Raw genomic sequence first — 67,225 nt, 5'->3', positions numbered from 1 at the left:
CTATGTTTGTTTAACCTTTCTGAAAAATAGCTTAATTGCCAGAAGTGGCGTTATACCATCCTGCAGCAATGAGTGAAATTATTATGCTTTTGTACCAAAGCAAAATTTCGTCATATATCTACAGTATATGTCTTTGTAAGGCTTAAAATAGCTTGACATAGAAACTCTAAAGTTTATTGGATAAAAAGGAAGTGAGGACTAGATCATCTGAGCAGGCTAGCTTGAATGTTGGGGAGGAGGAGAGACTGGTACAGAGGTGGCCACTGGTACAGAGACTAGTGGTGGTACATTCTTCTGGACATGGCTTTCCTCCCACTTAGACCCAGATTGAACCTGAAACAAAGAGCAGAGGATAAAGAATGAGGAAGTAGGGATTAGGATGATGGGTTGAAGGGGAGGGAGATATATGAGGTGAGAAGGGTTTGAGGGTAGGGTAGGATGGAGTCAAAAGAACATAGCAGAGTGGGAAGGTTGGGTGAACTAGGTTTAAGTAGACAGCAGGGCAATTAATTAATCATTAATTTCACAAGCAAGGCACACCTCACAGGGCTGATCAGTGGCACAGCAAGAAGGTTCCAGGTTCAATTCCCGGCCCGGGGTATTTCTGCATGGAGTTTCCATGTTCTCCCTGAGCATTTGTGGGTTCACTCCGGGTACTCTGGCTTCCTCCCACAGTCCAAAACATGACTGTTAGGTTAATTGGCTTCTTTAAATTATCCTTAGGTGAGCGTGAATGGTTATTTGTCTCTGTGTTGCCCTGCGATGGACTGGAGAGGCACCAGCATGACAGAAGATGGACGGATGGATGGAACATTTCACAAAATATTGTTTGTGCTACACTGCAAAAAATCTTAATCTAAGTTGGTAATTTTTTCTTAAAATAAGTGGATTTTTTCTTTGATTGAGCAGGTAGGTAAGACACTCTCCCAATGGAATAAAACCATTTACAATTAGAATAAGAAAAAACAACTGCAGTCTCCTAATTTAATTACATAATATCTAATTATCTTATTTCAAGGGTAAAAATGCTCTTTTTATTGGCAGATCATCTTATTTTTACTCATTTTCAGAATGTTTTTGCACTGTATGACTTAGACTCTTTGGCTCATAGAATGTTTGGTCCTATTAGCAGCAAGAAAAGGGCTTCTGATTAGTGAAGGCATGTTCAAAAGTTTTCAAAAATGTTTGGTTTTTTTGAACAAGTACTATAAAATATCTAGCCAAGTTAGTTTAGTTACAGAGAGATGGGTAAAAAACCAAGACTGAGGTAGGCAACATGGAGAGTTCACTCCAAGTGTTAGATATTCAGTGCCACACATTCTACAGGGTCTCTTTTTCTAAAAGGTCTTCTTGGTTAAACCCTACAGTATGCATGGAGGTTGACCACCATGTCTCCATTTCAATGCATTTGATGGCTGGAGCTTTGTTAGGTATCACTGTCCTGCAGATCAACTGACTGAAGTAGTGTTAATGTTAATGAAGTGGCACTGACACATTTCCATGTAAGATAAGTGCAAAGGGCTAGTCGCCTCACAGGAGTTTAAACAATTACCTCAGTTGTTTGGATGTTTTTCGATATTCTATTTAACAGGGATATAAAAGCTGTGAAGCTTATTAACAGTTCTTCAGGTTTATGCTTCTATGGGACATCCTACTTGCTAAACAGCAAGAGAGAGAGAGATTCTTTTGGCTCAAACAATCCCTCTTTTCATGCTCTCTAATAATAATAACTGAACTTTATTAATCTCACACCAGAGAAATTTACCTCTGCATTTCAATTCCAATTCCAAACGCAATGCCCTAAACCATGAGGCTGCCACTCCCTCTAAAATGTGTCATTAAAATATGTTGGAAAAATAAAAGCCAATGGGTTCAGAGATCAAGCTGTGTGCATTTGAGATGTTAAAAAAACTTCCTATGGCATGGAGATTAATTGTTATTATAGATTAATCTAATTTTGTTTCTGAATATGTAATTTATGGAAAATCCTTTTCACTACTCCTTGTCCTTACAGAGCTCAGAGTGATATAAATTCATCGCTTTCTGTTCTTAGATGGGTTTTTACTTACAGATAAACTAGCTTACAGTGTGATAGCACAAGCTACTAACCTTTAGCATGTTATATTTTCATTATGGTTGTGAAACGTGATTATTTTACAAGATAGTTTTTACAGCTTGAATTTCATTGCCATTTAAAAACAGTCCCCTCCCGAAGAGGATTCTGGAAATCAAAGCTAGTTTTTAAAAGAAATAGATATAATTTGTGATTTCTTTCATGAACCTTAAGCAAAAAAAAAATACATTGAAGAGTTGCTTACGGTAAGAAAACATTGTTTAAGTCATGTAACCCAGCCCTACTTCTATCCTGACATCCCTCAAACACTTATATAACTTTTGATTGGCCCCAAAATGCAGGAGTCTTTGACTCCATTGCTTGCAGGCTAAGGCTTGGCATATACTGTACGATTTTATGCTGTTTTTGGGTCGATTCTCCAGTCGTGTGAGAATTTTTTGATCGGGATGAGTTACAGCCTGATCGCGCAAGTACATCGGGTAACGAAGATCGATTAGCCTCTCAAACATGTTTGAAATTTAGTCTGCCTTTGTGAGATTGCATCAAAGCGTTGAGCCGGACAGTGTGAAAACATACATTGTGAGCTGTAAACTTTTAAACCCTGTGATTTCGTTGTACAGTTTGAACTGTAGCTGCAGTGTATGCCCAGCTTATTTTGTTTCTGCTCATTAGCAATGCTACAACGAACGTGTAAGTGTGATGAAAAATTAATTTAGCATCAGTAGGATATGTGTGATCAGATAATCATTTTAAAGGTGTCAAAAAAGACCCTTTACTTATTGTTTATTTGGATCCCCATTAGCTCCCACAAAGTGGGTGTTAGTCTTCCGGGGTCCAGAAATCACAGCATATAGATCACATGAAAATACTATAAAATAAACACAAAATTACATTAAATAAATCACATAGGGGGACGTGAAAGAGATACTGCATAACTCACATAAAAGTAAATCCACACTCAAGTCATGTTCACAATGACGCTTCTAAGTGATCTTTGATTTTTCTTTTAAAAGAGTGCATTCTTTATGTGTCTAGTATGTAAAGGAAGACTAGTCCCCTCAATTATTCCTCTGTGAAAAACAGTCCTTATCATGCAATTAGTATTGGGTTTTGGGCAACCAGAGAACCTGAGGTCTCTTGACAAGTCACATGGTTGTGACAGAACCCACTAAATGATTGTTTCTCAATAAAAATTGAGGCTCCTGTTTGTTCAGATTTTTTGTGCATAAATGTTAAAAGGTTCATATGTAATTTTGCCTCAACTCTTAAGCAACACACCTTACTATCCATTTCCTTTACATTGGTTTTAAAAGGGCAATGGAGTACAATTCTAGCTGCTCTGTTCTGTTCTTGAGATCTGGATAGGAAGAACCTTGATCTCCAAGATGCCATGGCAGATCTATGACACTTAGTTCTGCAGGTGTTCATATCTCCTTACTTTCCAGCTCACTATGCATGGTGGCAAAATAAAAAATACTGAGACTTCTGTTTCAATTGGATCTGTCTTATTTCTCTATGTTTAAGCTGTTTAGTCATAGCTTAGTTTAGGTCAGTAGCTTGATCATTGACCCATGGGTTATAAATATCTACACACATCTGTCTACAACAGCATACTACAGATTAAGAGCAATAATTGCACATTTACCGCACTATTTAGGGTCAAAATCAGAGTTTAAAAAGTGAATAAGATATCAGACCTCCACGCCCTGCAGACTGACTGCTAGTCACTGCTGGAAAGGGCGGCTTTGTAAATGTAAATCAGTAATGATATCAACTCCACCAGTAATGATTTATAGGCTTTCAAATTAAATCTCACCAGCATAGGAGTGCTGATAAGTTTGACATAAAAAAAAACAATCCTATAAACAAAACTAAAGCAGTTATATCACAGTTTAGATATACATGAACTTCTAACAAAGAACAAAAGCTACAAAAAAAAAACATTTTTAAGCTGTCATGAGCTGTATTTATAATGTTAGGAAGTTATGGCACCACCAACGGTAATCTGATTAAATCAGTTTTTATCTCTAAGTTTATTGTTCTAGCTCTTTGTGGGGGGAAATCATCTATATTGGTTTACTGATCAAGGAGAAGAAAAATCAGAAGGAAGAAAGTCACATAAAGTTTCTGTAGCTGTGAATCTGCAGCTCTTCACTACACAGCCCTACACTGGAAACCTGGCTAAATTACCTGGAACGCTTATGTTTAAACTGATTATCTCAAAAAATTGAGTCTACGTAATAAACTTTTTGTAGAAGTTTATATTTTTTGTCGAACTTTAAAGTTTGTGATTTATTCCTACTTCTAATAAATAAAACTTTATTTAAAGATTATACATTTCCATTTACTGTGGTACAGTAAATGGAAGGAAATATCAGCTGGGCTGCTGCCATCAACACCATTGATTATAGATGATAGACTTGGGCCTCTTTTTTCCCCCAGAGTTTAGTCCTGTTTCTCTTCCAGATATAGCTATAGGCTTAGTTTTGATTAGCATGTACTCTCTTTCATCCCTTTTTACATAAAAACTGTCTCAGAAGTCAGCAGCTTAATGTTTCTTTCTTATATAGAGAAACCTGCTAGTTTAACATTACCCTTCTTACAAGTTAAAGAGAACTGCTTTTATGATCCTCTTATATGTCTACTTCTCTCTCCTTGAACCCCAGTCAGCATCGGCGGAAGACCACTTACACTGAGCCTGGTTCTGCTGGAGCTTTCTTTCTGTTGAAAGGAAGTATTCCTTTCCCTGCATGCATGTCTATGTTGACTCAGCTCAAGGCAATACCTCCTTTGGCCCAGCATCAGCCGGATGACCAGGGGAACCTTCAGCCTAGTCTAATAGAAGTTTTTTTTGTATAAATGTGAGTCAAAATGATTTGTTTTCACTCCATTCAGCTCTTCCTGTCATCACCTAGGAAAGCAACCCCACAGCATAATGTCCCCACCACTATGTTTCAGGCTAGTTCTGTATGTTTAGAATGTTGTGCCAGTGATGTCTTTTTTTAACATATGTAGCATGTTGGAAAAAAGTTGTAATATCTAACAGGAGCAACTTATTAGCAGTTTTCCCTGCTTGGATTTTGGAAATCTACATCTGCAGATCCTTACAGCTCTTTATGAGTGATGATTTTCTTATGGCCGCTCTTAGATAAAAAAAAATTTGGTATTTATAAAGAACATTGTATATCCGCTGCTACAGTCTTGACATGTGAATATTTAAAGTAGTGTGATGAAACTGATCTTCTCTCTTCAAAGCCATGGCTTTGCAGAGACATGTGAAACTAGTGCAGACATTATCAAATTAACCAACCATTAATTGGATACAAATTTCCACTTTGGGATACAAACATCTATTTAAAAAATTTACTGATTGAGGTAAAAGTAATGCCATAGCATCTGATTGTACGAGTGGATGTGTAGGTTTCACAGAAACAGAAAGTGACCCTGTTCTTGAGGAGGTTTCATCCACTAGTGGACAGAGGGGGGCTAAGACCCTCCAGCAGTGGAGGGTTTTACAACTTGTATTATGGCTTTAAGTTCATCAAGCACTGTAAAAACTTTATGAAGACAAGGATAAGAAACAGAAATATTTGAATTGTGAAATTATTCAACCAAACATTGAAGGAGAAGCTGCAGAAGAGGATCTAAATGCCTCCACAAACCCAAGGCACATACCTTTTCAACTAATAACCTCTGTCTGGTTTTGTTAGTTGGACAGCTTACATAATCTGGTTCAACTGGTTACATAGGAACAATTCTGTAGATTTTCTTCTAGAATTTGTTCTACTTTGGGCAATCAGACAGTCATCTGAAACTCCTTTTATAATCATACAAAAAGAAAGATGCATGCAATACAATCAACACACTTGTGATTTAATCAGTATAGAGGACAACAGTGGATGTGATATTCATCCAACAAAATATTCTAATATAACTGAAAAAGAAGACCTAGATCATCCTTAATTCAAATAAAAAGTTTGATACAGGATTAATATAACCTAAAATGGGAAACCTACTAACTTTGCTCAACCCTGATCAGAGCGCTGTAACAAATATGAAAGCAAAAACTGGATTGATGTGCTATCGACCTTCATGCATACTTATCAAGCTATGTGTTCTTTGTTTGGGTTACTTTGTATTGAGGTGTGTGCACCTCTATTTTGTTTTCAAACTGTAAGGTCACAGTGTAGTAAAAAGCATCTTTATTAGCTCAAGGATGTGTGTATACAATAACATGTACCTTATATATTTATGTGCTTGTTCACTGTATAAGAATTAATTGCTTTTATTCTTTTGATTTTTTTATTAAAATTAAAATCTCCATTTTTTTTCTTTTATTATTATTATTAAAGAGCTATCTAAAACCGGGGTGAGCAGTCTGGGGTTAGCTGGAGCGAGAAGATACAAAAGTAACAAGCATTGTGATGCGTCACATCCACATCCGGTGAGTGAACGACAGGAAAAAGGCGTTCAGACTTCTGATTGGTTAGCGGAATGTTACGAGGTCTCTGATTGGATAGAAATTTGCCGCTTCTAGACTTCTATTTTGAACATAAATACAAGCAGCTTCCCAGTGCGTCGCAGAGATCCAGGGGGCTGTCAGAGAGATACTACTGTGTCCTGCAGCTCTCTGCTCCGTAATTATGTGGCTCAGTTACTGCTTTTTATAACACCAAATGGTCGTTTTTATCCACACGGATTCACCGAGTCACCTACTACCGGTGTTTCGGAGACGATTTTTTCGGAAATGTGTTCTTAAATTGACTGCTAGTTAGCTGGTTGCTTGGCTTCCGGGGTAGCGTGCGGTTTATGGTGTTTTGATAATTGGGATCCCCTGGCTCAAAGCTCAGACTAAATTTACTCAAAGTGTTCCCTTCTCAGCGATTCATCCAGGTTGCACGGTAGGAAAGATGGAATCGCGCTTCGCTCCTGCTAGTCCGCTAAGCGTCGCCTTTAAAAGCAGGCCCGACGGGATCCCCGGGTTTTCCTCGCTAACGCTACCCGACATGAACGGTAAAAACTCGCACTGCAGGAATCTGTTCTCCCCCGGACCAGAAACAGTGTTGTCCCCGGTCACCAATTTGGCTCTGGACATGAACAAATTAGTGGGACTTGGAAGGTATTTCTATCTATAATCTTTGCTTTGTTTTTTTCCTTGTTTACAAAAAAAAAAAAAAAAAACACACAGAGGAAATATAAATCTGTCTTTGTTTTTTACTTTCTCAGCCAATGTGATACCCCAAAAAGGAGAAAATATCAGCTGGAGAAGGTTCCCTCTTTTGCCTCAGACGTCTCATCTGATGCTGGTGAGTTTTCACTGCAGCCCTTTTTTATTGATGCTATTAGAGTCTGAGCCTCCATCTTATAGAGTTATTTATTGCTTCTAATTCAATTCAGATATTTATAACATCAGCTCTGCTGATGATGCCTTTCCAAACCTGCTATTAACTGAATCTTCCCTTTTCATTCCCAGGCCTTGGCTTAGATTTCCCCAGTCCTGTGGATGGGGAAGTGGAAGATGCGTAAGTTTTAATTTCTTTAATTTTCTCTCCCCCCTTTCTGTCTCTAATCAGCGTTTATCACGGCCCCACTCCCAACCCTGCCCAGTTCTTGTCCTCCCTCTAAACCCCCACCTCTCCAACCATGTGCTTTGGGTTCAGCTGAGCCTGATATTTCCTCTATAGGATTATTGTTCTCCTATATGGCTCGCTGCTACTAATCTGATGAGGCTGATTGAGGCATGACTTTCTTTATATTTAAAGATGGGAGCTGATAAATTTCCCCTCCATCAGTCCAACTACTGAAAAAAGAAAATCCCTTTTGATTTCAAACATGACAGCAATAAAGAACTTTAAAAATTATTTGGCTTTAGATAAACACAACAAGAGCAGATTCAATTTAAATGAGACCAGTTGTTAAGGATTTAATTGAAATATATAAAATTGAAACTTTTAAACCAACTTTCAGCTCTCATTTAAATATTATCATCAATTAAACTTTTTTTTTTTTTTTTTTTTTTTGGACAAAAAAATAATTTGCCTCTTGCCTAACCTTTGGGTGGAACATTCTTGTAACACAGAAATACATGTTTAGATTGTATTTTAAAGTGCTTCCTGAAAGCCTGGAGGATGCAACTCTCTCTGAAAGTTGCCTGCTGTTATCTCCACCAGTTGCCTGGTCTTGGGTGGCCTCCCGGTCGGGTTGGGGGCATCTGCTGCTCTCTGATTGGAAGTTCTTTTGCAGCAGCGCTGGGTGCTAATGGGCCCATTGACCTCCTTTCACAGCTGTTTGGTTGCTAGGAAATTTCCAGGTCAGGGTGATGTTTGAGGTGGGGGGCTTTGGTCTTAGGTTAGATGATGCCCATCCCCTTTGGGTTGTGGCACACTCTTCCTCAGCATTGATGTTTTTAAATGGGGGGTTTCAGGTTTTGCGTCTGCGCTATAGAAATGAGGACACCCCTATAGAACTGCTTTCCCGTCTTCCAGACTCCTGTGAATGGGGCACGCTCCCCCTATCCACAGACAAAGAGCTCCTCCAGCTCGGGGCTCAGCGGCACACAGCTGCTAGATTAGCTGATCTCTGCATCACTTCTCCTGCCTCCCTTCCCCCTCGGAGCTGCACGCCTGTTTAGCATACAGGTGGGCATTACCGCGGCGTCAAGGACCACCTCTTAGCTCATATTCACCCTACTTCCTCTAAACCTTCCCATCTCTGTCTTCTTCAGAGGCTTAACAGATGTTTTTTTTGTTCAGACTCGCCACCAACATGATTATTTCTTTTTTATTACAGGTTTGAAAAAGCCATTCAGCAGTCACAGCGAATTGTCAACGAGTAAGTTTCTTTGAATCTGAAATTAAAGTTGTTGCGTTTTTTTTTGTTTGTTTTTTGACAGTAGTGTTTTGAAAAGCTTGGGTCAGGTTTAAAAATAAATTACTGGCTTTGCATTAACACTGAGAAAAGAGCGACATTTCCTATTATTGGGATTGTTTTTTCAAATTTTAATTTCCCTTTTTTTCCCATTTTAGGAAGATGCCAATTAGAAGAATCAACTCATTGCCTGTGAGTATTGCCCTGTTTTTGAAGACCTTGTTTAAACTGTTGCCGTCTGCATTACTGTTCAGTTCAGTGACTGATGCAAGATGGCGGCTTATTGTCTGAGTAATCTGGCTGTTGCATCTGATTAAAATAGTATCGAATACAAAATGTAGACGCTTTTAGAAATGAAAAGTAGATGTTGGTATGGAGTGAATTGTGTTCCATTACCTATTGTTTGGGGAAAAGGCTCCCCGGAAATGAAACGTTTTGAGAGTAACGTTGCTGATCCGGATGCTCACTCCTAATGTTCACATTGACCAATAGTAATGTTGCCAACATCCATTCAGAAGAATAAAAACATTTCTTCACTCCTCACTCCAGAGGAAGTTGCACCTCGAACTCAAATTTCCATTTACAAAAGTTATTTTTTGCTTTCATCAATAAAGGAACAAAATTCAGCCCATAAAGGTTTTCATTCTAACTGGTTCTGTGTTTGAATCCCTGCATCAGCCTCAGCTCCTGGGTTTAAGTCCGGCTTTAAAAGGACAGGAGACAGACTCCAACCGCTATGGAATATTCGGCCAGCAACCTCCACAAGTGAACCCCTCTGTCTCACAACTCGACAACAAGGAGAATCTTCCAGAGGTTAGTGGATTAATGTTTACCGCCAAATGCATCAACTTGTTTAACATAAGATTAGCTGTTACTATGGCAAAAGCATTGCCTTTTTCAAGCTTTTAAAATTCATTTATAATCCCTGCAGTTATTGTTTAAATTCTCTTCACCAGATGTGTTTTAATGTTGATAAACACAAGTATTTGTAGAAACATGGTGAATAGAATGCCTTGTTCCATGTTTTTTAAACAATGTTTTTCTCTAATACTGTCTTGTTTAATGTTGTCTCATTTTTTTTAGGATTTCTTTGAATTCAAGAAACCATCCAAGCCTGCGTCCCGCTGCCGCATGCGCTCCCTCCATGGTGGTCATTCGAAGGAAGCCTTTGCTGCCCGCCCCAGCTCTGCTCCGGCACTCATGGTGAAAATGCCTTCACAATCTCTTTGTTGCGTTTAGAAACGGACAGAGATAAATTCTTTTTTTTGTGTGTTTGCAGTTTGCTTCACCTTCTCGAACCCAGCCGCTAGAATTTGACTCCAGCCCTGTGTTTCTGAGGCGCTCCTCCCTCACCTCCTCTCTAAACGATGATGAAGATGATGGCTTTTTGGATGTTCTTGATGATCACATGGAGGTAAAGTGCAAATTTAAGGTTTAAGAGCTGCTAGCTGGGAATAAAATGAACTAAGGACATTTTAAATACAAAAAACATTTGATGTTATAATGATGTTCCTTTATTCTTTCAGGATGATTCTGGGATGCCCACAGGAATGGCGAGCTTGCTCACTGCTCCTCTGATGGCTGAAAGTACACCAGAGGACTCTGTAAGTTTTTCATTAGAAAATAAATTATCCCATTGAGAGACTTTAAGATCAGGACTAGTTTAAGTAACATTTTTATCCATCTTTAGCCCATCATCCGTTGTCGGCCACGAAACCTGTTTCGCTCGCCTTCCATGCCCAGTCCGATGTCCCGGCCCTCAGTGAAGCGTCCCGACTGCCCTGCTGATGAAAACACTCCTGTGAGGGTAAAGAGACGGCGGAGCGTTGGAGGGACACCCGTCAACAGCCTGGAGCAAAACTCTGAATCTCCAAGAATGGTGATTATCTCTCTTTATAACCTGAGTTCTGTCTGGATGAAATGGTCTTAACTTTATTCATTTTAATCCCTTAAACCTTTAAATTACCACATGGGTATTTTAACCAGTGTATATAAACATCAAAACCTATAAATCAATGTGTTATGAGCTGTTATTTCTAGTTTTATTTCTGAAAGCTCCATTAAAGATCAGTCAAATCTGACTGCAGGGCTAGGCTGAGCTCAGCAGCAAGGCATCCAGGCAGTTTATATGCTCTGTGCCGTTTTATAAACGACGAATAAAGTTTATTATAATTTAATTCTGGCAGATGGATGAAGTGCTTTCTATGCTATACAGAATTGTGTAGGAAACGACGCGGCTATCTGTTAATCCGTGAAGTAAAAGAAGAAAGTGTCGTTTCTGCTCTCCCTGCAGAATGAATTGAATATGAATTAAAAGGAGAACAAATGCCCTCGGTGAAACCGACCTTAGCACGACACCTGTACAGTCGGTCAAAGACCAGGCTAGCATTCTGAGTCTAGGGTTTTAATCTGTTTGGTAGTGCGCTGTCATTGGAGGAAGGACATGGGTGGCATAATCTCAGACATGTTGAGCATAAAGCAGGATTTACATTCCCACAGGCCTCCCTGCGATGAAGGCCTCTGTAGCTGTAATGCACCACAATATTTCTTCACTTTAGTTGAACTCTGCTGCATCAATGTTGCTGTCAAAGGCCAGATGTGAATTTCCACATGAGTGACACACAAGGCTGGAATAAACATGTTTTTATTTTGTTGGCCCAGCTTTACCAATTAAACTGAAAATTATCTATAGCTAAATTCGACAGGAATACTCTTTAATAATGGCTGATATTCTCTAGGAATCATCAGATTTTAGAGCTGCTGCTTTCTGATTGAACAGCACCTTCCAGGAAGCAAACTCTGCATCCGCTTCACAGACTTCTGTTTGCTGGTGTGATTGGCAGGTTTTAACACCCATCCTTAACTCCCCAAATACACTCTTAATCGCTTTCTACTCTCCTTCCAGAGTTGTTTGCTGCTCCAGAGATCCAAGTCTTTCTGTCACACTGAGATTGAAAAGCTGCTGGACAAGGCGTCCACCTCTAACGAGCTAATAGGAGACTTCACCAAGGTGAGAGAGGCTCAAACGCCCTTGGCTCTGGTTGTAGCGTAAATAAAGCGGGCATCCTTTCTAATCCAATTACCCTTTCTGTCTTTTTAGCCTTTTATTCTACCAACTGTGGAGGGAAAACATCAAGACCTCAAGTACATCACCTCAGAGATGGTGGGTACAGTCATTCTGCTAAAAATGTCTGACCGCATGTCATGGATCCAGTTCTTAACGCATCCGTTGGCTTTTAGATGGTGAAGGCTCTGTCCGGCCAATTTGACCACCTGGTGGATCAGATCATCATCATAGACTGCCGCTACCCCTACGAGTTTGAAGGTGGACACATCAAAGTAAGCTAACATCACCCACCCTGTTTACAGAGTGACAACAGTCGGTTTAACCGGGATGTTCTAGGCAAGCAGAAACGCTCAAAGATCACTTGTTATTCGTAGTTGTGGTTGTTTTATATCAGGGGGCTCTGAATCTGCACCAAGAAGACCAAGTTGAAGATTTCCTCCTCAAGACCCCCATCGTCCCATCCAGCCCAGAGAAGAGAGTCGTCATCGTCTTCCACTGCGAGTTCTCGTCGGAGCGCGGCCCTCGGATGTGCCGCTTCGTTAGGGAACGAGACCGCGCCCTGAACGAGTATCCCAAACTCCACTACCCTGAACTTTACATCCTCAAGGGGGGATACAAGGACTTCTTCCCTTTTTTCCAGGTTGGTTTTGCTTTCTGATTTCACTCATGCAGATGAAGTGATGTTCTACAGAACATTTACTGATTTTCCTTAATTTTGGGAGAATGAACAGTTCATATCATGGCTACGGCATAGATGCTCTTATTTCAGCTGTTAAGCTGGTTATAAAAAGTATCTTTCCTTCAGCTCTTAAAAGCCACACATTTGGACATAATCTACTAAATGTTTTTTTATTAACAAACAAATGATCAGACGGCACAAACATCTCCAGTTAATAAAAGATCAGCTAGTCAGTTTGTGACTTAAACTCAGAAATTAATTCAATTCAATTCAGTTTATTTATATAGCGCCAAATTCACAACACATGTCATCTCAAGGCACTTTACAGTTCAACCAGATCAAATTGATACAAAGTTTTCTATCTAAGGAAAACCAGTTGATTGCATTGACTCATTGACTCAAATACAATCCCCCACACTAAGCATGCTTGTAGCGACAGTGGAGAGGAAAAACTCCCTTTTAACAGGAAGAAACCTCCAGCAGAACCAGGCTCAGTGTGAGCGGCCATCTGCCGAGGCCGACTGGGGTTCAAGGAGACAGAAGCAGAGATACAAAAAGCAGCTGTAAAAGGCGGCCCCGTCCAGGAAACACACAGCCAGGCAGACGAGCTCCAAGGCAGCTCCCATGCCAGAGGACGAAGAAAGCACATCCACTCAGTCACGGTCAGAGAAACAGGACCACACTGGAAAACAGGCCGATCTCCAACATCTATAAACAAGGGTGTTGATAGAAGCAGCACAGCTGATGTTTCTTTCCAGGATGACGTCACAGCCAAACAGGAACAGACGAGGCAAAGCTACTCTGAGGAAAAGCAGAGAGAGCAGAAGGTTAGAGATTGAACTAACAGATTCTGCAGAATAGGAGAACAGAGAGAGAATGAAGCAGAATGATGAAATGGGGGTCCCTATGTCCTCCAAAAGTCTAAGCCTATAGCAGCATAACTATAGAGATAGCTCAGGATAACCTGAGCCACTCTAACTATAAGCTTTATCAAAAAGGAAAGTTTTAAGCCTAGCCTTAAAAGTAGACAGGGTGTCTGCCTCACGGACTAAAACTGGTAGTTGGTTCCACAGGAGAGGAGCCTGATAACTAAAAGATCTGCCTCCCATTCTACTTTTAGAAATTCTAGGAACCACTAGTAAACCTGCAGATTGAGAGCGAAGTGCTCTGTTAGGAACATAAGGAACAATCAGATCTCTGATATAAGATGGAGCTTGGCCATTTAAGGCTTTATATGTGAGAAGGAGGATTTTAAATTCTATTCTTGATTTAACAGGAAGCCAATGAAGAGAAGCCAGGACAGGCGAGATATGATCTCTCTTTTTAATTTTCATTAGAACTCTGGCTGCAGCATTTTGGATCAGCTGAAGGCTTTTAACTACAGTTTGTGGACTTCCTGATAGTAAAGAATTACAATAGTCCAGCCTTGAAGTAACAAATGCATGGACTAGTTTCTCAGCATCACCCCTGGACAGGATATTTCTAATTTTTGCAATGTTCCTCAGATGAAAGAAGGAAATTCTAGAAACCTCTTTGATGTGGGATTTAAATGACAGGTCCTGATCAAAAACAACACCAAGATTTTTTACTTTATTATCTGAAATCAGTTTAATCCCATCCAAATGAAGTGACTGGCTAATCAGTTTCTTTTTCAGAGACTCTGGTCCAAAGACTATAACTTCTGTTTTGTCTGCATTCAGAAGCAGAAAGTTAAGAGTCATCCAGGTTTTTATGTCTTCAAGACATGCCTGTAATCTATGTAATGGGTTAGCTTCATCTGGATTTATAGACAGATATAGCTGGGTATCATCAGCATAACAGTGGAAATTAATCCCATGCTGTCTAATAATTCTACCAATTGGGAGCATGTATAAAGTAAAGAGAATTGGTCCTAGCACTGATCCCTGTGGTACTCCACAGGTAACCTTTGAGCGTGTTGAAGATCTATCATTAACATGAACAAACTGAATTCGATCAGATAGATAAGATTTAAACCAGTCTAGTGCTGTTCCTTTAATTCCAACAAAATATTCAAGTCTTTCTAAAAGAATATTATGGTCAACTGTATCAAATGCAGCACTAAGATCCAACAGGACGAGCACAGATACAAGTCCATTATCTGAGGCCATGAGAATATCATTAGTGACTTTCACCAGAGCTGTTTCAGTGCTATGATGAGCTCTAAAGCCAGACTGAAACTCTTCAAAAAGTTCATTATGGTGGAAGTGATCGCAAACTTGTTTGGCAACTACTTTCTCAAGAATTTTGGATAAGAAAGGAAGATTGGATATAGGTCTATAATTGACCAAGTCATCTGGGTCAAGAGACGGTTTCTTAAGCAGAGGTTTAATTACAGCAACCTTAAAAGCTTTAGGTACATATCCCTGTAACAGAGATAGATTAATCACATCTAAAATGGAGGAGGAGATCAAAGGGAATACCTCCTTAAATAACCTGGTTGGAACTGGATCTAACATACAAGTTGAAGGCTTAGATGAAGACAATAATTTTGCTAATTCAGAGAGTTCAACTGGATCAAAGCAGTCTAAACCCAGTTCAGATTCCATGACTACCTCAGGTACAATCGCGGATAGAGGAGTGCTTATGATCTTATTTTTAATAAGATCAATCTTATTTATAAAGAATCCCATAAAGTCATTGCTGCTAAGAGCAGGTGGAATGGACGGTTCAACAGAGCTATGGCTCTGGGTGAGTTTGGCAACTGTATTAAAAAGAAATCTAGGATTATTCTTATTCTCCTCTATTAATGAGGAGAAGTATGCTGCTCTTGCTTTACAAAGGGTCCTCTTATACAGCAGTAAACCATTTTTCCAGACTAGGAAGGACTCTCGCAGGCCTGTGGAGCGATATTTTCTCTCCAGTTTCCTAGCATTTTGCTTCAAAGTACGCAGCTCTGCATTAAACCAAGGAGCAAGCTTTCTATTTTTAACGGTTTTCATTTTCAAAGGAGCTGCGTTGTCTAAGGCAATACGCAGAGAACTAGCAACCCCATCAACAAAATCATCAACCTGTGAAGGGGAATAAGCTAAACTTTTGCACTCTGCAGCACTGCTCAGTGACACAGAGGAGAGAGAAAGTGAAGCAGATTCTTTAAAATTTATAACTGCACTATCTGATAAAGATCTACTAAAATTGAACCTTCTTTTGGGGGAGGAGAACTCTGTTAAAGTAATCCTGAAGGTTATTAGAAAGTGGTCAGAGAGGACAGGGTTGTGAGGAAATACTGTTATTTCTTCACATTCTATGCCGTATGTCAGCACAAGATCCAAAGTATGAAGATGAGAATGCGTGGGACTATTCACATTTTGAACAAAGCCAATAGTGTCTAAGATAGCATTAAAGGCTGCTCTTAAGCTATCGCCTTCAATGTCAGCATGGATGTTAAAATCTCCCACTATGATGACCCTGTCAGTATTTAATACCAAATCAGAAAGGAACTCTGAAAACTCATCTAAAAATTCAGAGTAAGGACCTGGTGGACGATACAAAGTTACAAAAAGAAGAGGTTTTCTTGCCTTGAAATTTGGATCAGGGAAATTAAGGGTTAAATGTTCAAAAGAGTTGTAGGTATTAACTGTTTTGGGAGTAATCAGTAAGTCAGACTGGAAGATTGTTGCTACTCCTCCTCCTCGCCCAGAACTTCTGGGGATGTGAAAATTTAAATAGCTTGAAGGAGTTGCCTCATTTATGCTCACATAATCCTCTTGCTGCAGCCAGGTTTCTGTAAGGCAAAACAAGTCAATGTGATTATCACAAATCAAGTCATTAACTAGTAGACTTTTAGAGGAAAGCGATCTTATGTTAAACAGACCGCATTTAATTGTTTTAACTTTTTCCCCAATTTGAGTTATTTTGATTTTAATTAGATTATCATGATTTACTCCTTTGGGAATCTTTGCTAATTTATTAGATTTTGGTCGTGGGCAAGACACTGTCTGGATGGAGTAAAGAGTGGGTAACAGTAGAGAAGCTGCAGAGATGTGTGTTAAACTACAACTCTGCTTCCTGGTCTGCACCCTGGGTGGTCAGGGTTTTGGAGGACTAATAAATGTGGCCAGATTCCTAGAAAGAAGAGCTGCACCATCCAAAGTGGGATGGATGCCGTCTCTCCGAATCAGACCAGGCTTTCCCCAAAAGGATTGCCAATTATTAATGTAGCCCACGTTGTTTTCAGGGCACCACCTAGACAACCAGCGGTTGAATGACGACATGCGGCTAAACATGTCATCACTGGTCAGATCAGGGAGGGGACCAGAGAAAATTACGGAGTCCGACATTTTTTTGGCAAACTTACACACCGAAGCAACACTAATTTTAGTGACCTCCGATCGGCGTAACCGGGTGTCATTACCACCAGCGTGAATAACAATCTTACTGTATTTAACCTTATCCTTAGCCAGTAGTTTCAGGTAGGATTTGATGTCGCCCGTTCTGGCCCCCGGCAAACATTTGACTATGGTCCCTGGTGTCTCTAATGCCACGTTTCTGACTATGGAGCTGCCAATCACCAGAGTGGGCTTCTCAGTGGGTGTGTCACTGAGTGGGGAAAACCGGTTAGAAACGTGAACGGGTTGGTGGTGACCAGTGGGCAGAGATCCACGACTACGCTTTCTGCGTACAGTTACCCAATCGCCTGGCTGCTCAGGCACTTTTGGAGGACAGCTACGTGGGGGGCCTACTTCAACAGCCTGAAGCCTGGATTCTAACTCTGACACCCTCGCCTCCAAAGCTACAAAAATACTACACTTATTACACATCCCATTATCACTAAAGGAGGCAGAGGAATAACTGAACATCTGACACAGAGAGCAGGAGAGAGGAGAGGAAGAAGGAAGAGTTGGAAAAGAGTCAAGGGAGGGAGAGAGAGAAGCCATAGCAATGCTAAGCTAGCGCTAGCCTAGGCTAGCTACTCCTTGCTATCAGAAATAAAACCGTGTGAAACTGACAAGTGCTCAGTAGAAAAGTGCAGCAGAAGGTGCTATGTTTTAAAGTAGTCAGTTAGAGTTACTTAGATACAGAGATATCACAGAGAAAATAACTTAACTTCAGATGGAGATCCTCTGAACAGCTGCACACTCAGTTAATCCAAACAGGAAGTGAACAGGTCCAAACAGGAAGCAGGAAGCAAAAACCAATACTAGAATAATAGAAATTAGGTTCATATTATCACCTCTGAAGGATTTCAGTGTCTAATTCAATTGCCCCAACATTTAACATTATTTTATGGGTTTTTATAATCAGTTTAAGTAGGGCTGGGCGACATGGCTTCAAAAACGTTTTTTTTTTTTAAAACCCCCCTTCCTCTCCTAAGTTTAATAATGATGACAAATTAAGTTTTCCTTTCAAAACCTACCCAATTAATTTCCCTTTAACAATCAAACCAATCTGCTAGTAAAGCCAGGATCACCACTGTAACCTGTTCCACTTTTATAATGATGAAAACAACTTGTAAAATGTTAAGCTGACACCTTTAAACTTGTTAAGGCAGGTTAGGCTGATGGCTGCATGCCTGTTGGGAGAGGTGGATGGAGATGTGACTTTCTCTAAACTTCATCCCACCTTTGCCGTGACATCAGTTCTAAACACCCCACTGATACTGAAAACAAGTTAATAACTTCATTCACTCTCGGCTGTAGGTGTAGCCCTATTTATGGTGCAGAAATTCATAAAGGTTTTCGCTTGTTTCTAGCAAATAAAGCATAGAATAACAAAATTCCTACGTTCATTTTTAGTGTAAAATTACAAAAATGTATTTCTAAAATCAAAAAGCTGAGTTTCATTAGAAATTTTAATCTCCATGGTGGGGTTGGTGTGTGTTGGTCCCCTAAAAAGCATGCCGTTTCCTTCACAGACGCAGTGTGAACCTCAGTCCTACCGGCCGATGCACCACGAAGACTTTAAGGAGGATCTGAGGAAATTCCGCCAGAAAAGTCGTACCTGGGCCGGGGAGCGCAGCAAGCGAGACATGTACAGCAGATTAAAGAAGCCGTGATCGTCCTCCCACCCCTGCCTTCCCCACAAACAGACAGAGCCCATCAATTAGAAACGCCTTTTGGGATTTGACCAGCAGAAAAAGGACTTTTTCATAAATCCTCCACATTTTATCATTTATATTTATGCAAATTTCCACATGGGAAGACTTGCAGGGAACAAATCCTCCTACTCAAATGAATGCCGAGTTTCTACAAGTGTTTTTGTTTTTAAGAAAACCACTTGGACCTATTGCCCATTTATAGTGTGTGTCTTTTTATTTTATTTTTTTACTTTTTTTTTTATCTGTCTTTTCTGGAAGCACAAATAAGTGACAGATTGCAATAATACAACTGAACTAAATGCTAAATCTGAATTTTGTCTTTAATTTACATTTTATTTAAGCACTTACTCTTAACACAACAAGGTGCTTTTTCTTTTTTATACTCCTTTTTAATATATATTTTTCTCATAGCTTGGCCCTGAATTAGACATTATCATTGTAATACTTTGTCCAGAATTTCCAAAAAAAAAAAAAGCAAACAAAAAGCTAATTGGATATTTGAATTTCATATAAAAAGATGAAGTCAGACCTTTTCTTTTCCCTTCTTACTGATCGGTTGCAGAACTTCTAAGTGAAATACCAAAGCAAGCCTGGTTGCAGTTTTATTCCTTATGCTGCAGGTCGGCGAGAGCGGAAAATATTTTTTCAATATTTCATCTTTTTCTTTTTTTGTTTTTTGCTTTTGACTCCTTAATTTTCAAAGAGATAATGTCTTGCTCTGTGTCTGAACCTTTGATTTTGGTGGCCTCAGTATTTCGGTATGGGTTTGTGAGGGAGCAGCTGAAATAAATATCCAATGTGCATTCAGGTGGCTGCTTTTGTAGCCTTTTTCTAAAGAAAAATGTAGAAGTGTTAAAAGTTCTGATTCAAAGGTGACATGCAAGTGATTATGGCTTAAAAATTAAAAACCACTCTTTTACACCAAATCTGATTTTTATTTTTTTCCTTTTAAAAAATGGCTTCCTTTTTACTTTAGTATTCCCTTGAGTTTACATGAATTTATTGCTAATAAAGCTGTGAAACATGCTTGTGTTTTTTAAAAAGACAAAGTTTTCTGTCCTTGATTTGTAAACAAAACTAACTCATGGACTGTTTGCAGTTCGCTTTACACCCCAATGCTCATTAGTTTAGTTAATATTTAAGAACAAAACGTGACAACCTGTTAATCATGGGGAGTTCATTGGAGGGCAAAAACTTCACATGGTTTATACAACTGTTAGTGTTTTATATGGCCTTTTATCTTCTATTAACAGTCCTTCAACTCTTCCAGTTTGTACCCGCTCACAGACTTCAAACACTTAAACTGGTTTGTTCTATTGGAAGAAACTATCACAAAATGTCCGTTCTGATGCCAGGGCATTTTTTTCTGCCATGTTACTTGATTAAACAAGAGCAACTAACCTAAAGATAAAAGAAGTCCTGTAACATTTCTATAAACGGATTACAAGCGACTAAACAAGGATCTGTCAAATAAAATTTTTGGAACAATTTGTACCTGAAATCTCTCAAATTCTGAAGCACGTTGTGGTGAAACTATTTCTGTAGCCACCAAGGTGCATCAGGAATTATTGTGAAATCTATTTGACCACTGCTAAGTAAGAGGATGCAGCTCAATATTGGTTTCCTTTCAGGCCTCAACTTAAATTATGGTCTGTAAAGTTTGTTGGAAGTCGGATGCTTTATCTTTTCTGAAACCAGTTATTTTTTATTCTGTTTTCCTTTTTTAGTCATTTGACTATGTAAAGAATACAAATACAAAATCCCATTTTTGTCCCACAATGGGGAATTTGTGGTTTTTACACCAAAAGGTTATAGAAGTGGTGGCACAATGTGCCCCTTAGAAAAGTGTATAAAAATAGCAGGATAATAAAACTGCATTTTAATGTAAGGTGTTTTTACAATATAAATCAATAACAGATGTGCACATTATTACCTGAATTGTAATGGATATGTGAAACATAGCAACACCAGGGATGTGCAAAAGAAATCACAGTATGTTATTAAACTGAATAAGACAAATTAAAAGTTTCATGTAAAGGTGTTGAAAAATTGAAGGTAGTCCATTATTCAAACCCTTTGGAAAGTACTGGTACAACTGGAAGAAATACTGAAACTTGAGAAAGCTTTTCTTGAAATAAGGTCATTTTCATTGGTTCTGTGCAGATGAAGCAATTTTCCAAATGAATAACAGCAACATACAAAAAAAAGAACAAAACCAGTATTTCAAAGGGGTAGTATCTAATAATATTTTCTTATTTTAAGGCAGAAACAGTCACTCTATTGGAAGAAGTCTTATTTACCTGCTGAAATTAAGCTCAAATACTTATGAAAGTAAGTACAAATCTGTTAATAAAATCTATATTTGACATCTGACACTAATTTTGTGTCTCTTCTGTTTTTTTGCCACCTCACACCAGAATTTAATCTGAGGAAATAAATGCATCACTGTTCTCCCTACTTACAGCAGTTCATCACTCGTCCCATAGTTGCCATGTATTGAAACAGCATAAAACTACGTTGTAAAATCTGTAAAAATCTCTCAAGATACATAGAGCAAGTAATTACAACAATCAGCCAATAGAATGGGTGTTTTTGCTCTTAAAATTAGATAATTCGATAGTCTTTTTATTTTAATAATTTTGTTCCATTAAAAAAATGGTGTCTCCTGTTTAATAAGGGGAAAATTAATCCACGAAAAAATGCATTTTTGCAGTGTAAGTCCTTGTTTCTATGTTTTTCCCGCCTGAACCGTATAACCCTTTTTAGGAGCTGCAAATGCAGTTGAACGGGTGAGGTGGTTCAGTTTGTTCTGTCCGGGCTTAAGTCCTGCTTATCCAGCGTTGTTCTTGAGCATGCTGACAGATGTCCTCCCAGAGGGTGACAGTTTGAGCCTGAGGGTTAAAATCTGGACATATTTAGGCGTTTTAACGAGACAGTGTCCTCAAAGGCTACTAATGTTGTTTTGGAATGGATTTGAATACAGCCTCTGGAACTGGTCTGATGGCAACAATACAAAATGTAGAAATATATGTAAAGGTTTAGTCTATGTTGGAAAACCAACCAATGAGATGTTGCTTTTTTAAATAGAAGAGATGTGAGATATTCAATAGGATTTATGGCTGGAATTTCCTTTACTTATGTACTTTAGAAAGATAAGGGTTTTTTTGTTGCAAATTTTATCCAAATAGGAGTGGGATCATTTAATAAGGGTATACATTTGGTGGTTAATGCAAATATTCAATTCAGTTTATTTATATAGTGCCAATTCACAACATGTCATTTAAAGGCAGTTTATATTTCACCAGATCATCCAGTCAAATTGATTTAAAGTTTTCTATCTAACCAGTTGATTGCATCGACTGATTGACTCGAATGCAATCCCTCACACTAAGCATGCTTGTAGCGACAGTGGAGAGGAAAAACTCCCTTTTAACAGGAAGAAACCTCCAGCAGAACCAGGCTCAGTTTGAGCGGCCATCTGATGAGGCCGAGTGGGGTTCAAGAAATTACATGGTGTAATTTTTACTGAGCAATGAAATGCTCGATTTGGGAAACATAAATCTTTATCTTTGGTCAACTGTAATTTTTTTTCATTTTTTTTTTTATGCAAATGATTTAGTTTGATAGTAAAAAAGACCAAAACGTCCAACGACTTTCTCTAAAAAACAGACATGGATCCACACAGTTACCGGTAATAAAATTAGCCATATTGAATCCAGATTTTTTTGTTGTTAACAAAGAAAATTATAAATCAAAGATATTCTATCTAAAACATGACATGTTTCACATCTTCGACAAACAGCGTCCCTCTTTAGAAATCTAATTTGCTTGTTCAATTCAAACGTTATCAATAACCTGTTAAAAATTAAAGAAAATTATTTCAAAGTTTAAAAAATAACTAAACAGAATTTATCAATGATTAAAAACTGAGCCAATGTGGATTAAAAGTAACCAATTAATTCAAAATTTTGAAACAGATTTCTGTTTTTAAAGATGATTGCAGCTCTTTCTTACACCCTTGAAAAAGAAACCACAACCACACTGTTAATACTTGTAAACATCCTGGATAAATATAAGTTTATAACTACAGTTTGATTCATTGCAAAGCATTGTCTTCAGTCTTTATTTGCCTGTTTCTCACAGAGCATCTCAGCTAAATATTCTCATAAGTTCAAAGCTTTAAGTAAAGAATCATTTTTTTTTCTGGAAGATACAAACCAATTTAACTTTCAGGTATTTATTTTTTTTAGGTTCAATTATTTTTGAAAGGTTCATTAACCTGCTGAACAGGCCATCTGTAAACAGAGAAACCAGCAAGCAGGTTTAAACTCTAAGTACAGCACATCTGCTCTTTTGTTTGCTCCTCTCCTCTGCTTGGTGGGGGCCGGCTGGTTTTCCTGCACAGATCTGCTCTTATTTTGTTTCAAATTCTCCCTCCAACAGCCAGCGCGGGGAGTGGCCTCTTTGTTTCAGCACGTGTCCTCTCCCTCCTCCAACACGCAAACACATTCCTTTCTTTGGAGGCAGACCCCAGTAGCCTGACGTGTCTGCACAACAGTTCAACAGTTCTTTGGAAAAAAAGAAAAAGAGAGAAAGGGATATAAAAGCACGCCCGTGATTCTCATGAAGCAATAACTGATGAGGAAAGCACACATTAAACACCAAAGTTTTTATTTGAACGTTAAAATACATGAAAAATAATCAAACTGCAGATAAAAAGAGCATTAACCTCTTAAAAAAACTAAACTGATTACATTAGTGGACAATTATATCATGAAGGAGCAGCTTTAGATTATGAATAGAAATTCTACTTTCTCTAAAAGCTTTGGATTTTGATCAGTTATGCCTTGACTTTTTGCATTTTGTAGCCAACAACAATCTTCATGTGAAATCGAAGCCAGCTTTTATTGCTATTCAACATGAAGCAGGCAGTTTTTTAGTTATCAGGCACCTCTCCTGTGAAATTAACTGCCAGTTTTAGTCCGTGAAGCAGACACCTTGTCTAATTTAAGGGTAGGCTTAAAACCTTCCTTTGTGATAAAGCTTATAGTTAGAGTGGCTCAGGTTATCCTGGTATATCTCTATAGTTATGCTGCTATAGGCTTATACTGCTGGAGGGGATAGGGACCCCTTTTTTATCATTCTGCTTCATTTTTTAACTCTATTATCCAATTATGCAGAATTTGTTAGTTCAATCTCTAGCGTTATGTTCTCTCTGCTTTTTCTTCATCTGGTTTAATCTGATTCTGTTTGCCTGTGACACCACTCTGGAGAAAAATATCAACATTTTTGTTTATAGGTGTTGGAGCTTGACCTGATTTTCAGTGTAGTCCTGTTTCTCTGACTGTGAATAACTGTATGTGCTCTCTTCATCCTTTGACATGGGAGCTGGCTCTGAGCTTGACTGCCTGGTTGCGTGCTTCCTGAAAGGGGCCACCGGTGAAGGTGGTTGACAGTTGCGTTTTGTATCTCTGCTTCTGTCTCCTTGAACCCCAGTCGGCTTCGGCAGATGGCTGCTCACACTGAGCCTGGTTCTGCTGGAGGATTATTCCTGTTAAAAGGGAGTAAATCCTCTCCACTGTTGCTACAAGCATGCTTGGTGTGAGGGATTGGTTTTGCATCAATGAATCAATGCAATCAACTTGTTTTCTTTAGATAGAAAACTCTGACTGTATGATTTGGTGGAATTGTCTCTGTAAAGTTCCTTGAGATGACATATGTTGTGAATTGGTGCTATATTAATAAGCTGAATTGAACTGAATAGATTTTAAAATGGAGCCAACTTAAAAGTACAGTTCATACATGTTCTATACAGCTGAGGATCAGGTAATCCCAGAAGCACACAGTGAGGCTGCTTTATCTGTTCCAGGAAGTGCTGGTGTTTGCTTTGGATCCTTGTTTTATTTTAATACAGAGAGTTTAAACCATCAAGCTCAGGAGTCTGTAGCCTTTAAAATCCAAACATTTTGCCCTGAGTCCGTCTACGTAGAGGTCATTTAGAGTAGCACATGCGCGTTCACGACACTACGGAAGCCGGAAGACCAAACCAGCGCATTCAGCTCGGCAAAGAACTCATGCTCTTCCTCAACACTGAAGTCCTCAGACATTTTTCTTTCGTTGTTTCTTTCTTTGCACAGGTAAACAGCACATTTCTTCTTCTACGCTTGCATTATTGGCAGAGCAGACGCTGAATGCGCACTTTCATCTGGTTTGGTCTGCCGGCTTCCGTAGCGTCGTGAGCGCGCATGTGCGTGCTTTCAGGAAATCCTATACACTACTGTTTATGCTCTAAAAACATTCTAAATGACTTCGTTTCGAGTAAATTCTGGATGCTACCCACTCAGGACACTTGGATTACATTGGACGAGCAGTATGGAGGAATATTGAGACGTTTTTTGTGGACTTTTATGGACCTTTCTGTCTCGGTCACCATAGACCTCCATTATTTGAATGTCAGCAGATAGCAAGAAGCCTCCCAGATCTCCAGATGCATTTGAGATATCAAAAAAGTACTCCAGAGTGTTGTTCAGCATGGGGGTGAGTAGAAAATGAAGGCTAATCATGTTTTGGGTGTACTATTCCTTTAAGAGCCATTGTAGCGGGTCTGAAGGGCCACTTGTGGCTGCAAAACTGCATGTTGCAGACCCCTAGCTGCTAAGTTATTGTTAGAATTTTAGAGATAGTTGTCCTTCCTTCATTTTCCCGCCCAACAGCTTGATACTATCATATATTAATAGTATGGTGCTTTTGGCTGTGAAGAAATGTTTGAGTTGAAAGCCTCATCTTGACGTCTGCAAAGATACCTAAATGTATGCTTTTCAAAGTGGATTCTTTGTCTCGTCAGACATGTTGAAGGCAGGAAATTTTGACTGAATTTAAAGGTGTCTATTATATATATATATATATATAAATATATATATATATATATATATATATATATATATATATATATATATATATATATATATATATATATATATAAAATACATGTTAGTCTTCTTTCACTCTGGACAGTGAATCTGTCACCATGGAGACTAATTAGTTCTTTGGTGGTTTTTCAGTTTCAGAGAATCTAAACAAATATCCTTTCAACTAAAGGGACAGTTTGGGTTCGATGTTGAATCTTGGTCATTTTTATGTTCTCTATTAGCAGATAATAGCTCTCACTGTGGTACACTGGAGACCTAAAGCTTTAAGGATAAATTTTGAATTTCTAGACTAATGGATTATCTCGATTATAAATGATAGAGTTGGGCCTTTTTAATGGTGCTTAGTCCTGTTTCTCACCTAGACATAGCTATGGGCTCAGCTTTTACTGTGACCTTTTGATGTGAAAATGATCTCAGCCCTCATTGGTTTAACCATTCCTTTCATAGACAGAACTAGTTTAACTTTACCTTTTTTAACATAGAAAGTATTCATAGATCAGTGCTTCTGTCTTCTTTTTGTACAACTTCTTCTCTCGTCTTGAACACCAGTCCGCCTCAGTAGGAGGCCGCTCACACTGAGCCTAGTTCTGCTGGTTTCTTCCTGTAATAAGGGAGGTTTTTTCACTTCACTATCTGTGCATGAATACTCAGTGTGAGGGATCACTGTAGGGTCAGCGACAAAATACTAGCAAATATTGTCACCACATGCTAATCTTGGAGTAATGTGTCCTGCAAGTCAATCACTGGATGCAATCAGCTGGTTTTCCTTAGAAAGAAAATTTTTAACCACTCTGACAGTATGGTGTGGTTGAATTGTCTCAGTAAAGCCTTGACAAGTGTTGTGAATTTGTGCTACATATTTAAAAACTGAATGAAATGTAAGTAAAATTCTCATCTTTTTCTAATCTGTTGTTGAATTTGATTGGATTAGATTCTAAAGTGTTCCTCTTTGAAATATATTAGCCTACTTCTATTCAATTGATTCTCACTGTGAGATGATCAAAAGGTGAACCTGGTGCAATAATCTGTAGTCTTGCTGTCACCTGCAAACACCAAGCTGCTGAGGCCAGCTGTCTGCAGGGGCCGACGGTAAACTGACAAACAGCCAGTAAATCAACCCGTCAAGCAAAGCATGCAGCCCGGTGTGGTTGTAAAGCATCGGTGGGGCTCGTGGGCGTGCAGAAATGAACTTTGCTTATGAGAATTTTATTTTTTCGAGGAACAGGTGCTATCTGCACTTTGCCTCAAGATTCAAGATTCAAGAGACTTTATTGTCATTCACATCACGTGTTACATGAGGTAAACGAAATTGAGAGTCACGGCCTCAGTTACATCCGAATATAAAAAATAAATTATAAAACTAGCTACAATATCAGATTTTATAAATAGAAAAAAAAAACATTTACAGATATATAAAAACAAGAAGTAGAGAATAAAATGTATATTAAAGATAAATTTAGCAGTGCAACATTTTAAAGTGTCTGAGTGTAGACTGCAAATACAAGTTATTGTTAGGGACAGTTTGAGAGTCTCACAGCTTCTGGTATGAAGCTGTTTCTCAGTCTGGTTGTCCTGCATTTGATGCTCCGCAGCCTCCTGCCTGAGGGTAGCGGGACAAAAAGTGAGTGTGCTGGGTGAGTGGGGTCCTTCATGATGCAGGAGGCCCTTTTCCTGCATCTGGAGGTGTAGATGTCTGTGGTGGTGGGGAGGTTGACTCCAACAGTCCTCTGTGCAGCCTTCACTACTCTCTGCAGAGCTTTCCTGTCTGCAGCAGAGCAGCTACCGTACCACACGTTGATGCTCGATCACAGTTTGATTATGTCACTGCATGCTGAGGATGTTTTCATTTCAACCTGCTGAGAATACACACAGCAGACTAAGAGATAACTCGTCGTCGTGTGTTGCTCTGTTTTTAAGCTTCCTTTATTTCAAACTTGTGGGCCTCTGCCTTATTGGCCCATAGAGCTGGCCGGTTGCCCTTCCCTTCACCCACATCCTGTTGTTCTTCTTATTCAGCTGGTTTGTTTCATCACTGGGAAATGTGACTCACAGTTCAGAACACTGAAACTAACGCTGAGCTTTTTTTGTGGCGAGCCAGACACGAGCCGCTGCACGATTCTCATGCTCAGTGCTTTTGTATCTATTAAATGCAATATTGAGAAGCTGAGCACGTCAAACAGCTGTTACAGGGTGAGGAGGGGGGATATTTAGCTTCACTTTCACATTGAGTGTGCATAACAACATGGGGCTAATTTTTACTTACCTTCAGCAATCGTTCACCTTTTTTCCTGTTTGCAGGAGAAAAACATTTGCATGAACCAGTATGAGTTAACCATTATGTGTCAGAGATTCTTCTCACCCACACAAGTTCTGTTAAAAAGCTCACGTCATTTCAAGGCACTTTTCAGAGACAACTCAATAAGTCCATTCAATTAAACTGGTTAAAAGTTTCCTAAAGAAACCTTAAAAGTTTACATCCAGTCTCTGATTATGCAGAATTCACCTCCCCTGGATGAACTTCAGGTGACAGTGGACATTTGCATGCATAGTGTTTTTGCAACAATCCCTCATACCAAGCATGCATGCAGTGACAGTGGAGAGGAAAAGCGCCCTTTAAAAGCAGGTCACTCTACTTACATCAGACTTTGCAAGCTCCGATGCGATAATTTTCCTGCCAAAAGTGCACACACATAATAAATACATGAGTAGTTATTTTTAAAACAGACACTCCCTGCATAATTATAATAAAGCAATTTATATGCATGAAACAAATGGAGCAGTATGACAATTGCCATACTGCTACACTTCTGATAGTAAAATCTGTTGGGCTCTTTTTGGCATCAAGACAACTATTCTTATTGCCACATTGCCAGACAGGACACTGTTAAAAAAAAAAAAAACAGACACTCGTAAACTACTCGAGCGTTTGGAAGGTTTTATACATCTACTTTCAATAAAATAAGGCCCACAATATGTCTAAAACTTCCTTGTGTCCAGTAATATTAGCAGAGCATCTTCAGGCTAATAGTTTAACTCTTGTGAAAGAAGTTTAGCAGGCTGTTTGCCTTTTGCCATGTTTTGCTTTGATCAAAACACAGTACAACTTTCTGGCTAACATGCAAAACTACATGTCAGGCCTCAACATTAAATCTACATCAAACAGCCCACTAGGGCTGGACTAGATATAAGAAATACAATGCATATGCCCGGTCAGCGAATGCACATTTTTGGGCATTTATAATGTAACCCAAAATGTTTATTTTTTATCATTTATTATTTATATATTAATCTATATAAAATAACTTATCCATTTATCAAATTATAATATAATCAAGGGTTTTAAAAAAAGAAATAATATCCCCTCAAAATTATAAAAAGTGTTTCTTCTGCTTGAAAAAGTAATTTAGTATTTTTTCCTCATTCAATCTTTACAATACCGGGTGCCAACAATTCCATGTTTGCTTGATTCATTTTTTTCTTAAGGAACATATTTTTAAGGAACCTTTTAACCAAATAGTTTTTTTTAAACAATTAAGTTATTTCTTATTTATTTTTAAACTTCTGAACTTGCACATTTCTTATTTGGTACGCTGCGTGTCTCTCGATAAAATATATCTAATAATGGTGGGCTGTAACTGCATTAAATGCCATTTTATTCTTCAGCAGTGATGGGAAAGCTTGCTAAACAGGACCTTATACCTAAACTGACAGGCCTGGAGACGTACACAAGAGGTTTATGTACCTCTGGAGGAGCTGCAGAGACGTTCGGCTCAGCATAAAGAATCAGAGGATGTATTAAAACTATTAGATTCAAACTGCACAGATATGATGTCTTTAGAAGAATAAAACTATCTGAAAGAAAGGCATTGTAGGTTTTTCTTTGTTTCCTAAACCATATAAGGAGCACAAAAATGAGGAGAAAAAAGGTAACAAAAAAAGCGAGTACTTTTCCCCCATTAAAATGTTTTTACACCCTGTAGACATATCAGGTTTTATTAAGATGTATGAAATATGTTTGTTTTTTATATTTACATTATTAACATCGCATTGAAAAATATTTCCTGAAGTTAAAATACACATAAGCTCTACATACAATCTTCAACGTCACATTTCTTTTCTAACTGACAGGAAGTCAAAGTGATTTGACACATTTTAGAAGGTGTGCCAGGAGATGTTCTCTGTGACCCTTAAACTGATCAGTAACGATTTTTTCCTAATCTAAATGAATACATACAGACACTCACTTCAGTCTGGATCAATAAGACAAAGACCCAAACAACATAACATCATAACATCCTTGTGACCTTTTCTACATTTCAGCGTCTGTGAGAAATAATGAGGACCATGAAGGAGGAATGAATACGCTCTTTCTTTTCTCGCTGTCATGTCTGTTTAACCCCAAACACACACACAAACATACATTAACTGAGCAAGGCCTGACCCGCTTAAGAAGCATGACCAGCGGCAGCTGTTTGATAACCAGTTGCTTCTGTTTGTCTGCTTAGACACTCTGATTTGTCATTCTGTCTCCTTTAGACTCTGGAGATCCTAACACTTTTAGAAATATGTGTACCTGATATAAATATCTATGTTCTTTATTGTGTTTACATAAAAAATAAATACTTCTAAAATAAACTATTTTCTTCTAATCATGTGTAAGATTATCTATCTATCCATCTATCTATCTATCTATCTATCTATCTATCTATCTATCTATCTATCTATCTATCTATCTATCTATCTATCTATCTATCTATCTATCTATCTATCTATCTATCTATCTATCTATCATCTATCTATCTATCTATCTATCTATCTATCTATCTATCTATCTATCTATCTATCTATCTATCTATCTATCTATCTATCTATCTATCTATCTATAATAAAACAATGTTGTTGTATGTTATATATATATATATATATATGTATATGTATACAACATGCATATATATATAATGTTGTATACGAAAACCTCGACCGCCCTCTGCTGGTCCATACATCACATTGCAGTCACCAGTTTAGTGATCACCTGACCAACCCGGAAGTGATGATTCTGCTTATGAGAAGGCGACAAAACAGAAGAGGATTTTGAGTTTCTATAAACGTTTCACGACTTATTACTTCAACCTATAAATACAAAGATGGTCCGGTGCTTCCTAATAAACACCGTGTGTCCAGTAAGCGCTCTGTCCCCCGGGGAAAGCAGGGTGCTTTATTCCCGGGTCTTCGGTCCAGATGAAGCGCTTCTGTCCGACCAACAGCCGGAGGAGAGGAGACTCCTGCTGAAGGAGAAGATCTCTTTGGTAGCCAGGTTAGCATTGTCCTAAAGCACGAGCCGCTGCTAATTATCGAAAAATGAAATATTAGAAAACACAATTCTAACTGTAGAAAAGCAGACTCGCTTCTAAAATATAGTTTAACTTATCGAGAACGTTTTCAAATCCGTTAACTTTAGTTAGCATTAAGTATCTAACAAAATACAATAACGGTTCTTTTAATTTAATTGTTCATTAAATGCACCAAAAAACAACCAGCTGCATGGTCTGTATTTATAACATTAAGCTACTGGACTGGAGCAAAGTTTAAGTTTACACATGTCCCTGTATTTTTGTTACTGTTCGTGTGAAAGTGGTGAACAGCCAAACTAAAAACAAGCAGACCTCAGAGAAAACCACAAATCATTGTTGACCAATAAAAGCTTTATATCTACTATAAATTACCTAATTTCACTAATTCATTATTCTGCTGCTATTAACCCTATACAGGGCACTCAGTGATGTTATTGGAATTCAGGATAAGATCTTATTACCTTTGTAACAGAAAAAAATATGGATATTTTGATGGAAAAAATTAATGTCAATGTAACAAGAAATGCCAACTTGCCTGAATATATTAAGACAAATAAAAGTATTTCTATAAGAAAATTAATGAAAAACACTCTGAGAGTAAAACTGGCACTTAGATTTTTTAGTTTATAAACCTCAGTATAATTGTTAACTAGCCTTATTAACTTTTTAACTTAACTTTTTAATTTTTCAATTAGCTTTTTACCTTTTCCTCGACTTTTTAACTTTTTCAACTTAATTAACAGTATCATTCAAGGGCTCATCTAATTGGTCAAATGCCAAAATAAGATGTCCAGCTATGTAGCAAAATCTTTGCTGAATGGCTGGATATAGATCTTGTGCTTCTAGATCTCACTGAGGGATGGGGGGACTCCATTTGTAAGGGATATGCAAGTGATCAAAAATGGTAACTTGCCCTGTAAAGGATTAATGTGACAATATGCAAACTTCATGGTGTTATGTCCCTCAGAAGATGTTGAGAGAAACACAGGAATAGATGAATAAATGATATAAAGATTTGTTCATTCCCCTGTATCTCCTGATATTTACTATGTAATGTGAGGGGTTTTGACAGGCTGTTGGAGGCTTTTATTTTGAAGTATAAAGTGTAATTAATGAGCTGGTGCCTCATTATGGTGCAAAGATTAATGAAGAGTTTTGCTTTGTTAATAAGGCTGTGCCACTTTTAAAGCCAAATTTATTAGATCAATGCCTTTCATGTTACCTTAAAAAGTTAGCTTTGTTTTCTTTGAAATCAAGAACTTCTATACTTCAGACATAAATATTAAATCTGCAGCACTTTGATGAACTTTGATGAGATTTATAGAAATCAGATTAGGGATGTCATAATGTTGATGCATAAACAGGTAACGCCGTTGTTTTCAGTTGGATTTAAACTATCGCTTTAGAAAACCTGAAATAAATTTCCCCCTTTTTTATGAGTTCTTAAATGGAATAAAGAAAACCAGTGAATACCAGAATATATAGTCATCCTCAGAATGAAAGGTCAGACTCTAAAGATAAGAGAATCTATATTAGGGGGCTGCAAAATCTTCACATCTCTCTTAACGTGAGATACCAGTGAGAGGTGATAACTCAATGATGGCAACTAAATTAGTGGCCTGATTGAAGTCTCTCCTTTCCAATATTTTGTATTGTGAATTTTGTTCCATTATTGTTGCAAGCAAAGAGAACTCTGGAAAAATGATCTAGAAATAAGTAAACATTTCTTAAATAAAGTGTATTTACCCTTGATTTAAGTAGGTAAATGAGACAGTTTGCCAATGGAATGAGTATTTTTACTCTTAAAATAAGATAATTAGATATTATGTACTTGAAATAAGACACATAAATTATTTTTCTTATTTTAAATGTAAATTGTCTTGTTCCATTGGCAAATGTCTCTTTTATATCCCCAATTCAAGAACAAATACATTTATTTTAAGTAATGATAACTTATCCAAATTTTGATTTTTTTTTTCCAATGCAAGTTCTATAAATGGAAATAAAAGAAAAACTTTAAAAAGCTTCGTAATCAATAAAAGATTTTATCATTTCAAATAATTGTCTTTCCAAACAACGTACAGACTTTATGTTTACATTTTGTTTTAATTTCTGTTTTTCTGATTGAGTTTTACGAATTCCATTCTTTTCAAATTCTGTTTCACAGATCAAATTCTCTTCCCCTCAAGCCCAATATTTGTTGCCGTGATTGGCAGTGGGCAGATTCGGATTTTTGTGATCGGTGCTCGGCTCCCAAAATCCTAAGCAGTGCCTGTCTAATATTAAAAGAAATGTGTTTTCTAGCTAAGGAAGAAGTTAGCCCTTGCTAACCCTCTATAGCCAGTCTTAGACATGAACCCTTCTCATGTAACCATCTAGCAGTGACTGAGGGAAGTTTGCATAACTTCTTTCTCTGAGCTGTGAGATTTAATGCCTGGTTATGCTGTTTCATGTCAGCTCATGGTTTCCAGCTCTGGGCTTTGCCATAGACCTTTCTAGCTGTTCTAGATTGGACTTACTGCTATGTGTCATTGCACAGACATCCTTCTGTCTCTGTCTATTTAGATTCAACGTAAGAAAAAAAAAGCATCAGGAGAAACATTTTATGAGATGCCTATTTGAGCTTTAATATGAACTAGAACATGTCAATTAACTGATGCTTATTTTATCAAGGCAGGTCCGGAGCGCCGTCTCTCTGTCCAGGGAGGCTTCGGGTCGGCAGACGGTCGATGCGATGCCGGGTGACGAGGCTCTTGTTTTGCAAGACGCAGACAGTGGGGTGTTTCGTCTGAGAGCGGGCGACCCATTCTCTGAAGAAATGAGCGTCTTGTGGCTGGGGGTCCAAAGTTTGGGCTTCACATTGGTCTGTGAGCCTCATGAAAATCTGTTGCTGGCTGAGGGAACGTTGAGAACCCTGACCAGACACTGTCTGGAGGACCTGCACATGCTGGGGCAGAGCAGTGAGGTGAGCATCTGTCCTTTTGAACGTTTGGCTCCTCTTTCTCCAGGATAGTCTGTTGTAATGTTTTATCCCTCCACATTCTTTGATTTTACTGTACAACTCCTATGCTTTATGTTTTCTGCCGTTTGGAGATGTGTCCATACTGCTTAAAACTTTTAAAGGTTTGTCAAACTACAACCACAACATTTCAAGTGAGATTCAAACACATTGGTTAACAGACTCGCAAAGGGGAGACAAAAAAGACAGTTGCCATGCAAAATCCTCATATGCTTCTGTATGGGGTTAAGTGCCTACTTTGTAGATCCACCCTCTGCATCAACTAAAACTTGGTTTATACTGGACGCGTCTGCAAGGCACAATAACGCCATTTTTGGCTTCCACTCCCCTCTGCTTGGACTCTGTGAAGACAGAATTTCCTCACAGAGCAGCTAGGAAAATCCACTCAGAAAAAAATACGCCGAGCAGCTCCTGCTGGTGACGATTTGCAAATGTAAACATTGAGAGACATTCCTTGATTTAGCCCTTAAATATCAAACTCCAGAAACAAAAATACTGTGGTTCTCGAATGCCATGAAGAGGCTTTGATAAAGTTGTAAACAGCTGTGTTTTTGTTGTGTAGTGCTGTTGTCAGCTTGCTGTTCCCACTAAATCATTACATTTTGGGAGACACTGCAAGGTCATGTATTTGCTCAGAGCAGGAAAAGTACAACCCAGCATTTAGCTAATGTGAGGGAACAATTTCTCTATCTTCCTTCCATTAATGATTAAAAGATCCTAATACAGTTTCCAACTGTCCTCCCTTCCACTGCTTTAAACCACCTTTTTCACTGCTATCTGTTCCTGAAGGATGAAACAGTCCTTTATTACTCTACCAGCTGTTATGTTCTGTCATTTTGTAAGTCAACAATCTACCTATGCTCTCCTCCTTTTAGACAAGTCTGGATTTTAATTTCAACTATGTTTAATTCTGCAGTTTAAACTGCATTAGAAGAAAAACAGATAACACAAAGGTTTTACAGGTTTAAGCCAGAGATCTGACTTAGCTTTGACTTGAAGATTTGTGTAGAGCTGGCTGGCTATGCTATAAAATGCTTTTTTTGATCATGTTATTTAATCAAATAGCCTTCGGGCTGCCATTTTTTTGTTCTGTGAAAACAAACCCAGCTGCCTGCGTGTTTGGAAAAAGCCTGGCTGACACTTAACTCTGCACATATGGAATACATTTACTTAACTAAACAAAATTAGCTAGAATGAAACAAGACAAAGGAAAAAAATGATAATGATTGAGAGCTATAGTCAATAGGATGATGCAATAAAATCAAAGTGCACTATGGATTTATGTTTTAGAACCATATTTATCTTGAAGCATTTGTATCGAGGTCAAATTACAATTCAAACTAATTTAGAGCTATTGGGATGTGTTTAAACCAATTCATAATGAAAATCTAAAGAGCTAATCAAAACAATAATTGATTAAATATTTTAGTCATAGTCATAAATTAATAACATTTAGACTGAGATTGTTCCTGAGGGAATTATTAGGGAGTAGAGACCCTTTTAGCTTCTGAAGTTAGGTTTTGGGTTATTAAAGGAATAGTACACCCAAAACATGATTAGCCTTCATTTTCTACTCACCTCCATGCTGAACAACACTCTGGAGTACTTTTTTGATATCTCAAATGCATCTGGAGATCTGGGAGGCTTCTTGCTGTCTGCTGACATTCAAATAATGGAGGTCCATGGCGCCCGAGACAGAAAGGTCCATAAAAGTCCACAAAAACGTGTCAATATTCCTCCATACTGCTCGTCCAATGTAATCCAAGTGTCCTGAGTGGGTAGCATCCAGAATTTACTCGAAACGAAGTCATTTAGAATGTTTTTAGAGCATAAACAGTAGTGTATAGGATTACCTAATAGCGCCCCCATGCGCGCTCGCGATTCTACGGAAGCCGGCAGACCAAACCAGCGCATTCAGCTCGGCAAAGAACTCATGCTCTTCCTCAACACTGAAGTCCTCAGACATTTTTCTTTCGTTGTTTCTTTCTTTGCACAGGTAAACAGCACATTTCTTCTTCTACGCTTGCATTATCGGCAGACCAGACGCTGAATGCGCACTTTCTTCCGGTTTGGTCTGCCGGCTTCCGTAGAATCGTGAGCGCGCATGGGGGCGCTATTAGGAAATCCTATACACTACTGTTTATGCTCTAAAAACATTCTAAATGACTTCGTTTCGAGTACATTCTGGATGCTACCCACTCAGGACACTTGGATTACATTGGACGAGCAGTATGGAGGAATATTGACACGTTTTTGTGGACTTTTATGGACCTTTCTGTCTCGGGCGCCATGGACCTCCATTATTTGAATGTCAGCAGACAGCAAGAAGCCTCCCAGATCTCCAGATGCATTTGAGATATCAAAAAAGTACTCCAGAGTGTTGTTCAGCATGGAGGTGAGTAGAAAATGAAGGCTAATCATGTTTTGGGTGTACTATTCCTTTAAGTTGTTACAGTTGGCAAACCTGATGGGACTCGTTTTAAGTGACTCCTTTGTCATCTTCTAGCATTCAGTTATAATGAACACATCAGAAAAAACATAAAAGTTTTCAGTATATTGTGTTTAAAACGTATTCCGATAATTTTTTTTATTACCTTTAAGAACAACTGCTAAAAACAGGTTAGCATTGGGTTAGCTACCACATGACCTCTGTTGACTTCCTGTACACAACACACGACATGATTAAAAAAACATAAAAAACCCAAATGTTTTAGCTGGTAATGCTCTCTAACATTTTCCAGACACATAACGGCTTCTGATCTTAGTTTTGAAAAGCTGAAGCATCTCCAAAGTTTAAAAAAAAGCTCAGCTGTCCAGGCCAGAAGTGGAAAATGTAGATTCAACAAGTCATCTCAATGCCATGTGTCAGTTCTGCCCAGCCACTTAACCAGGTGAGTCCAATGTGCACAATTGAATTCACTATGCAGGTTGGACTCACCTGGTTCAGTGGTCTCAATACCTCCAAGCTATTCCTGTAAATCATGGAGTGCTCTAGTACAATCTTATGGAAGTAGCTTCATTCTACTTAACCTCAGATGGGGTTGAAGAGTATTTAGCCATATGGTCTCTGGCTCTGGGCCTGCTCGTTCAAACGTTTCCGCCCAATGTGGCCTCCTCTCACAGCAGAGGGGTTGGGGGGCATCACATGTCCTTGTGATGTGTTTCTCTGGGAGTATTTTAGAACGGTGGTGGTGCAACTTGGGGTCTTCACATCAGAGCAAACTAGATTTTCCTTCATGGAGGTAAAAAATTAATACCATGGCTTATGGCATAACACTATAAAATAAATTGTGTCAGTCTCAAGACAACACCTCTGAACCACTTTGGAGTATCATCTCACTGATGGTGGCAGCATTATGCTGTGGGAATGTGTGTTATCATCACAGCTTTGAAATAGGAATCTTCTCTGGGTAGGATCTAGTAGGATCATTACAAACAAATGTACTTGTGAAGTTTTGAACATTGTGGTATAGATGCCTTCAGCCCATGTTTCAGTTAGAAAAGCAATCCAGAAACCGTTACTAACAGCATTTTTCCTCCAGGTCCTGCTGAAAAGCAGTCGTATCGACGTCCTGCTTAGCCGCCTGCTTCCTCATGGTCAGCTCCTCTTCCTCAACCACCGCTTTGTTCAGAGTCTGGAGAAAGAAGTCGCAGCCTACATGGCCAAATAAACCAGACGGCACAACCTCAGCTTCCTAGAAGTTTACCTTCACCTACAGTGGAACTCCCAGCTGGAGCTCAGTTACTGCTTGAACCAGAGTAGTGCTGTTGTTTACTTGTGGTGACATTTCTGCAGGAGAGAAGCAGATGGGCAGCCCCACTCGCTGCTGCTTCTGCTGTTGGAGATTGGAAGATGTGTAAACACAGAGTGGGAAATATCTCCCTCAGCCACATTCAGCTATACCACTGGCTGTTTATTGTGTGGGAGGCTTCGCTTTAAATCATGTTTGTCAAATGAAAGAGTGGGAAAAGAGGGAAAACATGTGGCATATGAAGAAGTGCAGCTGAGGAGGCCAGTTAAGACTCGCTTGTCAGAATCAAAATCAGCCAATTATCAAATTCACTAAACTTGAAATGTCACGATGTGGCCTTGATGAGGCTGGTTTCTGCTGTTTTTCTTCAGCTGTTGCTCCTAGCTGTGAGAAAAGTTGACCCGCTGGTTTGTTTGAGTTTTATTTAAATAATAAAGTTTCTGAGCATATTGGAAATAACATGCATAAGAAAATGGAACAAAAATCAAAGACGACGAGTATTCTTTCCAAATCCTGTCATGATGTGCTGCTCATCTTGTTTTTGTCTTCAATTTTTATGTTGACAGTAAAGTTCAGAAGCAAAATGTAGATCTTTAAATAGAATAAGAGGTTTGATGTTTAAGCTTTTTTTTTTTCATGTATTCAAAATAAAATGGACTGCTGGTTTTCTCTGAGGTTTAATTCTCTCTCTTTAATTCTCTCGCTGTTCTTTTTTTTTATCACTAACTCAATCCTATTTATGTTTGGTCGACAATCAACAGGAGTGAAAAGTCACTAAAATAGCAAAGGCGGTTATAAAAAGAGCCTTTATGTGTTTCATTTGGAGGAAGAAAGTATAATATCAGCATTATTGTGACCAACAATGGTCCTAAAAATAACTTTAATCTGACAAAAGTAATTATAAATATTAATCTGCTCCTTACAAGACAAAGTTGTATAACCTCAAGTCTCTATTAAAAATTATGGGAGGAAATTTGAAGTCTATGCAGTGGTAAAAGGCATCCATCCCTTTAATTGAAGTTTTTTTGGAGAAACTGGAGCCTTCAGTATCACCCAAGATCAGGAGCTTCTGAATAAATCAAAACTGGTTCAGCAATTCAACACTGCTACACTTACATGTATGTGCGTCTAAAAACATAAATATGTTGTTAGATTTGATCTAAATTGAACTGCAGGAAATAAACATTTTATATTAGATTTTATTCCTACTGCATTTTGAATGGTGTGTAGGAATGTTTCAATTTATGTTCCAAATGATTTATTTACAGTAGTGTGTAGTACAAACTGAAATTATTTAAACCACTCAGCTTATTTGTCAATCAAGAAGCACAGCACTTAGCTGGTAAAAAGCTGCTTTAGAGTTGCCCATCCATGAGTGAAGCATATAACGCAGAGTAGAGTCTCCACTAGAGAGCAGCATGAAGCCAGACATGTTTGGAGTCTTTTTCTGCTAATAGAACACAGACTCTAACCTTAGAGCAGAAAGCCTTCGTGTTACAAATATCCCAAATCCTGCTGCCTTGAAACAATTTCAAACAAGATGGCAGACATCAAACAACTAGAATATAAAATTGCTTTTGCATGTGTGTTTTTCTGTGTGTAATTATGTGTAATTACTGATGCACAAAAACAGGAAGATGATCTTTTTGCCTTCAAGCAGCTGTTGAGTGAGTTAATGTCAAGTGGAGATTAAAATTTTTGGGTCTGCCTGTAGATTTATATGTGCATTGTGGTTTCACTGCCTGTGATAATGAAACACGCTGGTTGACAAGATTATAAAAGTCTTGTTAAAAAAAAAAATGCAAATAAACAAACAGGAAGAAGCGTCAGGATGTCACATGGTTATTAAAAGATGATCAGTAATAAATCCCATGGCTTTCTTTTTACTCTAAAACGTGTTTTATTAGATAAATAAGGGTTATAAAAGACTAAAATGATGATTTATTTGTTTGTTATAAGCTCTGCTTGTAAAATTCCTTACATTATACTTACATTTCTTTTAGATTCAAATTCTTTTCAGTAAAAAATGCTGTTTCCATATAATGCAATGGAAACCAACCATTCTTGAGCTTCAGTGGCACAAGAGGACTGCCATTAGCTGGAATACAAAAGCAATCAGGAGCAATTGCGACCTTAGCAAATCCTTTTTAACAGTCTTACACTAAAAACCTCAAGTACATGAGCTGGTTAGAGTCTAACAAAAGCACCAAGGTTAAATGGTGTGCTACAACATGAAAAGAAAAAAGTGTTTTCTGCTTGGTTAATGAGTTGTCATCACCGCCACCTGAGTCAGAGGGTAGGTCCTCTCCTGGTACTGAGTGTAAAGTGTCAGCTGATGGACTTCTGCACTATTCCAATGTTGGTTTCTACTTATATATCCATCAACTTTCTTACTTATCTGAGATCCTGTAACAGAAAACAGGTCACGGGAAAACCAGGGCATTATTCTTGTCATTCAGAACCACCTTGACTGGCTCCCTTTGGGAAAGGAGAGAATTTATGCCTTTATGATAAAAAATAAATGGCTTGTACTTTTATAGCGCTCAGGGCTCCAAAGTGCCTCACAATACAACCAGTCTTTCATATGCTGATGGTGATAAGCTCCACTTAAGTCACAGCAGCCTTCGGTCAGACTGACAGAAAAATGGTTTCCATACAATATGTTCCACTGGATTTTCTAACAATTATCAACAGGCCAGACAGGTGTAGGGCCTTAAGTGTCTTAACCAAGGACAATGAGGTGTAGGGACGGGGAGTCGGCGGTGGTGGAGTCCCTAGTCAAAGCACGTGCTAGAGTGCCATTTCTGGAGCCAAAATGTTTGCTAAAGTTCCCTAACCAAAACATGTTCTACAGTTCACTATATAAACAAAACACATGCTAAAGTGCTCACTTTAGGAGCCCACTTTTGGGGACAAAACGGATGCTAAGGTGCCCTCCTGTGAGCCAATATGCTGCTAAAGTGCCCCCAACGGCGGTGAAGACCTACTATGGCCTTACAGTGTCACTGTGTGGATTCTTTTTCCCTCTGCAGTTAGCCTATTACTTAGGCTCAAGAATAGCCCGTGCTTCAAACTAGCAATTTTGTAACTTTTCCAGGTTGTAAAGGGCCTGCTCTCCAACCATTTTTTCCGCAACTCCCCCAGAGAGCAACAGGTAATCTATTGAGGTCCAACCTAACATGTCTTGTAACCAAGGCACCAAGATTCCTGCTTTTGTCCAGAGACTGACCCCCAATTTGGATCACAGAGTCATTCCTAGCTGCAGAGGATTCCTTTACTGACCACTTAGCTCTCGAAAGTATATACACATAGTATATACAAAAGTAGTATAAAAGTCTAAGTTTCTTGGCAACAAATAACTCTAGGATATGGATATTACATTCAATTCTTTGAGGGCCGATAACGTCTAGAAATCTCTCTGGTTCAAACACACCAGAATGAAAGGGTTTGATTACCTCTTTAGTTGAAATCCAGTTCTCCTGGGTTCTGCTAAGGACCTAATTAGTTTACACTTAGACAACATTTATTGTAATTTAGTATACACTTGTTTTGTATACACCGAGTGTAGTAAACACAGAGTGTATACAAAACAAAATTACATTTTTTTTGCAGTATGTTAAAGCAGAGATGCATCTGAAAGGTGCAGGACCTCGGCCCTCAAGAACTGGATTCTGACGTCCCTTTTCTAGGACATGTTGCAGGACATGTACTGTAAATGCTAATCCAATCACATAAAAAACTAAACGCATAGCTGAGACCTTAAGGTACCCAAAAACAACAATGTCCTCTCTAAGAGTATGCCTTAACAATTCTGTCTTTGCATGACAGAAAAAGGTACAAGGGGCAGCCTTAACCGAACCAGTCTTGAAACAAGTTATTTATTTTTTTTCCAATATACAGAATTTTTTCTTTCTTTAAACAAGAGCTGGTGTTGCCATTTCAAGAACTACCATCGACCCATATTCTCACAGCCCCACTCAATGAAATGGGAGTAAGGATACAGTTTAAGCCTCCGGAAACACCAAAAGACATTTGGACAACACACCAAACTCCTGTAATTCATTCAGGAACTCCCTGAGGGTAATCGCATGTTCCACTTTTGACAGGCAGGATGAAATCTTTTAACGATAATAAATTGTTTTGTTTAATGACCTGGCATACACTTTCTGCTTTAATTGTGTGTATTAAACCTTTATCTCCAACCTTTTTCTTCTATATAAGCTGCACTAATATTCAGTCATCATCCACTCACGCTGACCAGACCGAAGCTGACATTGTCAAAGCCCATCTCAGTCTCTCTCCCGGGCTCTTTTTCCTTTTGTCCTCTCCTTCCCACCTGCCTTAAAGCTCCGTCAAAAGGGTTTCTCTTGAATTGAACAACGACCATTGAGAAAGCCAACTCCCGAAGATTTCCCTCTTAATATTTTTTCTTCTGCCTCATTAGATGTCTCCCTGACTATTGTGTGGCTCATGGCGAGTGCACGGCGGAGAAAATGGGCTCAGCCCCAGCCAGTGATACAATATGAATTTTAATGTGAGATGACGACTTATTCACTTTAGCCTTTGTCAGGGCATGCAGCGTGAAAGACCTGAACGCTGCTGCTCCTTTTCATGTACATTAAGAACCATTTCTATTCCCTTTCATATGTTCATTTTCTAGAATTTTAAATGTTCTTCCTCTCAAAGGCTGAGGCTGAGTTGAGCTTCAGCGAGAGAGGAAGTTTTGGAATGTTCATAGATACAGCTTAGTGCTATTCATGTCAGGTGTCAGTGGAAGTTTTTGCATCAAAGGTGCCTTAGGCAAGTCTGTTCTTCTGAGCCAAACAAATATTTTCTGTTTTGATTGATAGATAGATAGATAGATAGATAGATAGATAGATAGATAAACCAAAGCAATAGCTTATCCCTTAAACAGGGTAAAAGGTTTGATAGATTAAAACAGTTTAACTGAGTCTGTGACCTTACAAAATAATCTTGCTCATGATTAGAAGAAAATACTTTATTTTAGAAGTGTTTATTTCTTATGTAATAACAATACAGAAAAAAATACTGTAAACAGTTTATTTCTATTAAATATGTATGAAATACTGCTACACCAAAGTCAGTTTGTTGTTTATGCAGTAATGCATTCAGGGTAAATTATGTACATTGGGTCCTGCAGAGCATGCTCGGTCCAGCTAAAACAGCGGCAAATAATATTAAACCCTTTCAGTTTGAAGGGGAGCACATTGGTATTGATGAAAACATGGAAATAGCAAGAGGTATTAAAGACAAGGAGGACCAAATGGAGGAGGAAGGGAGAGCTGTCTGAAGGAGCTGATGATAGGAGATGCTATCCCTGATAAAGAGGTATGCTAATACATATAATCGCAATTTGGTAAAAGACAACTTCAGATTTTCTGTTTTTACTCTGTAGGTTTAAATCCTGCAGTAAGGGCATCATCATCAAATTATCTCTGACCAAAAGAGGATCATATATAGGTAAAGATGTTTGAAACTACTTTTTAGATCCATCTTTTTTCTAAATTCAGGTTTTTTTTTATAGTTTCAAACTGCGAAGGGTAATGGGACGTGGATAAATCAGTGTTGTGTTGGAATTTGATTCATTGCATTTTACGTCAGAAAAAATAAAGGAAAAATAACAAATAAAGTTAATGGAATTTCAATATATTTGGTGTTTTACTTGTTTTTAAATAAATCCCGGACCATAATGTTTTAGGACGAAAGATAAGAAAGAAGTTCATAGGCGGTCGAGTCTGAGACCAAAACCATTAAAAACTGGTCTCAGGACCAAGACCGTTCTCAAGTAATACAACAATGGAAGAGAAAGATGTTTTACTTTCATTATGTGGTATTGTCAGTCGAACTTTGAGAAATGACACTGATACCCTTTTAAATAAGGATGAAAAATGACTAAATTTGGGAAAAGTGCAGCGATTAGAATACTTTCCGAAATGCACTACCAACTACCCTTGGTTAAATGATGCCCTGGGTGGCAGCTTATAGTTCTTACACTGTATGAAGGACCTCCACGTTTGGTGCCAAAGCAGACCTGAATGATCTATTTTTTTACAGCTTTGGAAGAAGGAGACTACAGACTATCCGGTACACCGACACATTCAGAGCATGAGGGTTTAAGTGTAATAGATTATATATTTTTTCATTTTCTTTGCAATAACTCCTGTAATTGCCTGAGTTTCCTTGCACACATTAGCAAAAACAGGTGCCTGAAGAGAATTACATTTTACAATTTGCCAGTCCATTGTGCAGCCGAGGAGAGGCATTGTGAAATCACATTAAATTTCCAATTTCAAGGTATTTATTTGATGTTACCTCCCAAGTGGTAAGGATACATCTCTTTTCCTGCGTGCAATGCATGCTATTCAAAGGCAGGCCACATCTCGTCGGCACAAGATTATCACATCAGACCAAAGATCTCTATTAATTACAGCAGAAGCAAATTATTCTTTAATTAGGCCCCCTCTGTGGTTGGACTCCTCTGAATGTTTGTCAGTTTTGCTCATTACTGAAGACAGGCAGCATGGTCTGTAGGGACACAATCAAATAAAAACACCTTCATGTTAAGATATAAACATGTTTGTTTTGGGAATTTTTCTTCTTTAATCTGTTTTTTAGGTTCTTCCTGAAAATTGATTTGTTGATCTGTAAATAAGCTAAGTGATAAACTGGTCTAGACAGTTAAAGGTCACATGCTTCTGGTGTTCTTGTGTTGACTCTGAGGGGACAAGTAGTAAAAAACAAAGAACCCTTCTTCTTTTTTCAATCACAAGTAAGTCTGCTTTCAGAGTGAAAGTAGATTTACTTGTAGATTTCCGTCTAAATGAAATTAACAATATATCAGAATGCCCTAAAGCTCTTTGCAGACAATACTTACAAAACAACTGAGCTATTTCACAAAAGAAAATGAACCAAATATACAATTCTCCAGATATATCAACTGGCAGAGATGCATATAGAAAAGGGGGTAAAAACTTCAGGTTGTTTTATAATTAATCAAATTTCTTTTTTGTCTGTAGTATTTGTTGTTGGTTTAAAACAGGGGTTCTCAAAGTAGATAAGTATATCTTGAAATATACAATAGATAATACATTTGAATGTAATAATACTATATTTGATTCATACAGTACTTTATATGTAAACCTCAAAAGTGACACAAAGTGACAATAAACACTTTTATCACCAAGCAAACACATTAAATATCCCATGAAATAAATCAATGTCACATATAAGTGGATGTAGCTTTATAATTTTTCATTTGTTTATCTGATAAAGATTTCAAACATTTAAAATGTACCATCAAGTTGTAAAATGCATAATTAAATTCCCCTTTAAATAACTAAAGAAACGTTTAGATTATAAACTAAATAATTACATTTCTTTAATTAAATGTTTAAAAACTCTAAAATGAACTTTGTGGTTATAAATAAATATCCATCCATCCATCCATCCATCCATCCATCCATCCATCCATCCATCCATCCATCCATCCATCCATCCATCCATCCATCCATCCATCCATCCATCCATCCATCCATCCATCCATCCATCCATCCATCCATCCATTTTCTTACACGCTTGTCCCGAGTGGGGTCGTGAAGGGTGCTGGTGCCTATCTCCAGCAGTCAATGGGCGAGAGGCAGGGTACACCCTGGACAGGTCATAAATAAATATTAAACAAAAAAACATATGTATTTTTAAGGAGTCACCAGTCTTTTGCATTGTTTCTTTTTGAGGTCACAAGCTGTGAAGTTTGGGAACCCCTGGTAGAAATCATGACCTAATAAAACACATTAAACTTTGGTTGTGCGTTGCTATAGAGATTGAAGCACACCTCTCTTTTTATCAAGCTGCAGCCCATCTGGTAATGTCGGACTCGGGCTGTGGTAGTATGTTTAATGGTAATTAAGATAATCGGGGAGAGGTTATGGCTCTTCTGTAATAAAAAACATAATGCGGGATCATAACTTCAACAGCTCTAATCAAATATTACTTGGATCCAGTGCGGAGCATCGGCAGTAAAACCTTACAGCCGCCTCAATAAATTTACATGAGGGAGCGGTGGACTCCTTTACAACAGGATTACTGTGAGAATGTAAGTCACTTTATTTTCCTCTCACTCGCTGGTCTGACCAATGGCTCGCATCCTTTCCTCATTCCTCACACTACTCTGGTTTAAGATGATAATTTTAATATACCCTCATCAAAGGAATTAAGAAAGTTCTAATTTAGATAGAACTTTGTACAATTGCACAATCACTTATTTATCATTTCACATTTGCAAACTCAACAAATCTTTTATGTTGCATGTGACAAGTGGGGTTTCCTAATTCTGGCCCAGATTTCCTCCTAAACGCCAGCCAATCTTTCGTCCACCTTCGCCCCATCGCCTCCCTCCCCCTCTGGCTATATCTCAGTCTCATTCACCCTCTGGTTTATTCCACCACCAGAGGCCATAAAGAGAAGACTACTCTAATGTTTTTTTTCTAAGTTACTCATCCAATCGAATGTCAATTTGCAGCATCACAGTCTTCTGCCGGGGTCCAGGCGCCAAAGAACCTATTTCAGTTATGTCAATAAAACCTTTTTAATTGCACCTTTTCTCTGTGTAAGTCTCTCAACATTGAATTGCACATAAAATTGTGATAACTCCTGAAAACAAGATGGCAGTGGTGGATGTAAACACTTGAGATAAATCCATATTTCAGTGACGGCTCTAGTGCTAATCGTGCAAAATAAATGTAAAAAATGGTCTCTTCATGATTCCTACAACTTTTAATCGAAAAACTTTTTTTTCACATTGCAGTGTTTTGATTTAGCAAATTTATTTTTGTATTAACAATTTTCTCAATTTAATGATTAATGGAGATGCAGCTTGTGTTGCTTTAATAATCATTATTTATACTTTGAATGATTAATAGAAGATTGCTCCTTTAAAAGGGGAACAAACGTAAATATTTGCTGTTTCATTACAACTTCTCAGTTGATATAATCAATGACAACAGTTATCCAAAAAATAAAATCCTCCCTAATACAAACAAAGTCTTATATATTATCACTAAATAAACTTGTTTCACTCGCAAATAAAATACTGTGACATTTGACAAGATTTAAGGAACATAAAGCTAAAGAATTAAAGTTTTCTGGAAGCTTAAAATTACCTGAAGTTCAAAAAATTGAATTTTGGTAAAATGTTCAACAGCATATTCCCTAAAGCGTTCCCTGCAGCTTGAAAATGAGTTTTGTCTTATTTGCACAACAAGATCATGTTTTAAACATCAGGTCGTCCCCAATCTGGGTTAATTTGTGTTCACATGAAAAACAAACACTCTGCACTTTCTTAAAATAAGCCGTTTCTGCACATTTCAACGTATGCCAGTTTGATGCGCTACATTACCAGCTGCGGTTGTACAATTATGGCACGTGAAAGCCTAGAGTGGGGAACGCTCTTTAAAAATGTCTCACTTTGGATGCTTTCCAGATTAAAGGGAGAAGATGTATTATTCATTTATATAGAATCCCCTGTGACTGAGATCTAACAGGAAACAAGAAATGTAGGAAATTAGATTTCTCTCTGCCACTCTGTGATTGGTTGATCTGCATATACTGTAGGACTCGGTAGAAACCATGCAGCTACCTTTTCATAAATTGCTGAATTTACATGACAAAACACCTTTTGTTTATACTCATCCATTAATACTGCTTAGCAATTCAAATAGTATTTAACGTTTAGTCACATGATGCTGCAGGAGCCAATGTAGGATTTTCTATTTAAGGCAACCTTCTTCTGCTGATTTAGATGACTGGGCTAAATACTCTGTTGTGCATCGTGCATCTGATGCTCCACTTTACACAGGAGTGGCTTAATCAGGCATTTTCGATAATTAACTGTTTAGATGTGATATTCCTTATAACACAATTCTACTGACCAAACCAAGAGTTTCAATTAAATATGCAAGTCTATTTCAAAAGTAGTCATAGCTCCTAAACTTGCACAGATTTTGTCATTTTGGGTTTTTATCTTTTACACCAACACAGAGTACCTTTCCAGTGTAATTTCTTTTAATAACTTTATATTTGTTTTACAAATAATAATCTGAAAAGTGTGGCATGTATATAAATCTAGCCAATCTAAATCAGTACTCTGTAGAACCATATTTGCAGCATTCAGGGCTACTAATCTGACTTATGTGTCTAAACTGCAAAAAAGAAAATTAAGGAAAGTCAATTTTTTTTTAATAGTGGATTTTTCCTTGTTTTTAACAGACAAGTAAGACATTTTAACAACGGAATAAGAAAAGTAGGTTTAAAAAAAGAAAAACATTTTTACTATCTTATTTTAAGTGCATACTATCTAATTATCTTATTTTAACAGCAAAAATACTAATTTCACTTGCTATTTATATAACTTAACTGCTCAAATTAAGTGCAAGTACACTTATTTTTTATTTATTTATTTATTTATTTTTACATCTTTCTGAATCTGTTTTTGCAGTGTACTAAAAGCAGCAGGCTGAAGCAAAACAGACATGGTTTAGCCGGTGGTACTACCTGTAGACTCCACTACAACATTTTTGCCTTTGTGGTTGGAAAAGATGTCTGCTTGTTCCTCCCGACCGGATTTAATTGAACAGTTTACTACCCTGGTTTTGAAACAAATAAAAATCTGTTACATCATAGCTGCCGCTGCAATTGGCTAAAAGCTCAACATGGGAGGCAGATGCCACTTGTTGATTTACCCAATCAGCTCAATGAATTGTGCTGAATGTCCCTCCTTTTTGTGAACCCCTTTAGCAGGAGCCTTTCCAGATGGTTACTGTGTAGAATTCAAATTGAACTACATGGATGAGTTTGTTTTATGCCAGGTTAAATGAAGTCTGGTTGCCTTTTCTTCTGAGCTTTTTAGAAATATTTCAGACCAAACCTATGGCTTTGTTCCATTATAGAAGAAAGGGAAGAAGATGTTATCTAAAAGAAAATTAAGAAAAAAATGCACTAACGATATTACACTTTGAAAACCTTAAGAAAAAAAAATGTGTCTATATCTTTTTTTTTTCCTGAATTCTTTTTTCAGTTATTTATTTTTTAAGTTGTATTCATCCAATTTTTTTTTCTAAAAACTGTTTTTCAGATTTTATGTTTTCAAATTGTATTTTTTTTCAAATTTCTTTTCTTCAGATTGAGTTTTTAAAATTGTATTTCAATCACCTCACCCCCAGTACAAGTGCTCGCCTTTAATGCACAAAATGACCAATAAAAATGCGAAAATTTTATGCAAAAATAGAAATGTTTCTTATTTCCCCAGGAAAGCCTATCCCACGAGCTAAAAAAAATTTTGATCTATAAAATTTTAAAAGAATGGAATTCATAAAACTTGAAATTTAAAAAAGAAACTATAAAAAATAAATAAATAAAAAATTTTAAATTTTGAATCAGGGAAAACAGAACAGTTATTCTCAAATTTTCTTTTTTTTAAATTAAGAAGTATTCTATTTAATATATATATTCTTTGATTGCAACAATAAAATGCAATAAAATGCACTTTTTAGAAACTATGGCTTAAAGGCTGGATTTGCTCAATCAAGTGTGTAGTAAATAAACTGTAGTGTAAATGAAGTCATTTTAGAATATGGCAAACGCTAGCTGTGTGGAGCAACCAATTTGAATATGTATTTATCTTAAAATAACGTATGATTTGTTGTTTGAAAGGTATATTTCATTATTGGTACATCCAATTATTAAAATGTACATTTCAGTCCTACATTTGTTTATTTCATGCTACATTTATCTATTCCATAGAGCCTTCCCTTCACATAATTTCATCCCCTTTAACCCTCCATTGTTTGTACTATCTCACTTTATGAATTCAATCTGTTTTGAAAAGTGCCTTGTTTTTGATGTATGGAAATGCCAATAATAGGAAAGGAAAAAAAAAGAAACCTGGGAGATTGCAAATATTTTTTTCACTGTACTTCACTAATGCTAAGAGCAGCGTGGAGATTCATTGTCCTGTTCCAGCACACTTCAATAAATTAGTTACCCACTTGCTGGACAACCTGCTCAACCACTTGAGCTTCCTCTAAACAGCGCAGCCTTTGCATTTTAGCATTGTGACTCTCATGGTACAAACTCGTTGCAAACTTCATTGAAATCATGGTAGAACTTTTGAGTTTTTAAGACATGTTCCTGACCACTCTTGTATGAGTATGTTAAGTATTAATCCAGTTACTTAATTTATATACATGTATATCATTCTTTTTACCCATTGAGGCAAGGTATGCAATAATGTTAAAGATATATTTTTCATTTTTATCAAATAAACATATTTCATATCTTTGATATGAAAAAAAAAAGTCTTCATTGTGTCAAATTAATTTTCAGCTGGAGCTGAGTGCTGAGCCTTCATGTCTTAGCAATAATACAGTTTTAAAGAGGGAATTGCAATTAGAGGGGTGAAAGTGGGTCACTTGTGGCACCAGGGATGTGCAGCAGAAAGCACTATCAGCTTGTCATGTCATCTCTCACTAAGCCGCAGTCACTCAGGAGGGGCCCCCAGTGTCACACGCATCAGTTTGCATGGGTTGAATCCACTCTAAAAGCAAGGCCGTCCAATTTTCTCCTTACTTCCCATTTTGTTTTGCTGTGAAACCCCACGACATGTTGAAATGCAGCTGTCATTTTGTCTTCCACCCACTGACTGTATACATATGAAGTTATTAGAGCTTTGTCCAAAGGTTACATGTCATGGCAATATGGACTGAATTGTGTTTCCATTATTAGAATGGAAAAAAAAAAAAATGAAATCCAGAAAGGAATACTTTAAAAATGTTGAAGAATTATGTTTGCATTGGGTTTGAAGAGAAGAGAATCTGATCTGTAAAACTGAATTTGCAAAAGAATACAATCTGAGAAATTTGATAAAAAATTCTCTCTCTCTCTCTCTCTCTCTCTCTCTCTCTCTCTCTCTCTCTCTCTATATATATATATATATATATATATATATATATATATATATATATATGTGGCAATAAATAGCTACGCTCTACCAATAATCAGATACCCTGAAGGAATAATAGAATAATAAGTTGGCCAAAGGAGGACGTAAAGAACACAGATGTTAAAACACGACAGCTCCTAACCATGCACGCAGGGTACCACCCCAAATCCTGCACCCTGAGACTGTACACTGGCCGTAAGGAAGGACGCCAACGACTAGTGAGCGTGAGAGCAACTATCCAGGATAAAACATCCAAGAGCCATAATTATATCAAGGACAAGGCTCCAACAGATGACGTCCTCAGTGAATGTCTCAGACAATGAGGAACAGAAGATGAGGTTCTAGAGTTTCCGTCATGGGAGAATAAGCCCTTACACGGGATGTACCACCGAAACATAGCCGAAGTAGCGGATATCAGGAAATCCTACCAATGGCTAGACAAAGCCGGACTGAAGGACTGCACAGAGGCACTCATCATGGCTGTACAGGAGCGGGCCCTGAGCACCAGAGCAATAGAGGCCGAGATCTACCAGATCTACTGTGCAAAGAGGCCCCTGAGACAATCCAAACATAACTGCAGGGTGTAATATGCTAGCAGTGAAAGCTTTAATGGAGTGCCATAACCAAGTGGTTGGAATAGTATTCAGAAACATCTGTGCAGAGTATAGGCTGGAATCCCCAAGGTCGAGGTGGTAAACACCTCCAAAGGTGGTAGAGAATGACCAAGCCAAGATCCTGTGGGGCTTCCAGATACAGATGGACCGAATGGTATTGGAAAACTAACAGGACATTGTCGTGGTTGACATAAAGCAGAGGAAAGCCGTTGTGGTTGACACAGAAAAATACCAGGGGCTCCGAGAAAAGCTGGAGAAAACCTGGAAGGTCAAGGCATCAGTGGTACCCTTGGTTATTGGGGCACTCGGGGCAGTGACCCCAAACTTGAGGAGTGGTTACAGCAGATCCATGGAAATACATCAGACATCTCGTTCCAGAAAAGTGCAGTTCTAGGAACAGCAAAGATACTGCGCAGAATCCTCAAGCTCCCAGCCCTCTGGTAGAGGAGATTGGAGGAAAAAAGGAAGACCCCCGTGGTGGGTTAGGAAGAGTTTTGTATGTATATATATATATATATATATATATATATATATATATATATATATATATATATATATATATATATATATATATATATATATATATATATATATATGTATGTGAAATGTTCATTATTGGATTAAGTTAATTTTGATTGATCTGAATGTTACCAAAGACAACAGTTACACATCTGTATGCTTCATCTATGCTGCTAAACTGATGGACATTCCATTAGTGCATCACAACAGCTGAGCTAATGAAGTGAATACCATTAAAGACTTAAAGACTCTGAGGGCTCATTTTAACTCCTTTGATGATTCTTTCATATATCCTGTGTTTATTCCACTAGTTTGTAGTATTTGCACAGTTCATTAAATATAACTAGAAAAAGTTGCATTTCCTGCGAAAATGCAGTGTGAATGCTGTACGCTAAACTGTAAGCTGTAAGGTTAAAATGGCAGAAACAAGCTGAAAAAAATTAAAGTCAAAGCTGCTGAAATGGTATGGAATAGCAAAAAAATGTCTAATTAGTTTCTTAACAGTAGCTGAAGCCAACAGCAGAAACATGGCAGACATGTTATCAATTAACAGCAAGCAGAAAAGCTTAATGCCTTTCCAGAAAGAGAGCAGAATCAAGCCAAAATTGGAAAAAATATGCAGAAATTTTATAAAATAGCAAAAACGGTAACATAAACAGTAAAAAAGTTGAATCTTAACTAGTTGAAGAAAAAAATGATTAGCTTAAGGATAGGAAGATAAATGTTGAATATGTATAATAAGTATTAAAGTCTGAAATCATACAGGTGCTGGTCATAAAATTAGAATATCATGAAAAAGTAGATTGATTTCAGTAATTCCATTTAAAAAGTGAAACTTGTATATTATATTCATACATTACATACAAACTCATATATTTCAGATGTTTATTTTGTTTAATTTTGATGATTACAAATGACAACAAATGAAAATCTCAAATTCATCATATCAGAAAATTAGAATATTACTGAAGACCAATAAAAACAAAGGATTTATAGAAATGTTGGCCAACTGAAAAGTATGAACATGAAAAGTATGAGCATGTACAGCACTCAGTATTTAGTTGGGCCTCCTTTGGCCTGTATTACTGCAGCAATGCGGCGTGGCATGGAGTCGATCAGTCTGTGGCACTGCTCAGGTGTTATGATAGCCCAGGTTGCTCTAATAGTGGCTTTTAGCTCTTCTGAATTGTTGGGTCTGGTGTATTGCATCTTCTTCTTCACAATACCCCATAGATTTTCTATGGGGTTAAGGTCAGGAGAGTTTGCTGGCCAATTAAGAACAGGGATACCATGGTCCTTCAACCAGGTACTGGTAGCTTTGGCACTGTGTGCAGGTGCCAAGTCCTGTTGGAAAATGAAATCTGCATCTCCAAAAAGTTGGTCAGCTGCAGGAAGCATGAAGTGCTCTAAAACTTCCTGGTATGTGGCTGCGTTGACCCTGGACCTCAGAAAACACAATGGACCAACACCAGCAGATGACATGGCACCCCAAACCATCACTGACTGTGGAAACTTTACACTGGACTTCAAGCAACGTGGATGAAGTGCCTCTCTTCTTTTCCTCCAGACTCTGGGACCTTGATTTCCAAAGGAATGCAAAATTTACTTTCATCAGAGAACATGACTTTGGACCACTCACCAGCAGTCCAGTCCTATTTCTCTTTAGCCCAGGCAAGACGATTCTGACGCTGTCTGTGGTTCAAGAGTGGCTTGACACAAGGAATGCGACAGCAGAAACCCATGTCTTTCATACGTCTGTGTGTGGTGGTTCTTGAAGCACTCACTCCAGCTGCAGTCCACTCTTTGTGAATCTCCCCCACATTTTTGAATGGGTTTTGTTTCACAATCCTCTCCAGGGTGCGGTTATCTCTCTTGCTTGTACACTTTTTTCGACCACATCTTTTCCTTCCCTTCGCCTCTCTATTAATGTGCTTGGACACTGAGCTCTGTGAACAGCCAGCCTCTTTAGCGATGACCTTTTGTGTCTTGCCCTCCTTGTGCAAGGTGTCGATGGTCGTCTTTTGGACAACTGTCAAGTCAGCAGTCTTCCCCATGATTGTGTAGCCTATAGAACTAGACTGAAAGACCATTTAAAGGCTTTTGCAGGTGGTTTGAGTTAATTAGCTGATTAGAGTGTGGCACCAGGGGCCATCAATTTTGAACCTTTTCACAATATTCTAATTTTCTGATATGATGAATTTGAGATTTTCATTTGTTATCATTTGTAATCATCAAAATTAAACAAAATAAACATCTGAAATATATGAGTTTGTATGTAATGTATGAATATAATATACAAGTTTCACTTTTTAAATGGAATTACTGAAATCAATCTACTTTTTCATGATATTCTAATTTTATGACCAGCACCTGTATGTGGAAATGTCAAGACTTGTAAAAAAAATTTGAAATTAATTAAAATGTGTCAGTTGATCAGCATAGAGAAAACAGTGTCATCCTTAGAAGCTTGAAAATCCACAAACCAAAGTACAAGACTGACCATAAGAAGCACAGGAAGGACAGAGAGAGAAGCTTATAAAAAGAGAGCTAATAAAATTTAAGGAGCTGAATTTATCAAAAAATCTAACCTGCATGTTATGAGCCACTGTGTTGATGACAGCACCGTTGGCAGGCTTAGGCTGCATGTTACGAGGTTAGCAGATGCTTTATTACAGTGTAAATCTTAGAACCTGATTAAGAAATATGCACTTAGGTGTGGGGTCAACAGGCCTTGGTAGTGTAATTTGAAGAAATTGGTTGAGTTTGGGTCATAGCTACAAGCCATATGGCACAATGAATGAGTGTATGTAAGAAAGAGGCTTTTATTTTGTAGAGTCCCTTTAGTCTTATTTTGAAAGTCTATCATGGATGTGTGTCAAGGGAAGGGTCATGCCAGGCAGTGATATAGAATCCATTTCTAAATATGCAATCACTTGTTTTCCATGTTATTGGGTGAATAGATGCTGTGTTAGAGCATAAATGGGAGACTTTTATTGTGAAATTCGCTCTGGGGTATGTTTTGAAAAGGTCCCTAGAGTCTAATAGAAACAAGCTGGTAGAGTTTGGGTCATAATGCTGAGCCATTTGCATCAATTAATACACAAGTATAATATAGAGGCTTTTATTTTGTAGGGTCACTGGAGTCTTATTTTGAAAGTCTAGCATGGTTGTGTGTTGAGTAAAGTGGTCAGACCCAGCAGTGATATTTGATGACTTTCAAATCCTTAAATCACTCTTTTCCCCTGTTATTAGGGCAGTAGATGAAGCGGCAATGGGAGGCTTTTATTTTGAAATTTGCTGTGGGGTGTGTTTTGAAAACCCCCCTAGAGTCTAATTTTAAAAAAGTGGTTGAGTTCGGATCATAATGTTGACCCATATGCTGGGAAAAAAATATGAGTTTAATGTAGGGGCTTTTATTTTGAAGGGTCCCCGGAGTCTTATTTTGAAAGTCTATCAGGGTTGCGTGTGAAGGGAAGGGTCATGGCCAGTAGTCATATTGTATCCACTTCCTAATGTTAAATCAGTGTTGTCTCCCTCCATTAGATTAAAATGTGCTGTTTAAAGTGGTGGAGGTAAAATCTGTTTGAAGCTCGGTTACCTTGACAACGTTAACGAGCCTGTCAGTGACAGAGAGAAACGCGCATCACTTTCGTTCCTTAGTTCTCAGGCTTTTTTGAATGGGATTATCAGCTCCGAACAAACGAGTGCTGAAGACAAACCGTAAATGGTATCTAAAAAATTCTTTCAGTCTAAGCGAGAGCTATCCTTTGTCTCCAATTGGGGTAACTTTCATGGATGTAGCTCATTCACAACCTTAATGGGAAGGAGGAATAAAAAGGTTTGAGAAATCCTGCTGGTCTCATTGAATAACATGCAGCACAATGGTAGAGCAGAACTCTCAAAAGCAAAACTTTCCCTCCAAACAAACGAGCGGTGAGCCAAAACCGTATTAGGTATTCAAAAAATTCTTTCACCGTGAGCGTCAGCCATCTTTGGACTACAACTGGTGTGACTTTCATATTTCTACAATATTTCGTCTAGGCGTGGTGACGATGTAAAAAAGTGTATAATTGTCAAAATCTTGATTTTGGGGTTCGGACAGATTTGTTACCCCCGAACAAACCTTTTTCCTAGCTAAACGATAAAAGATATCGACACACTTCCTTCAATGTGAGTGCTAGGAAGGTCTGAGGAACAACTTCACCAAGGCTCATGTTGCTACGTCGAACGGTTCCCAAATGGGAGCGATACGAAAAAGTCTGTTTTTTTGAATTTTCACTTCGGATTTTCAGAGAGCTCTCATTGGATTTCTATTGGAGAAGTGTGGACTTCTTCGTGGTCTGGGCCAAACTGTCGGAAAACCGTAAATGCCACACAAATGAGGGTTACATTTCCTGAATCCTGACAAAAATCCCTACGTTTTGATGTAAAATTTATCTAGATAGAGTAAAAAATGAGCGAGTGAGTTGAAGCTGTTCGGCATGAGTGAAATGTTTCAAAACGCTAGAGTGGCACACTCTAGCAGCTGAACATTCCGTCCATAGACTTCCATTATAAATTTGAAAATCTGTAAAAATTGTTTAAAAGTTTGAAGCTTCACTGAAGCAAAACTGTAAAAGTTAGCTGAAAGCCGAGTTAAACAGTAATAGCAGAAAGATACGGAAACATTTTAAAAGTTGAATGGTGTTTGTAGCTGAAAGTATGCAGAAGTAGTTAAAGAGCAAAATAGCAGAAGATTTAGCAGAATTTTAGCAAAATGCCATTCATTTCAATGAGGCAAAAAATTGCAGAAAAAGCAGAATAATTTAAAAAGCAAAAGAGGTAGAAATACAAAAAGACATAGCCGACATGTCCTAAATGAGCTGAATATTGTGAAATTTGAATGGTTGAAATAGCACAAAGTATGCAGAAGTAGTAGCGTTACGAAAAATGGTCGGAAGAATAAAAATAACTAGAAAAAGTTGCATTTCCTGCGAAAATGCAGTGTGAATGCTGTACGCTAAACTGTAAGCTGTAAGGTTAAAATGGCAGAAACAAGCTGAAATTTAAAGTCAAAGCTGCTGAAATGGTATGGAATAGCAAAAAATGTCTAATTAGTTTCTTAAAAGTAGCTGAAGCCAACAGCAGAAACATGGCAGACATGTTATGAATTAACAGCAAGCAGAAAAGCTTAATGCCTTTCCAGAAAGAGAGCAGAATCAAGCCAAAATTGGAAAAAATATGCAGAAATTTTATAAAATAGCAAAAACGGTAACATAAACAGTAAAAAAGTTGAATCTTAACTAGTTGAAGAAAAAAATGAGTAGCTTAAGGATAGGAAGATAAATGTTGAATATGTATAATAAGTATTAAAGTCTGAAATCATATGTGGAAATGTCAAGACTTGTAAAAAAAATGTAATTAATTAAAATGTGTCAGTTGATCAGCATAGAGAAAACAGTGTCATCCTTAGAAGCTTGAAAATCCACAAACCAAAGTACAAGACTGACCATAAGAAGCACAGGAAGGACAGAGAGAGAAGCTTATAAAAAGAGAGCTAATAAAATTTAAGGAGCTGAATTTATCAAAAAATCTAACCTGCATGTTATGAGCCACTGTGTTGATGACAGCACCATTGGCAGGCTTAGGCTGCATGTTACGAGGTTAGCAGATGCTTTATTACAGTGTAAATCTTAGAACCTGATTAAGAAATATGCACTTAGGTGTGGGGTCAACAGGCCTTGGTAGTGTAATTTGAAGAAATTGGTTGAGTTTGGGTCATAGCTACAAGCCATATGGCACAATGAATGAGTGTATGTAAGAAAGAGGCTTTTATTTTGTAGAGTCCCTTTAGTCTTATTTTGAAAGTCTATCATGGATGTGTGTCAAGGGAAGGGTCATGCCCAGCAGTGATATAGAATCCATTTCTAAATATGCAATCACTGGTTTTCCATGTTATTGGGTGAATAGATGCTGTATTAGAGCGTAAATGGGAGACTTTTATTGTGAAATTTGCTCTGGGGTATGTTTTGAAAAGGTCGCTAGAGTCTAATAGAAACAAGCTGGTAGGGTTTGGGTCATAATGCTGAGCCATTTGCATCAATTAATAGGCGAGTATAATATAGAGGCTTTTATTGTGTAGGGTCACTGGAGTCTTATTTTGAAAGTCTAGCAGGGTTGTGTGTTGAGAAAAGGGTCAGACCCAGCAGTGATACTTGATGACTTTCCAATCGTTAAATCACTCTTTTCCCTTGTTATTAGGGCAGTAGATAAAGTGGCAATGGGAGGCTTTTATTTTGAAATTTTCTGTGGGGTGTGTTTTGAAAACCCCCAAGAGTCTAATTTTTTAAAAAAGTGGTTGAGTTTGGGTCATAATGTTGAGCCATATGCTGGGAAAAAAATATGAGTTTACTTTAGGGGCTTTTATTTTGAAGGGTCCCCGGAGTCTTATTTTGAAAGTCTATCAGGGTTGCGTGTGAAGGGAAGGGTCATGGCCAGTAGTCATATTGTATCCACTTCCTAATGTTAAATCAGTGTTGTCTCCCTCCATTAGATTAAAATGTGCTGTTTAAAGTGGTGGAGGTAAAATCTCTTTGAAGCACGGTTACCTTGACGACGTTAACAAGCCTGTCAGTGAGAGAGAGAGACATGCGCTTCACTTTCGTTCCTTTCCTCTCAGGCTTTTTTGAATGGGAATAGCAGCTCCGAACAAACGAGTGCTGAAGACAAACCGTAAATGGTATCTAAAAAATTCTTTCAGTCTAAGCGACAGCTATCCTTTGTCTCCAATTGGGGTAACTTTCATGGCTGTAGCTCATTCATAACCTTAATGGGAAGGAGGAATAAAAAGGTTTGAGAAATCCTGCTGGTCTCATTGAATAACATGGAGTTCCATGGTAGAGCAGAACTCTCAAAAGCAAAACTTTCCCTCCGAACAAACGGGCGGTGAGCCAAAACCGTATTAGGTATTAAAAAAATTATTTTACCGTTGGCGTCAGCCATCCTTCGGCTTCGACTGTGCCAACTTTCATGTTTCTACTAAAAACTATTTGGCCAAGGTGACGATGTAAAAATTTGCATTTTCTGAGTTTTAGGATTTTTCTCAGAATCAGCGTTTTCGTATGCCCGAACAAGTCAGCTAAACAGCTAAACCATAAATGATATTGAAGAAATTCCTTCAATGTGAGTGCTAGAAGGGTCTATACCAAGTTTCATGTTAGTACATCAAATAGTTAATAAATGGGAGCGATACGAAAATATGTATCGTTTTTGATTTTGTCTGTGATTTTTGGAAAATCTCTCATTGGATTTCTATTGGGGAAGTGTGGACTTCTTCATGGTCTGGGCCAAACTGTCGGAAAACCGTAAAAGCCACACAAATGAGGGTTATATTTCCTGAATCCTGACAAAAATACCTACGTTTTAATGTATAATTTATTTCAATTGAGTTAAAAATGAGGGACTGAGAAGAATTTGTTCGGAAAAACCAGAACAGCTCAAAAGCTAGAGCACGCACTCTAGCAGTTGAAGAATTCCGTCCATAGACTTCCATTATAAATCTGAAAATCTTAAAATTTTCTTTTTATAGTTTGAAGCTTCACTGAAGCAAAACTGTAAAAGTTAGCAGAAAGCAGAGTTAAACAGTAATAGCAGAAAGATACGGAAACATTTTAAAAGTTGAATGGTGTTTCTAGCTGAAAGTATGCTGAAGTAGTTAAAGGTCAAAGATGATGAAGGTTTAGCTGAATTTTGCTGAAATCTAAGAATTCTACATGCATTTCAATGGGACAAAAAAAACGCAGAAAAAGCTGAATATTGCGAAAACTACAAAAAATATCTTTACCAAAAGACATAGCAGAATTCTCCTGAACAAGCTAAACGTTTTGATACCAAAATTGTTGAAATCAGTTGAAAACTGCGGGACTAGTTAGAGTTAGAAAAATTACAAGTGAAAAACAATAAGTGGGAATGCATAAGCATTCCCACTTGATAAAGAATAAAGAGAAACAGGATCTCAATAGTGTGAATGCCTACAGCATTCACACAATAATACTGTGTCAGGGATTATTAGGTTTAATAAAAGCACCCCTTTCTTTTAAATGTGTTTTCTGTGGTTATTTTATAGCAGTGACCAAATGTTTCTAAGAGTTGAATCAACTTCCTTTGAGTTTAAAACTTGAAAGGACAGAGACAAATGGGTTGTGGTTAATGATTAAATTATAAACCAAGTTATTGACATTTACTGATGTGAAGATATTTGTCTGTCTGTCCGTCCGTCCGTCCGTCCGTCCGTCCGTCCGTCCGTCCATCTATCTATCTATCTATCTATCTATCTATCTATCTATCTATCTATCTATCTATCTATCTATCTATCTATCTATCTATCTATCTATCTATCTATCTATCTATCTATCTATCTATCTATCTATCTATCTATCTATCTATCTATCTATCTATCTATCTATCTATCTATCTATCTATCTATCTATCTATCTATCTATCTATTTTCAGATTAGGGTATTCTGTACTCAAAGGAATAGTTACCCATGACAAAGGTGTTAACACATTAATTTCCCCACAGCTGTAAATATCTAACAGCAACCTCATCTGAACACATCATTGTGTAAATTTTTCTCTAGAGATTTTTTTCTACTTCTGGATGGAGTCCAGGCCTCCATGATTCAATGTATAGCTCCTTGCGAACACGATGAATGGATACAAGAGGGTGTATGTAGGAGTTATGGGAGCCATAATTTCTAGCGGGAAGAATCCCCACAGACACCTTTATATTCCTCAGCAAGGTGTGTGAATATAGAATAACTCATACAAATGTGGTCATGTTGATTAAAGAGGAATTATTTGCCACACTGAGAACATGGAAACCGAGCTGTTTTCAGCCAGTTAATCTTGTGCAAAGGTGCTTGCCAGAGGTCTATTTCTCAACATTATTTCACCAGCTTGACACTTTCTCATTTGAACTTTTTATTTGCTTTTATTCTCCGGGAACACAATGACTGAAACAAATGAGAGGGATTCCAAAAAGAGGTGTCAGATGAAAGAGTGTGGTATTTATTTATATCATGAAATATCACTGTTGAATCCTGGAAAGCCTAGAAGTTCAAATCCACTGATACTTGGAATGTATGTCATGTTAATTTGGATTTTTAATGATGCATGTATGCATCATTCTCGACTCATTTATATATGGATATAATTCAATTGATTAAAAAAAATATTTGTAGATATTCTCTAATCTTCAGTTTGATTATCTTGCTCCATTGTGGCCTCTTGGCTTTCATTTTGTTATTATGCATTCAGTGAAAAATCCAGCTTTTACCTCATCATCTGTCTCTGCAAATGGTTTCTCAACTGTTCTTTTTTCCCCCATGCATAGCATCCTGAAACCCTCCATGTTCTGCTGGAGCATCATACCTATTCATACCTAAGGGTAATGTGGAGACTGCAATAACAGTACTAGAGATAACCCATATTGCATGGGGAGAACCTTTTTACTATTTCTGGATGAAGTCCAGATGTCTAGATGAGAATCAAACCCTGGGACCTTCTTTATGCAAGGGAACAGAGCAACATACATCCAAAAAAAGTATGAATTCTTTTTGATTTGGTAACTCCATGTTAGAGCCCCTGTTCAGAGGCAGAGCTAGATGGGAGGCAAGCGGTGATCATGACCCCTACAAAGTAATTTGCCGTCCCCACATTGAGGTAATTTACCACCCCAGGAACAAGCAGTTGCACTCTAAACCTGAGGTTGGCAGCAGTGATGCTCTAAAGTGGAACATTCTAACTCATTTGGCATTTTAATTTGTAGTGTATTAACCATAAAAATAATGACAAATATGCAGTCATTAATAGTAAAAAACTATATACTAACTTTAAAGATGACAAATGCAGAATTCAATCTTTTTTGGAGAACTAGTTTCTGTGTTTTATAGGGTAGAAGGCAAACATATAATTCTCTGCTAGTCATCTAGACGTCTCCTATGTTTTAAGAGAAATAAATTAATGTATCCATATATTAATATAATACAGAACTATAATTGATCAAAGGCACAGTGGATGATTTTTCTGGAAATGTAGGTAAGCTTTTATGAGCAGATGGGGCCAGATTAAATGATTAGATGATTTGGTAAGATTATTGAAAACCATTGGTTAGTAGATGTCCCGCACTACCTGATCACCTGTTTCTGCCCCATGATTGCCTTTGCCTCGCCCTGTATGAGATCTCACAGAGTTTTCGGACTTCAATATTTCTGCCTCCTGACCACCAGCTTTTGCCTGATTCTTCCACCACAGACCCTGTTTTTTGCCAAGATTCTAGATTCTCACGTTTTTCTCTGGCAGAAGTGGTAAAATCAGGAATGAATCCAGCAACTAACCTGATATCTCTTTCTCTGAGGTCCATGTCTCCCTCTGCTGAGCTGTTTCCTGTGTTGGATACAGACAAACAGAAAGGAAAAAAGATAAATGAGAAAAGAGGACAGAAACAAATGAACCTACAATTTCTTAGTAAACTGTGCTGTTTTGCATAAGACTGGCCATACTTTAAAGTTCATTCTATTTTATTTAAGTAATTACATAGATAGCTATTATTTATTTTCACCTGAATAAAAATATGGTAAAGTAGTGCTAATTTTGACTAGTAGGTACCTCTGCTCACATCTCCCACAACGGAAAAGAAATCAAACAAAATATTCCCCCTACCAACAGAGGGGCTGTCATACCTAAGAACCGTAAAATGAACATAACTGTTATGGTTCTCCCCTTGTGGACTTCTGTTTGAGTTTATTTTTTTTAAGTTTTCAGTTCTACTTTGATTTATTTTATTCTGTGTTTTCTTGTTCATTTGTTTCTTTTCCATTGTGTGTTATATTTATGTAGTCTTGTATTTTTTTGAGTTGCTCTCTGTTGCCTCCTTATGTCAATCTCCTTCCACTAGCTCCCTTCTAGATTCTTATGTCCACACCTGCTCCCAATCTGTTGATTAGCCTGGTCTTAGCTCTGTTCAGTCTCCCATTTATTCTCCTTCTCTGCCGTTACTGGTTTCTCATTGTTTCTTGATCCTCACGTGTGTTTCCCCTGACATCTTCTAGTTTTTGGTTTTCTGTATTTTTGTTATTTCTGTATTTTTGCCTCAGTTGCCATCTTTTTGATTTAATTAAACCTGCAAGAACTCATCTCTGCCTCGGTTATCTCTGCATTTGGGTCGTCAACCAACCTCTACCCCACCTTGACAACAAAATTTATAGTTAAATTGTTACTGGCCAACTCATTGAGGAGTTAAGTTGTTCTCTGTTTCATTAGATATACAGGTGATTCTAACCTACTGTAAGGAGCAATCATTTTACTTTTTCTTTTCACACTTGTTAGAGGTCTGGTCCGGAAATTAGCTGGCAACTGTTTCAAGGGGTACGCTGCCTTTATCGTTAACAAGACAGAATGCATCCGAGGACATTATTGAATGACAGACCTCTGTGAGTTTGGTTGAAAAATTTTTTTTAAGGGCTTTGTACTCCTACTCCCTTTGAAATGTTAGCACCTCTTCAGAGTTTTCAAGCACTCATCAATCCTAAAGGATTAAAAAAAAAAAAAGTTCCCTCTCACCTAAGCGACACATCAGGTGTATCACTAACTTCACACCATGCTTTCAGTTTCTCCTATGTGTTTATAATTTATACTTGCAAAGAGGAAAACACCTTTAAGCAGCAAATTCCAGGTGTAGACAGCTGGGTCTAACAGGTGGCTGCCTTTTGCCTTTTTGCCGCAAGAAATTTCTATCCACATTTCATTACAGCCACCTCAAAGCAGCTTAACGGGTGTGTTTAAAAATAAAATGTGTGTTTATTTTATGTACATCCATGTGTAACCCCTTGGTGAAGTCAAATGTAAGGACAGGGTGCTTTTTTGTTAGCAATACCACATTTTTGAACTGGAACTTTCACAATTGAATTAAAATGTAAGGAACACTTTATTGTGAGCAATAAAATTGCACAATAAAAAATGGAATGGAAATGATGCATGGTCTTACAATATGTTTTTAAAGAATATTGAAAACTCCTGTTTCCACAACAGCTTTTTTTACATAAATTAAATAATACATAAATTAACAAAAATTCCATACAAAAATACAATGCAACCAATAAGCTTCAGAAGACTTTAGACTGGACGGGCGGTCGAACTTCCGACTGGGAAACAACCTTTAAACCAGGGCTGACGCAGCCAGAGTGAGACAGTTTAGATTAGAGCATGTTCATGTGGTAGAATTGGTCAAACTGTAGGCCCTAACCCAAATTAGGATCCACAGCAGGACCAAAATAAAATTTCATAAATACTCAGTTTTGCAAAAAAGAAACAGTTTTAGCCTATAAATGTCAAAGGCTAGTAGTGATCTACCCCTAAATACTTTTAGCTGTAAGGTAAGTGAAAGTTGTTTGTAGAAAACATTCCACGCTGATGAAATACAGATGAATTACATGATTTTCTTTGGCACATAAAATCCCAAAAACAAATCCAATAAAGCTTGAGGCTATAATGTGACAGAACGTTAAAATGTCCAGGAGGGAAGGGAAAGGTATCTATTTCAGTGGTAAGAAAATTCAAAGTGCTATACATGAGAAGAAAATTAACATTTCAAGGAAACAATTTAAAAAATGATTAAATACATGTAAATAATGAAAAAAAGAAAATTGATAAAAAAAAAAAAAAAGGAAAGGTAAATTAACTGGTGAAGATGCGATCTGACCCTTGGCCAACTATTTTGCAGAATCTTCCACCTGTTCTTGTTCTCCTCTTTTAGATTTTGAGTTTTGAGTTATCTAAGTAATTCGGTTTACTTGGTTTATTTTCCATTTTGTGTTATGTTGAAGCAATCTTGAGTTACTTGCTGTTGCCCCCTTTTTCCTGTCTCCTTTCCCCTAGCTCCCTTCTAGTCACTTCCATCCACACCTGCTCCATAATAGCTGATTACCCCAGTCTTTGTTCGGTCTCCCATATATACTCTCCGTGTGCAATTCTTCAGTGCTGGTTCCTTGTTGTTACTTGGCTTCACATGTGTTTTCTCTTGTTCCTGTTTCTTTGCTTTGATTCTTGGATTTTGTTTCTGTTGCCCTTTGACTACATGAATCCTAAAATAACTAATCTCTGAATCCTTCATCTCTGCATTTGGGTCCTCAACCAGCCTCCGCCCCCATATTGACACCACCGGCTTTAGACAAAGGGCTACTTCAACCCTATTTGTAGAGTCTGGACTGTAGCGTCCAGATCGTTAGTTCAAAATCTAAAATGCGTAAAGTGATTAATCATGTTGGGGATCTTTCTAACCCAGACATTCTTTAAAACAGTCTAAAAGATGTGAAGCTTTTACTCTGTAAAAACAAGAAGTTTTTAGCTTTGATTGAAATATTACCCTCTTCTTCACTTAAGAGAGAAAATATTTGGCTTTCTTGAACCTAAAATGCATCATTTGAACTTGTTAGATTTATGTACACACGCTTATTTATTACAAATGTATACATAATAAATCAGAAAACACTTTCCTCTTACATTTAAACACTTATTTACTAATGTAAATGTAACCACATATAACCAAGCAAATAGATAAATTACAAATGTTCTTAAGTTAACAATATTTAGTTAGCAGGTAGTTAGCTAAAGTAGTTAGCAGGGGTTTTAAGTCATTTCTTTAAACATTTTCATCCTTAAAATATACTTTTAAACAACTGCAACAAACAACCAACAAAGAAGGTTATAATGAGTTAATTTTAAAGAAAGTAAATTTTCTTTTCTTAATCTTTAGCATTAAGAGGTATTGTAGTATAGAGTACTACAGTGTTGAACCATTCATTTTTCAGTCCGCACTGTATTGTTCCCACTTCTATATACTTTGCAACCAGTAATAGGCTGTGAACCAAATCATAATCATAATCAAAGGAGTATTTTAGAAAAAGTTTAAACAAATCCAACTGACTTGAACTACAATTTTAGTTTGGTTATGCAATTCTAACCAATTTAGTGGAAGTATGTATATATATGGGATATAAGCAAACTGTTTCTTTCTTTCCATGCAACCAAATGCAAGCAACAAGAAATAGGAACAGCTCATTTTTAACAAGCTTTCAGGTGTCAAAGTTAAGGGGGATACAGAGAATACGCAGACAGCCATGTTATACTAAAAGTATTTATATTACAATATCCAACAAACCATGTTTGAATAAATAATTTAACTTGTCTGTAAACATAACATTATTTGGCTGAAAATGATCTATAATGAAATAAAAAAAAAAGTATTTTATCATATTGTTGCTTTATGTGAATTCAAAGTATTTGTTATGAAAGATTAAATTCTAAAATTAGCAGAGATGCCTGGATAATATCCACTTTACTTAAAAATGGTAAATAAGACAATAAAACACCAAGAAAAAATAATATGTAAAAAAAATATTATCATTGCAGGATTTGAATCCTTGTTGTCCCTAAAAGACAATTTATCCACACTGGAAACACAGCAGAACCCTAAACCTTGTATAGCTTAAAGACAAGCTTCTTTGTTATTCTTTGTTTTCTCATGATTAGATCGGTCATTTTCGTCTTTCCCATTGGGCAAAATAAAATGAAATTGGATATCTGGACATCATTAAAAACAGTGATGTACAGTCTAACTTTACAGATGCCCATTATCACCTGCTCTGCTGGAAACCAAGACAATCAATGTTTTTTTTTTTTTTTACCATCGTTGTCCCTCCTTGTCCTCTCTGCTCCAATTAAACTGCTAAATTAAACAAGGAAAATGAATTACCAAGAAGGTAGGGTAAATAGAAAACAATTATGATTGTTTCAATGATTTTCCTTTCAAATTATGATGTTAATATCAGCACTCCTGCCACTTGCTGGTGTGGCATATGTATTACTGTGATTTATTTTGACAGGAACTATACATACAGTGTAGATATATGTGGAAGGAATATTGTTTCATTGGTGTTGCAAGCAAAGAAAAATGTTTTAATGTATATTTAAAAAAAAACAACACATTTTGTAAATTCAAAAAACAAAACAAAAAATGCTACCCAGGAATTTAACTTTAAAAATATGTTTTAATTCAAAAATGGCTCTTCTTTTTTGTCAGATTTGTCTTTTCAAATTATGACTTTTTCACATTAATTCTTCATGTTCCTTTTTTTAATTTTTTTTTAACTGATTTTATATTTTCATATCGTATTTAAAAAAAAAAAAATAAAATATATTAAAATAGGAAAGTTGAATCAAGGTCTCAGCAACACCTTTGGTTTTCC

At 37.5% G+C, this 67,225-nt stretch overlaps 2 protein-coding genes across 2 annotated transcripts; both read left to right on the top strand.

The window, feature by feature from the left end:
* The first annotated feature begins 6,646 nt into the window (after positions 1-6,646).
* cdc25b (cell division cycle 25B) lies at positions 6,647-19,668 on the top strand. Its single transcript, XM_038279449.1, has 15 exons — positions 6,647-7,193; positions 7,301-7,380; positions 7,548-7,596; positions 8,864-8,905; positions 9,100-9,133; positions 9,620-9,754; positions 10,025-10,144; positions 10,221-10,355; positions 10,468-10,545; positions 10,632-10,820; positions 11,847-11,951; positions 12,042-12,104; positions 12,182-12,280; positions 12,403-12,648; positions 18,560-19,668. Exons 1-15 carry the CDS (start codon positions 6,985-6,987, stop codon positions 18,698-18,700), a joined length of 1,725 nt encoding a protein of 574 aa, XP_038135377.1. The 5' UTR covers positions 6,647-6,984; the 3' UTR covers positions 18,701-19,668.
* Positions 19,669-30,702: 11,034 nt separating this feature from the next.
* Positions 30,703-38,468, top strand: ap5s1 (adaptor related protein complex 5 subunit sigma 1). Its single transcript, XM_038279448.1, has 3 exons — positions 30,703-30,985; positions 33,696-33,987; positions 37,584-38,468. The coding sequence occupies exons 1-3, from the start codon at positions 30,816-30,818 to the stop codon at positions 37,710-37,712; spliced, it is 591 nt and encodes a 196-aa protein (XP_038135376.1). The 5' UTR covers positions 30,703-30,815; the 3' UTR covers positions 37,713-38,468.
* Positions 38,469-67,225: the final 28,757 nt, after the last annotated feature.

The sequence above is a fragment of the Cyprinodon tularosa genome, unplaced genomic scaffold (assembly GCF_016077235.1).
Source record: "Cyprinodon tularosa strain WSP-4 unplaced genomic scaffold, ASM1607723v1 ctg150, whole genome shotgun sequence".
Lineage (NCBI taxonomy): Eukaryota > Metazoa > Chordata > Actinopteri > Cyprinodontiformes > Cyprinodontidae > Cyprinodon > Cyprinodon tularosa.
The sequence above is the reverse complement of the archived record's forward strand: the minus strand, read 5'-3'. Positions and strand labels throughout refer to the sequence as shown.

Excerpts from the sequence above, each read along its gene's own strand:
- cdc25b (XM_038279449.1), top strand. The coding sequence starts at position 6,985 with ATGGAATCGCGCTTCGCTCCTGCTAGTCCGCTAAGCGTCGCCTTTAAA. Across the intron at positions 7,381-7,547 it reads AGACGTCTCATCTGATGCTG|GCCTTGGCTTAGATTTCCCC; the intron begins GTGAGTTTTCAC and ends TTTCATTCCCAG. Across the intron at positions 9,134-9,619 it reads GAAGAATCAACTCATTGCCT|CCTCAGCTCCTGGGTTTAAG; the intron begins GTGAGTATTGCC and ends TCCCTGCATCAG.
- ap5s1 (XM_038279448.1), top strand. The coding sequence starts at position 30,816 with ATGGTCCGGTGCTTCCTAATAAACACCGTGTGTCCAGTAAGCGCTCTG. Across the intron at positions 30,986-33,695 it reads AAGATCTCTTTGGTAGCCAG|GCAGGTCCGGAGCGCCGTCT; the intron begins GTTAGCATTGTC and ends TATTTTATCAAG. Across the intron at positions 33,988-37,583 it reads TGCTGGGGCAGAGCAGTGAG|GTCCTGCTGAAAAGCAGTCG; the intron begins GTGAGCATCTGT and ends TTTTTCCTCCAG.